At 38.6% G+C, this 72089-nt stretch overlaps 1 long non-coding RNA gene across 1 annotated transcript; it reads left to right on the top strand.

Moving 5' to 3' along the window:
• Positions 1-25064: 25064 nt before the first annotated feature.
• LOC141423238 (uncharacterized) lies at positions 25065-58036 on the top strand. Its single transcript, XR_012447934.1, has 4 exons — positions 25065-25201; positions 48294-48695; positions 56051-56117; positions 57801-58036. It is a non-coding gene; the product is annotated as an uncharacterized lncRNA (long non-coding RNA).
• The last annotated feature ends 14053 nt before the right edge of the window (positions 58037-72089 follow it).

Genomic DNA, 72089 nt, shown 5'->3' with positions numbered 1-72089 from the left:
TTCAATTTAAAGAAGAAATAATATCCCAAATTCTTTTCTGCCACTTTTTTTTAATCCTTTTCAGGATATGACTCAGATCTGAGCTTCTTCAAGATGCCAGAAACTCTTTTGCAGATAGCTAGCAGCATTTCAAGGCTTCTTATTTCTGGGCTACAACATTGTATATCCTTTGGCTCTTCAAAGTGCCTGGAAGTCTAGGTCCTTTTGGCCTAATGGAGGCCATAGTCACATAAGCGATTGGTCAATCTTGAATCCTAGACATTGCCTCACCCTCCTTCCCCCAGACACGTACAAACACAGCTCATCCTGGGAGACTTGTGGTCTAGGGAAAGGACACTGGAGGGATAGGGGTCCGGAAGCCTGGGTCCTGGAGCCAGGAATGAGTGCAGGCAAGTTTCCCCACCCCTACAAAGTAATGGAGCTGGGATAGAGGGAGCTGGCTTTGCCAGCTCTGATGCAGCTTAAATCACAAAGTCTGGAGAATACTAGGGTAGATATGGTAAGGAGGATAGAACTCATTAAGAAACTGCGTCTTCTTGTTGCAAATGAAAGAAAATTCTAAGCAGCAGACTGTAGACTTCTCAATCACTACTTCTCATTTGGTTTGGAAAGAAACCAGAAAATAAAAAGTATCTTAAGAAAAAACTTGCACAAAATTGCTCTTATTAACGAATTTTTTTTTTAAAGTCCTAAATGTTTCTCCAGAAAGAAGCGATTTCTTCTTTACCACATCTTTGGATTCCAGGAAGTGTCTTAGTTTTGTGTGTTGCTGAACATTTGGTAAATGTTTTACTTACTGTATGAGATTACAATAGAGTTATTTTTGGATATTTTGTTTGAAAAGCTTTATGCGCTCTTAAATGCAATTTTTAAATGTGAGTATGTGAGTTGTAGTTGATTTTTTGCAGGCCTCTCTGTCTTGGAACTAATAGTATATATCAACAGGAAAATTGGTCAATTCCCCAAAAAAGTGAAATTTCAGAAATGTATCTGTTACATAAGTTAGATACACTGGCATATTCTTTAGCTTATTCCCTAAACTCCCACACTGAAATTCTATGTTCTGTGTCATGTTGCTCCCCCTCCTTTGCCCCACCAACGTACACACCAGGGTTTAGAGCAGTGCTTATAGCCCACTGCTATGATCTCTGGTCCTGGAAGAATTCCTTTATAACCTTTGGTCTTTGTGCCACAAATAAAAATGAATGAGTGAAAATTAATCCAGCTAATCCTAATACTACTTTATATGCTTGACATTTAGCTAGGCAATGAATGTAATAGTAAGACAGGCTCTGCTCAAGTGCCCCACAGTACTGTGAGGGGAACAGACATGAAGTGCATAAGAGCTATAGAAGTCAGGGTGCCTCAGGAGTATAGCATAGGGAATCTAAGAACGTACAGGAGGAACATCAGAGAAGACGTCCCTGGGGAAAATGGTAGTTTCTTAGACTAAAGGAGGATGAGGAGTTGTCCAGTTGAAGATGAAGTGCAGTGGGAGTAAGAGTGAGAAGGAGAATTTCTTGTACGAACAGTGTGTTACTCAGCTTTCCATTACTGCAACAAAATACCTGAGCCATCAGCTTTTAAAGAGGAAATGTTTATTTTGGCTCACAGTTTTGAGGTTTTGGTCTACAAGCAATTGGCCCCTTCGCTTTTGGGCCTGTGGTCAGGTAGTACATCATGTTGGGGAGCGCCTGGCAGAGCAAAGCTATTCATCTTATGACTGAGAACTGAGGAGGGCTTGGGGTCCCACTATCTACTCAAGAGCATGTCCCTCTCTACCAGAAGGCCTAGCAAAAAACCCTACATCTTAAAGTTTTCACCACCTCCCAATAGCACCTAGCTAGGAATTAAACCTTTAACAAATGAGCCTTTGAAAAACATTTCACATCCAAACTATAGCAAACAGTAAATTTAGTCTAATTTCTATCAGCAACTCTGCTAAAAAATACATCTTCTCAAGATACACAGCAGTTCTGACGCACACATACAAAAAACATTCCCAAGTTAATAGTAATTATCTCCAGGGGCTGGTACTATAGATAGTAATTTTTTTCTTTGTGCATTCACATATTTTCCATATCTTTATAATTATCACATTATTTTTATAATATAAGGCATATTTTATAACATAGTGAATTTTTAAAAGACAGTCAAGGGAACAATGGTCTGTACATTGTGTGATTGCCTAGAATGAAAGGACCTCTCTTGTGCATGTTGATTGGCATATGGTAAATTTTTGGCATAATGCCTAAGACAATCTAGGCTCTCAACATTCCTTCTTATTCATTTCCAGATCCCCGGTAGCAGGTATGATGCCTAGCATATCGCTTAATAAATATTTGTTGAATGAATTCATAAGCAAAGCTTGCATCTAGAATCATGGGTATTGATTATTATTTGACTACTGACCATGGGAGTAGTCTCCCTATAAGACAAAGGCAAAGACCACACCTAGTTTAGAAGTAGGCAGCTCTTACACAGAGAAATGAGAAAGGCCAGTTGACTGAGATCAAACTTTTGACCATGCCTTTATTAATCCAGGACCCTAAACTACTAAGGTAGGAAGACAGACAACTGTGAATTCAAATACTTTTCAAAGCCTTCAGTAGAAAAACTATTGACTTATTAAAAGACACCCAGTCACGATGTTTGTAGGACACTCTGAAATCCAACCGAATAATAGGACTAATTGGCCTATATGGTAAAACTTTCATATTTTTCATATAGAACATAGAAAGTCATTATAAAATCATAATTTTGGGATTTAACATCCATCACTGTTCATGATAAATTTGTTTTTGGCAAAATGCTTCTTCTTGGCTTTAGAGACTGTGATCCATCTTTGTGACATCAAAGGAGGGAGCATAAGGTTGGTTGGAATCTCAAAGCTTCCTTCCCCTCCCTTTGATTCCAAGCTAATCCTAGGCTTTCATCACAAGTACATAAATCCTTTCACATTATGGTAATCAAGATTTATAATATAATTTGCAACATGAGTTATCTCACTCTAGTGGGGGAAACTATGGTCTGCTTTTCCTTTTCTGGATTCTTCCTTTGGCTTGGGAGATAGAAGATAAATCTCACATCATTTCCACCAGTTTCTTCCCTGCCCTACCTGGGTTTACCCAGTGCCCAACAGACACTACTTCCATGCAAGGTGTTTCATGAAGCAATTCACCACTTCCTCCCACTTCAATAATCTGGTCATGCATATGGAAATGAACATTTTATCATGACTGTATTACCTACATCTCTCTTTCTTTCTCTCACCCCATGTCATCTCTCTGAAGGAAGTAATCAAAGTCAAATGATTTAAAGATGCTAATACTACCCACTCTGGGGTTAGCAGCATCTAGAGTCTTTATTAAGGCCATATACAGTTTTTAGGTGTTCTAGTTGAAAAAATAAAAAGGACAGCTAATATTTAAAAAGCTATTTCTCTTAAAACTTAGTATCATGGGTTGTAAAATATTTGTGGACAGCATAGACTTAGTGTGGAAATCTCCAAAATACTGAAAGGTGGTTCAGTTTTCTTAGTTTTAGAATATGTCTAGTTTTACATGTTTTTTATTTTGTCAATCCTGGTGTTTGAACTCAGGGTCTTGTGCTTGCTAGGCAGGTGCTCTGCCACTTGACTACATGTGCTATTACATTTGTAACATTTGTAAACCATGGCTAGAAGGTGATACAGATCTTGCAAATTATAGTAAGATGCAATTTCCAGATGAAAATTATGTGGTCATTGGATACTCTTGGTTTATCTGTCACTATTTTATGAGTCACTTTGTATAGCTCTGCTCTAAGATGTGTAAGCTACATAATTTGAAGAGAATAGATCATTTGGAGTTGCAGAAAAATGAAATCAAACAAAACTGCCAACTCAGACTAAGAGATGTCCTCCTAGATTCTTTAAAAAAATTTCTGTCCTACCTACTTCTTCCATTCTCCCCAGAACCCAGAAGAGATATGCTTATAGTGAGTTAAAAATCCTCCAAATTATGTATTAGAGACTTCGCAGTTAAAAAGAGAGAGAGGGCTAGGGATATACCTAAGTGGGAGACAATTTGCCTAGTATGCATGAGGACCTAGGACCTATGTTCCAGAGACAGAGAGAGAGACAGAGAGAGAGAGAGAGAGAGAGAGAGAGAGAGAGAGAGAGAGAAAGAAGAAGAAGAAGGAGGAGGAGGAGGAGGAGAAGGAGAAGAAGGCAGGAGGGAGAGGAAGAGAAGGGAGAACAAATGGAATGACATGATCTTTGGGTAGCAAGTATTAATTCAAACCATACTGAGGTTATCAGCACAAAGGTGAATCCACTGGGCATGTAGAAGAGGGAATAAAGCACTGTGATCCCTTCAACCTTCTGTTATTTTCATGAATGAAATACATGTCTCACCTTCTCCATGAACTCAATAAGACTAAAACTGAGTCTCTCATCTTGACAGTTCACCGAGGGGCACATGTACCCACTTGGAAGCAGAGGGAACTCTGCCTTTTCAGGATTCTCAATTTCTAAAACTCTTCATGCATTAGCAATTGTAACCAGACAAATTTTCTGGGTCTTCAATGTCTTGTCCAACCTGACTTGTGGTTGCATACAGCATGTTCTTTAGAGTATTTTTGTAAAGAGCTCCCATTGGACTTTCTCTGACTGAGCAGGTCAATGTTTTCAGCTGCCTGGTTCTTACAAGTCAGGGTCAATAGATTATCAGCAGGTTTGTAATGTCTTCATTGGTTTCTTCTCTTTTCCTGTCTTTGAACTTGAGGAAAGCTGACCCTGGATGATCACAGCATCAACTGAACAACTAAAACCACAGTACCCAACAGGAAATTCTGCATATCTCTCCAAACATGCAAAAAGCATAACTAGGTGGAACAATAGAAAGTTATGGATAACTTACTGAAGGTTGGATGTTCAAATTGACTCATAACCCTGAAAGTCTGGAAATTTTTTTTTTTTAGCTTACTAAACCTGTTTCTGCTGCCAATGTTTAGACTGTCCCCTAATAGAAAAAGATGGTGGCTTTCACTCTGGGTTCCATAGAGCCCCAAGGATCTGAGAAAGTGTCTTAGAAGCTATTGTGGAGTAAAAGGAGGCTGAATGAGTCAGAAACCAGACCACACTTTTTCTGTCTCCCAGATTTTTTTTTGTTTTGTTTTAAACAGTGGAACTCTGTATTAAACTTTGTTCCAAGAAAGTTTTAATTAAAGTAAATTTAAAAATCTGAGTATCCAAAAATCTACATATAGTTGAATACAGTCTTTTTAAGCAATATGGTAATAGGGAACAGATTATATTCCTCTTGATTAAGCTCTGTGTGCATTTAAAAGAACTCAGACCTATTCTCATTCATTTAGTCATTCATTCTACTCATACTATTGACAAATTTACATATGTGCTTGTCAGGCCCTGGAAACACCATCCTGCTTTTGGGAGATACCATGGTTTATTTGTAGTTCTAGTGAATAGATCTTTAATGAGAACAAATAACAATTTTGAGCACTTACTATATTTTCCCACTTATTCCTTTTATTTTACCTTTCATTTTACCTGGAAGGTAAGAATTAGTACCTGCTTGCTTTATATGGAAAAGTAAATCTCAGAGAATTTAAGCAATTTTCTTCATTCACCTAGGAAATAGCTTTTCAACTCTCTCAGCCCTCCCCAGCTTGTTAGCGCAGATGTGGGATGCAGACAGGGCACACTGTCTCTGAGCTCAGCTGAATCACATGTAACATGTAGAAAATGTTTTTCCTATCGTTGTCAGAATTAAAATGAGATAATATGTGGTCATGCTTTTGAAGGTGAAAAACAAACATACAAGTGACAGATGATAGATTTTTTTTTTTTTTCTGATTTTCACTCTGGGCATGGCTAATCAGAAAGTCAGAATCAATTATGGATTGGGCAAGATCCTGGCAATTGAAAAGACAAATGTCTTCTTAAACTATCTGGGGTTAAAAACAAGCTAGTTCTTTTAACTTATCAATTCCTCATAGATGAGTATAAAAAACATAAACTCCTTTTTTTATGATTAGCTTCAATATATTTAAAAGTATTGTGACAAATAGCTGCAAAACTTGCTAAATGCAGCTCTCAGTTTCTGTGTGAATTTTGTCTTGGACTGTAAGAGGAAGTAGGCAGTGGTTGGTGAATGTGTTCCATAGGGCTGGGTTAGGAAGGACACGGAAGTTTTCAAAATTCCATACCGAGCTGTCTTTGAACTTATAAATATGAACCCATTTGGGTGCATGAAGGAAAGAGAGAATGGCAAGAGAGAAAGGCTGTGCAGATGCCTCACCAGGTTCTCTAGATTAGAGAAATATAAACATGAAATTGCATCCAATACCATCACCCATGCTTTATGCAACAGAAGTGTCCCTACCAAAGAGGCCATAAAATCAACTTGAATCAAGTAAGTTGTAGGCATATCCATCAGAAAACTCCTCCACATACATCTACTGAAAATGAGATGAAGCTAAAAGATTTCATTTTCTCCTATTTGAATTGGAAGTTGTCTCAGTGCCTGGGTATTTTAATGAACAAGTGAACTCTCTGGTAGGAGCTTTAGATTCACCTTTTTTTTGGACAGAGGCCTCTCTTCCAATGCTATTATTCACAACTCCTTGTAACACCTCCTATCTTAGTTCTCTTCTTTTTTTTTCTGATGTCTAATAAAGCTAATAGTGGAGTATCCCACCTTTTTTTAGGAGGTGGCATTGAATTGGCATTGCAGAAAACACCCTTAGTTAGACTAGATCACGTACAATGAGCAGTTCGGCAGTTAATACTTCAGAAAGCTCAGCTGCTTAAATGAAATGTGTATTTTTGGCTCCTGGAGGTCTCTGTTGCTATACGGAAGGCTATAGTCAGCAGCAACTGTATTTTTGGTGCTTTCTAGAGTGAGAACTTCAAATGGTGCTAGCAGCAATTCTTCGTTAGCTGAGGGCTTGATGCAGTCTTTTGGGTCTGGTCCTTTCAGAAGGAAGAATGAGTTCTGAGCCGCCACATCCCGCCTTTCAGAGTCAGATATGAACTTCTACCAGAGGATAGTTCCTTTCGTGCTACCTATAAGTAGGTAATGAGAAAAATTAGCACTGGCACTAGTTTCTTGTTTGTTTCTCCCCATTTCAGTGTGCCTATGATGTTTTTACTGCAATAGACATTTTCCCTGATTTCCCATCCTTAATGTTACATGAAGATACATTTCACAATTAGGTTAAGTATGAAGCAAGAATAGATGCTAGAAGAGAACCATAAACTAGATTCTTACCAGGCACACACCAACCAGGCTTAGGCTTCATCAATATTGCCTGGCATAGCCCTACTGGTTGTTTGCAGCTGGCATCTGTTTTGATTGGCTGGTGCCTGTGTCAACCCAGGCACTCAGGGTCTTGAATACCCAGCTCAGATGCACAGTTACCCTCTGAGAGCTATACTGGTAAAACATAGCACATAAATGGATGCTATGAACTATCTTCAGAAACAACCCCCCAAAAATTCCCTTAATGTGAGCCTGAGAAATTATAAGAGCACCCAAATCCAAGATGTAAATGGAAGTTAGCAAACGTGAAATGTGACCAAAACTAAGAAAGCACACACCTAGCTGGGGGCAGGGCTAAAGTGGCAGAGAGCCTGTGTAGTAAATGCGAGACCCTGAGTTCTAACCCTAGTACCTCCAGAAAGCCCACACCAAGACAACTGTATTTATAAATCGTGTTTAAATGGGAATGGGACAGTATTTGTCTGGGGACCTAGGAAACAGTCTTATTACAGCTACCGTTCTTTGAAATCCATGTGGGAAACAGGTATGGAGGGCAAGACAAGAAAATGCAAAGTTGTGAACTTTAACCCTAAATTGCACTGGAGTGATCTGGTAAGCTGGGCTGAGGATGCTAAGGACACTCCACTTTCCCTTTAGGTTCAAATCAAAGCCTCTGATTTCTGTCAGTTGTATGCTGCAGGCAAGGAAGGGCAGTACAAATCTTGCCAAGGAAAAGAGCTGGCTTACATCTTTAAAAAGTCTATGGGACACTGTTCTTCTAAACTGTCCACCCCTGCTTACTCAGGGTGGGATTGGCCACAGTCAGGACAACTCATCGTCATCTATTGAACCAGGTGTCTAAAGGGGAGGAAACCTTCCAAGCAAGAAAATGGTGGGGAAGAGACCACAGACTTTGTGTGACACCTCAATATAAGCCTTTCTTGATATGCACAGACATACAGGTCCTCTTTGGAGTGCTTGCTTGCTTGCTTTCTTGTATGGCTTGTGGTCAGGGGCATGGCGGTAAGGGGAATAAACTGGAGGCCTGGAGCTCCCCTTAGAGGCCAAATATATTCTACCCTGACTGAAAAAAAAACCTGGAGTTAGAAGGCTGGTGGCTCACCAAGCCCAAACTAAAGAATAGGCAGTGTTCTGTGAGCACTACCTGTGAAAGAGACAGATATTAAATTTAGGGGACAAGTGGGTACTTGAAAGGAAGAGCAGGTCCAGAATCCTTTATAAACAGCTCCAAACCTCAAAAAGTTCTGAAAATAGAAGTTTTGAGATTCATTTGGCAACAAAATGACCTGGATTGATATGAGGCAGTTTTGAGGGGTTTTTTCTTTTTTTTTTTTTTAATCTTGGTATGTTATATGTTTATCTTTCATGAAAGATATATTGTGTTCAATCATGAGCTACTGTTCCCATGCCTACTAGCAGTGTTATAATTTACAGTAATGGAAGGCTGTTATACCATTCCTGTTAGGGATAGTACAATGAACAGTATTTATCTGTTTACTTCTCAAAAATCTTAAACTTCTGAAATATGAACTGCATGTGGCCCCAGTCAGCTAAAAGCCTGTGGGCCTGTGTGTCATAATGCTTAATATTACCTGGTACTCAATCACAGCTCAGACACTTTTGTGCTATGTGACTTTGAACAAGTAGTCTACTTGCTCTCAGGTTTAGTTTTCTGCTTTAGTAGGATGGTGATATTATGAGCTATTAAATGTGTGGCTATGCACAGTGTTCCACTGAAAATGTTAAATAACGTTCCTAGAAAATGGTAAATCAGTAGTTTATTATCATAATTTGATATTCTTATTTGACCTAAAAAAAAAATAGTACTTACTTTCTTTACTCTGATTGGTAGTCACCCAGGAGTCATCTAACTACCAGCTACCAGGCTTTTATTACCAGGAAGGAGGAATGGTGGGTAATGAAAATCAGCTTTTAGCTTATTGGTTATCCATCATAGGCCAACAGCTGGGCATTCTTAATCTTATGTCAATCTCTTAACTACCTAAAACACTGCAGGCTACAAGCAGGTTTTCACTAATGACAGTCAAGAGCATTTTAAAGTTGGTAAATTAAAGTGAAGGAACTGAGAGAATAAACTTTTCTGATTACAAGCACTACAATTTTATAAGGGTCTTGGCTACTGATTTGTCAGTTTATAAGAGTCCAAGAATCTAGAATAAAATTTCTAAGATGTCTTTACATGGAATACTAGCAATGTGAAAGCCTTGATGAATAGACAATTCCCCCAAGCAATTTTTAAAATGAAACCCATCTTTTGTGGAACATTGACTGACACTCAGAGAACTTGTATGGGCTGGAGTACATTATGGTATGTGCTGTGTAGGGAGCATCAGCTTCTGGTCCACCATCAGGCACACAGTTATATTAGGCAACTTCAAGGATGTTAAAATTTAATGTTTAAAATGCATATATTTATACAAATGTGAAATAATGAGAAAGATTTTATCTTATATGCTTATTAAGGAAGGAATCGGTAAGATATTAAAATGATATACCTAAGAAATAATAAGATATGATTATAAAAGGAGGATGTTTTGGGGGGGAGGGAATTAGTGGGTGAGAGGAGGGGGAAAGGAGAGGTGACAGGTGAATATTATAGAAGTATATATAAATATAATATATATATATATGCATGTATTAAAATAACTCAATGAAATCTACTAAAACTGTTAAAAAAGAAAGGAGAAGAGGGAGGGTGGTTAAGAAAGAGTAATATAAATGCATTGAATGTTATCAAAGTTCATTATATGCATGTTGTAAATATCATGAGACCCCTTTGTACAATGCATTTATGCTCATAAAAATGCAAATGAAAGTTTTAGCCTATAAAAATTAGCTTGTTTTCCATATAAATTATATTTTTAAAAAAATAAAGAGAAGGGAAAATCTTGATTTGTGAGTATGTTTACATATGATTTAAGGGGCATGCTAGGTATAAAAAAAATAAAAACGTACAAAGATCAAGCCATATTTTGTCATTGCTATATGGCCATCTGTCACAGTACTGTCTCATTTAAAACTGTTATGCTCATTGAGTATAGAAATAAAGTTTCTCCCAAAGGGAAAAAAATAGATCCAAAGAGAATCTGAAGAACAGAGACATACACAGGCAGTCAGCAATGAAAAAATGAATTTAATAATCAATACAGACTATTTAATATCTATCAGACAAGATGTAACTTTTGGAATAATCTTTTCTGTGCACAGAAATCAGTTATATATATATATATATATATATAATCCATTTGTATTTCTATAAAGAAGAGCTATTTGTACTGTTCTTCTTCTCCAACTACTATAAAATAGTGATGGTGTTCAGGGCATGCTATTCCAAAATATGACACTGTGGCACATAGAATATATTAAGTAGAAAGAACTTGAGAAAAATAGCATTTATAGGAATGCTTTTTCTAACCATCTCCTGAAGCAGGTCATAAACTCTTCATTGAAGGGTGTTCTCTCCAAACCCAGAGGAGAGGAGTATTCTTTCTCTGAAGACACAGAGACACAGAATTTGAATGAGCAGTTCTTGTTAAGTGTTCCAGTTTATGACTTTTGGCTCATACCCCTTTTGCCTATCATGTCTCTCCATGACTCATCAAACCTGACATCAAAATGCCAGGTGTAACCACATCTTTGAGTCTTCATTTCTTTACGAGGTCTCCTGTTCCACATAAGATCTATAGTAAATAAATTTACATGCTCACTGTCTTTTGCTACAGAGATTCCAGTGAATTTGTTTCTGAACCAGGCTTGATGGAACAATTTTTCAAAAGAGAAAGAGTTTAATTCATGATGCAGCCAAGCGTCAGTAGACAAGAATCAGTGGACTCAACTCCACCTCCCTGAGGATAGGGCTTAGAGGTATTTAGAGGATAGTAAAAACAGCGTTTTTAAGGTTAGAGATGGAATTAAGTTTCATCAGATGATTTTAAGATAAAATTTTCTTGGATTAGCCAGGTGGATACAGAATCCAGTGTAAGGGAAGCTTTATATTTATTCTTTTCCCCCTGAAATTTTGGTAATTTTAGCCCATGACATTAACCAACAATAGGCATATTAATGAGAAAAAGAACATATGAATTTAATATGTGCTTAAACATGGGAGTCACATACTCAGTATGGGGCCAAAGAGGAGCAAGATAGCTCAGTCTCATACAGAGGTAAACAAATGCATAGTAGCTTGGGTGGAATCAGGAATGGAAAGGTATGGGGAGAATGTGTGAATGGGATTGTCTAAGTATGCAGGCAAAGTCTCCCAAGTAACAGACACCTGACATCACATCTCTCTGGACCAAGTGTCAGAACCTCAATCTTTTCTTGTGAAAAGATCTTTCCTAGGCAGAAAGACAGATATCAGATTTTAAAAGACTCTACATTTATAGCTGGCTACTTCATGAATGTAGTTGTCTTTTTCTTGCAACATGGGGTTTTGAACTCAGGGCCTCACACTTGCTAGGTAAGTCCTTTATCACTTGAGCCACACTTCCAGGCCTTTTGCTTTTTTAGTTTGTTTGTTTTTTCCTTCTCTCTTTCAGGTAAAATCTCAGTTTTTGCCTGGGTTGGCCTTCGACAGTGATCTTCCTACCTAAGTCTCTCTCATAACTGGGATTAAAGATACCACAGTCAGCTTGTTCTTTGGGATAGGGTCTCATTAACGTATTTTCCCAGGCTGGTCTTGAACCAAGATGGTCCTATATTCACCTCCCAAAAATCTGGGATCACAGGCATGAGTCACTATGTTGACCCTTGTAGTTTTTTCCTTTCTTTCTTTCTTTTTTTTTTTTTTGGGCAGTATTGGTGTTTAAACCCAGGGCTTCACACTTTCTAGTCAGGCACTCTAGCACTGAAGTCACACTCCCGCTCTTTTTGCTCCAGTTATTTTGAAGATAGGGTCTCATTTTTTTGTTCAGGCTGGGCTGGAATGAAATCCGCCTCTTTCAAGCTTCCTGCATTGTTGCAATGACAGGCATACACTATCACATCCAGCTTTTTTCTTTTAGGATGAGGGTTTCATGAACTTTTTTGCCTGGGCTGGCCTGGAATCATGATTTTCCCTATTTTAGCCTCCCAAATAGCTTGGGATGACAGGAACACACCACTATGCCCTGCTGTTGATCGAGGTGTGGGGGTCTTGAGACCTCCCTGCCTGTACTGGCCTTGAATAATGATCCTCCTGATCTCAGATTCCCAAGTAGCTAGGATAACAGGTGTGAGCCAGTGGTGCTGTCCTCCTCCATCTTCTTCTGTACTGGGGTTTGAACTCAGGGCCTTGCACTTACTAGGCAGGACCTCTATCACTTGAACTCACTCCCAGTCCTTTTTGATTTTATTACTTTTATGCCTAGGACAATTTCGATCATGATCCTGTTGTTTTTTCCTGGGCTGGCCTCTAACCACAGCCCTCCTGATCTATAACTCCTGAGTAGCTAGGACTGTAGGCATAAGCCATGCCTCCAGTCTCCAGTTTTTCTTTATTGATTCAAATTTCTTTTACAAAGGTACAGACTTTCAGAGTTAAAACTATCTGCCTAGGCCTAAAATTTCTCTTGAAATAAAGTAAAGAAATATATCTTGGGGAGACACATTTTGGGTCCCACAATAAGTACAAAGCTCTTTTAATGCACAAAAAGGGACAGAGGAGGTCTTAGTCAGAGAGAGATTTGAACATATCATGATACTAGACTTGGAGATGGAGGAAGACGCCACAAGCCAAAGAGCGTCAGTGGCCTCTAGACGCTGGAAAAAGAAAGAAAATAGATTCTCCCTACCTTGATTCTAGCCTAGTAAGATCCATTTCAGACTTCTGGCTTTCAGAGGTATAAGACAATGTATTGGTGGTGTTTAATTCTGCTATGCAAGGTACTTTCTGACCCACCCCCCAACCTCCCATGTTTCTGTGTGAGAGCTGGCCATAAAGAATTTCTCTGACCACCTTATCTGAAAATAGATCATAAGATTTTCATTCCAAAGGGGTTTTGAACTGTACTGGTCAAATTGGGGATTGGAAAGGAAAGAAAAATGGCTCCTGTCTACCCTTTTAGTGGGCTACAAACTAAATTGACATAAGGAAAATTAACAGAAGGAAAAAAAACCCCACATTTTAATTACCTACATACTCACATGAGTCTCACAAGATATGAGACTTGAAGAAGGGTTAAATGATTGAATCTGAGCTACAGAAATAGGTATGTGTTGACCATAAGTTATAAGAGGGTAAGAGGTGGGAGGGGATGTTAACAAATGTGTTGTCAAGCAGGAAAAAAACTCTTAGTTAATAAAAGTTGTCTTGGAGCAGCCCTTAGATTAGGAGATAAGTCTGTTTGATATGGTATCAATCTCCAGTTTTCTCTCCTGCCATTCAAGCTAATCTTCCTTGGCTAAGATTCTGGAATGGGGATTGATGACAACCAGTTTCCTTCTGGGGGACCCCTCTCTAGGCAGGTAGGGAAGCTTAGGGAAAGCCTTTGTCTGCATCTGCTGCTCCTCAGGTGCCATCAGGTCAGCATAAACAGTGTACCCATGACTCAAATTTGGGGGTGGTGTTTGCTGAACTCCTTTACGACGCACAGACACCAAGAAGAATTTCAATAGACAGCCTTGCTAGGTTTCCCCTCAGTCTATTACCATTACATCATATCCTGTTGTCCAAATACATTTCTATACCATTTTATATTCTCTAACTGAACTGAACTTAAAACCAGACAACCTTTCTGTCTTTGGGTCTTCATTTCTGAAGGCTGCCATGTTGCACAAAACTATGATTAAATGAATTTGTTATGCTTTTCCCTTGTTAATCTAGCTTTTGCTATAGGAATGTCAACTATGGCTCTTATAATGGGAAAGGAAAGTAGTCATACTTTCCCACATTTGTCACTGGACTAAGAGATGCACTAAGTAGTGTCATTACCCATTTCAAATTCTCCTAACCCAAGAAAGCACTAAATTTTGTAAAAAGTTAATTAAAACAATATAATGTTTCTTTCAATACTTATAACTTATTGTATAAGTTTATTATGTTAATAAAGCTATTTAAAATACTTACCAAATAGCAAAATGAAACATATTTAAAGGAATTAATTTAAAATATTTGAAGTGCTGGAGTTCAGTGGTAGAACATTTGTCTAAAAATATTTTAGTGGGACTATGAAAAATCTAGAAGTCTCTTCAAACTTTAGTAGTGAAGATGTTTTATTATTTTCATGCGAAATCAGTAAACATTGTGATCATAGTACAAATGTTGCTTAGACCAAGTAGCTGGTAGATTCTGCTCTGAATTCAATATCCTCTGCCTACAACTAGGTGGGGCTTTTATTGTGCAAAACACCATGTTTCAGAATTTTGTGAGCTTTTAACAGATGGGATTTAACTAAAAGTGAGCTCTTTAAGGACTTACCTTGTAAACAAGTGAAAAATTGTCCCATCCATTGCTCAAGGAAGATTTCTACCAGCTAGCTCATAGAGAGAAAGGCATCCTTACAGGAAAGAATAGGATAGTTCTGATGGAATCTGTCCTTACCTGTTCCCTTCCCCACTGGGAAGTTTAATTGGAAATGGTTATTGTGGAGACAAGTCTCAGAAACAATGACTTAGAATCAAAAAGCTAAGTTCAAAGGATGCCCCTGAGAAACCTGCTCCACCCCCATCCCTTGTCCTGGAAGGGAAAGGTGACAAGCTTTAAGAGAAGATTAAAGAAAGAATGCTTTATAGTAGCAAACAGAGAGGGGGTTGTAGATGATGGTGGTGGTGTGAAGTTGAGGGGAGAGGATACTGCATAGGTCTCCCTGCAAAGTTTGAGGAGTCAAAGAGCAAAGGATTAAGCAGCATCAGGTGTTGGATAAATTTTGCTGAGTACAGTCCTAGGGCTATGTGGAAACAGGTCGGCTAAACTCAAAGGGAACAAACCACAAAGAGAGGACTTGTCATAGTCAGTTTCTTTCTAGGGTTGGAAATTTGTGGGGCTTTATAATTTCTTTGTGGCTCCAAGGAGTTTTTGATGTTAGTTGATAGTACACTTATTTGCTAACTTTAAGGAGCCATCTGGCCAATCACAGGAGTGGGGGGGCGGCTACAACCTAGGTTATGATGCATACATGGCTACATTTTCATGGAACCAATTGAAGTGATGATTTTTAGGGAGAAAAATCATTGTCACGTTCCAGTCAGTTTTCACCTGCAATTTTCAATGTCAAAATGCTGCACCTGGAGCCAGTTTGAGGCCTTGAGAAATTCAGAGAGATAAGGTTGGATAGGCATTGAGGGCTGTTGATCCCAAATTGACTTAGGAAGAAAAGAAAAGAAACATTTGTGTGAATGAGATTACTAGTGTGAAAATCTTGAACTTGACTGGGTGAGAGTGAGTATCTGAAAGTGACTGGATTAATTTTCTGCAATCATCACAAATAGGGACTCGGACTCACAAGATTTAGACAAAACTATGAAATCAACTGTTTTTATGCTCCTGAGTTGAATGGTCCTTTGTAATGGGGCAACTTTATACAAGTTCCAATAGCGCAGAGAAAATAACCCAGGAGAAGAGTCAGGAGGAACCTATCCCAAGGGAGCAAATGGAATTGAAGCCAATGTCAAGAAATAAATGTGTAGAGAATGTGACTCAGAGGAGAGGGTGATGGAATCTTTTGAAAAAGTAGCAGCAATTGACTCTCTTCAAACCCACTAACTACTGACTGTTTTGCTGATCTCTTTGGGAATTAATAATACAGCAGCCAAAGAAATCTGGACTGTACTGCTGGTGACTTTGAAGTCCAGGCTACAGATTGAAGCATTTGGAAAAGAAAAAGCACCAGGGAAGTGAACCATTGGCCACAGAAATAGCTTTAAAGTATTTTAGACCATGACTTTTCATGCCAGAACTTCTGAGCCTTGGCAAGGGATGAAGTACAACCCATGAGAAGAGGAAAACTATGCTTGACAGAATTCCTAACCTGTTCAAAACGGATTTGATCTGAAATATGAAAGAGAATGAGGGGAAAAACAGATAAAGCTCTAAAATAAATCTGATGACTAACTGATAAAACATTTGAAAAAACATGAAAAAAAGTGTTCAGTTATTCTATCAAGAATTTCAATGAGAAGAGAGGGAGAGAGAATGCTTTAATAGAAGGGAGCAGTAGCATTTCTGGAAAACCAGAAAGATTGCATGACACATGTGGAAAAAGTCATGCATATGTCTTTGTCCATGAGTAAATCCCATATTCTATATTATCACTAACCTGAATAAAACCACAAAGGTTATACTTGTAGGCTTTTGTTCTGACACAAATCTGTAATAAGTTGTTGCTGTGTTAGATGATGGAAATCAAAGATAACATTTTGAAAGTAGTCAGAGAATATCCATGTCTAGTGTAACTGCCTTCCTCTGAGGGTAATGCATAAGATACTTTTGTTGGAGAGGAAGAAATTGATGGCAAAAAGTCACGCTCTATCCTTCTAGCTCTATGGACTATTATTGACTCTATGCTTTCCCACTGTAGCAAAACCTGCCCATTGGACCTGACGTGCCTTGACATCCATAATTTTCCCTTATGAGAAACATAAGTAAATAATTTATATCATTATCACCTATTTTCTAAAGCAATGTTCTTAATTGCCAACTTTACTAAACTTATGTTGTAAGCCTAGTACCATTATAAATTCTTTGCATGTACTATTTCTTTAAGTTCTCTTAATATTCCTATGATGCATGTACTATTTAAATTTATGTGTAAGGAAACTGGAGAAAATTAAAAGACACATCAAAGGTCTCATAGAAATAGGTGGTAGGAACAAAACCCACACCCAAACTGACTTCAGAATCTATTCTTTTAGCTGTTACACTCAGGTCTTAGTGCATATTGCACCAAGGAAGAAGAATATGAAATACTGGCAAATTCCCTATTTCTTAACATAGGGTTCTTTTGGCTTAGAAATCTGCTCACTTGTTTTTTGTTTTACTTTGTTTTGCTTTCTAGTCAGTAAATGATGTCTCTTTTTCCTCTGTTATGCATAAGTTTCATGATCAGCTATGTACTTGGTTCTTTCAGGTTTGACAGGGACATGGCTAAAGCAATCAGTGTCCCAGTTCATTTTGGTTTCTTCAATGTTTGTTTGTTTTATGTATCTCTGAAACAAGAAAGAACTACCTGCTCACAGTATTTCAAATTCAATGGAGAATAGTGATTGGATGACAATTTGCTATGCAAGGTGTACTGTCTTGTGGTTAGCTTCAGGCCACTGAGAGCAATGCCATGCCTAAGGCCTAGGACCTGTGAGAAGAAAAACTCCCCAGTCGAGGCAGACAGCAGACAGCCATGTGAGTAATTGCTGGGAATGGTTTGGTGCTACATTGATGGATAATAAAGGACATATAAAACCTCATGTTTCTCTCACTGAGTGCCCTGAAATTTCCATTTCATCATAATCCAAAGAATCAAGTGTAATCATGCCCAGAAAGGGAAGACATTCTTAATTTAGGAAGCCTTATTACATTTTTCCTTCAGATCTCTTACTTTTAAAAGCTATTGCACATTTTGTCACCCAGTTGGGAAATTTCAATCCTCGGTATCTCTTTCTCCATCTATTTTCTCTCACTTCCTTTACCTTCCTTTGCTCCCCTTCTCCTATTTTGTTTTGTCTCTACTATATTTCAAGTTTACTAGGGACAGATATTTCATTTTTCTTACTTTTTCCATTCTTTGCCTGCTAATCTAGCAAACTATTTTGCACATAGAATTTCTCAATAAATATTTGGTAAGCTAATGTGCATACACACACATATCTGTTGGCTACTTCATTTTTTCCTGCTGATAACACCTTGGGAAAAGTTATTGCCTCTAGTTGATATTATTTCATGACTAAAATTTTTCTTCCACTCTGAAAAATGTAAGTAAGTGAGGAGATGGTGTAAGTCTGTAAATGAATTCTGTCACTGAGACATCTCAGACTATCTTACTCTCCTCGTTCCCTCTCTACCTTTTCTCTTTTCTTCATTTAGTATAAGCTTTATTCATTTTTTCCCAAAGACTTAGAATCATTAATTTTAATAAGACTTAGACTATCAGCAACTTTAATAAGCTGTAGGCCAGTCATATGTATTTATTGGATAGACTACTTTTTTCTTCAACTTAGTGACCCAAGCTGGATTTGATTGGTTTTTATTGGCACAGCAATGTGGTGCTGTTGTCTTTTAATTAGGGCAGGGGTTGGGTGGGGTGGACCTAAGTGTGGTTGGGGGAGCCAGCCTTGGCTTCAGGAGATTGGTTTTATGCCAGCTGGTGGAAACTTGAGCACTTCTAATTCTTTTCAATGTGATTACATAGTAAAGAGAAAAATGTCCAAGTGAAGCAGCTGAGAAATAATTTCCCTCAAACCATATAATAAAAAAGCTTAAGAGGCAATTTAACTTTATTTGGCTGTCATAAAGCAAGGAACATTAAGAGACATTTAAAGGATTTTAATACACTAACAGTGCCAGCTGCAATTTAGATGATCTTTACAAAATGTGTACATTATTTTTCTGTATGGAGTGTGTATGACCTAACCTATTTTGAAATAAAAAAAAGCTAATGCTTTTTAGCTTTAGATTTAGTAAATCTAGACAATGTCACTTATTAATCAACTTGCCTTTACACTAAACCACAATATTTCTTTGACACTATTAATAGCAATTGAATATTGACTTTCCCGCTATTCCTTGTTTCTGAACCTCCAATATTTGTGATATGTGTCCAAAGAATCTTCAATTCCATCTTTTCAAAAAATCCATTTCAGTCTTCCTTGCACTCCTGGTCTGGCATACTTCTGATGGTCATCTTTCTGGAATGCAGTTGGGGCTGGACAGCCTCATGGAAACATTCCCGCCATCTCAGCTTCATTTCCATCCTGTGTGTATTCAGCTTTCTCATATGTCATTGCCACATGCCAAATGCTTCTTGTTCTTAGCTGACAAACATATCTCCCCAGGACCATGGCATCTAATGCTTCACTGTATTAACTTTTTTATTCTAGGAGACCTGTATAGGCTGATTAACCTTCTAGGTTAACCATGAAAAAAATTGTGAGAATAATGTACTTTGTCTCCAATATGTTTAGAATGTCCTGCACATCTCTGCTAGTTTCTCTGAAGCATTTAGTGTGATTTTGGGGGGCTATCTCTATACCTCTCAGACACATTGTTCATCTTAATCTTGCCAGACCTCCTTTTCTTCCTGGACACATCACTAGATTACATTTACTAGCCTACTTGCTGTTAAGTATGGCCACTTAATTGAGTTTTGGCCATTAGAATTTGGGTGTAAGGAATCTGACCACTTCCTACAGTAGCCTCTTTGACCACTGGAGTGATCCTTTAAACCAGTTTTCTTTCTCATCTGGAGGGTAATTCTGAGTACACACACACACACACACACACACACACACCCCATCCCAAGGAAACTGTCACAACTGGGAGAAAGTTACTGGTATCTACGGGGTGAAGGCAGGGTAGCAACTACACACCTTACAATGCACAGAACAGGAAATAAAGAATGACCCAGCACAAAATACCACTAAGACTCTATTAGCCAGGATTCTCCATAGAAAGAGCACAAAGGATATGGGTAAATAGATGTATATAAAAGATTTATTATTGGAATTGGCTCACGTGGTTATATATACTGAGAAGTCTTACATACTCCATCTGCAAAATGGAGACCCAGGAAATGCTGGTGATACAATTCAGCTCAGATCTGAAAACTCAAGAACCAGGGAAGCTGCTGAAGGACTTGAGAATGGGAGAGGCAGGTGGCACGGCAGGAGAAGATGGATGTCCTAGCTCAAGTAAAGACAGACTTAAAAAAAAGAAAGAGAGAAAGCATTACTCCTCCATAGTGCTGTTCTTTTGGGGCCCTCGAAGGATTGGATCACAGCCACCTATGCTGGTGAAGGTGGAATTTCTTTACTCAGTCTACCAGTTCAAATTCTAATCTTTTCAGAAACATCCTCACTGACACACCCATAATTTTACCAGCTATTTGGGAAACCCTTAACCCAGACAAATTAACTATAAAATTAGTCATCACAAATACTAACGATGAGCAATGCTACTTTGAGCTCCTTCTTACTATGTCCCCTCCTAGATGTAGAATGTCTAAGAGTTGATTGAGCTACTTGCTGGAAAGAGACTGGAACTCTCAGTCCTGCACAGTGTTTTTCACTGAACATCTGGCTGACTTGAGCAAAGAAGTCTTTTATTGTGTTAAGTCACTGAGATTTGAATGCTGTGTATAAATCCATTAAAAAAAAAACCTTTGACTAATACAAGCTCAAATCTTGGGTAAATTATTTAATCTCTTATCTTAATTTCCCCATCTATTAAATGAAAATGATAATAGCACCTACCTCATAAAGTTTTGTGAGGCTTGAATGTTCTGATACTTATTTTCACTGGGCTACTCCATGTGGGATACTTCCTGAGTGTCTCTATATGTTCTGATTTAATTCCTATGAACTACTTTTGCTATTGTCTTTATAAAGAAATTGATCCCTGGTTGAAGTTTCTCAGCTGGTTTGGTATAAGGCAGAGATTTGAATCGATCTTAACTACAAAATCAATGCCTTTTCTACTGTTCTATTAAGAAGAATGGTTTTTGGCACTGCTCTTTTCCAAGAGCCATTTGTATTATGGACTCAGTCAGAATCGTAACCAAAATAGGAGGCTAAATGTGAAGACTTCTGTAAGTTATAAGTCATTTCTCAACAGTGCTGCCCATCACAAAGAATGGTCCTACCCAAAGTATCATTAATACTCTGTTCATCAGAGTTCTCCTCCATAGAAACAGAGCCTATAGGATATGAATAGATAAATCTACAGAAGGGGAGATTTATTATGGGAATTATGATGACGGAAATGGTCTATATCTGTGCTGGCTAATACAGTAGCCAGTAGCCACTTGTAGCTCCTTGTGACTTAAAATATGGCTAATGCAAATTTGGTTTTAATTCAGTTAAATAGCCACATGTAGCTGGTTCTTGCTGCACTGAACAGTGTGGCTCTAAAATACAAATTCCACGAGATCAGACAGTTCTGATTATTCATTGTTGTATACTCAGTGCTCACAATGGTTTCTGAAACATGGGAGCTGTTCAACTGATATATGGTGAATAAAATTTGATCTACAGGGAAGATTGTTTTTAGGGGAGATATGTATCCATATAATGTAATAAAATCAAAATTAGAATGCATGTTCTATTAAACTGTAATTTTTTGCCCCTCATCCTTATTTAGGGTAGCTAAATAAGACTCTGTTCCCCTTGAATTAACTTCTGCCTTGTGTATGAGCCCCTCCTTCCCATGGACCAGGCCTGATGTAGGTACCACTGAATTGTTTCTTTCCCCTGTGGTACCTTGACACTGCTGAGAGAATGGAAAAGGCTCTCAACATTAATCCAAAGAAACACTGAAAACATGCTGATCATTTCCTAGCCATAAACCTTCCTGATCTATCCTAAGAAATGTCTCTGAAGTTAGAGACCAATGGAAATCAGGACTGTGTTCATTGTCTATGCTTACATATAGGAGTCAGGTATGAAGCAGAGGAGCTTTGTAACCTAGGGGCATGGTGAAGTCATACAGAAATCTCAGAAACTTGTGCTAATGTAAGAAAATAATGGAGATATTGGAGGACCTTAATGTAGCCAATTCATGCAGAGGGCATGTACATGTTCCTTTTTGAGTGTGTGACTTTGCTTCTAACTTGCCATTGGGTATACTGTGGAAGATTGTGGCTTTGTGCCTCAAGGATGATTAGCAATGCATGCTGACTCCCAGATAAAAATGTCGACTATAAGTGGACTTCTTTAAGGAGTGGTCCATCACCTCCCATCTAGCAAGCGAAATCCAGAGCTAAGAAGATGAGCTCAGCAACTTGGTTCTGTAGAAAGCATGAAGGACAAGCAGTGGTCCTTGAGGACAGAAGGGAAATGATGAAGCTGCATCTACTCTTTATCAGGCTCTCAGCCTGCTATTTCTATTGCTCTGTGCTTCCCCTGCTACCTTCAGCCTCAGTATAAACCATGAGCTCCTGGGGGTCTCACTGCTGCACTTACCCATGGTGCCAAGAGTTTCTTTCCTTTTTAAGACTGTATTTTTTTAATGATGGCAGTTTTTGTCCTAGTCTCATTCTTTTCTTCCTTGGCAATTCTTCTCAAGAATTCTGAAGTCAAAGTCTGTATTCATCTAAAGAAATGTGGTAGGGCACTTGTACCCTATTCCAGTTCCTGATAACAGACCCTCCCTATGTCTCCAAATCCACCTGGAAACTTTAGAAAGCCAGAGATCCCCCTACACAGCTCCTCTTACATTGCTGAAGATAATGTTTTCCGGTTCCATCCATTTACTTGCAAATGAGAAAATTTCTCTCTTCTTTGTGGCTAAATAAAATTCCTACACAGCTTGGGATTCACTGGTCTAACCTGCAACCAAGTTGAGATCACTTATGTAGACTCATTAATAAATATAAATGCACAACCTGGAGCCACCCAACATGTAAAAACACCAACATCATGGGGGATGTAAATATGGACTAGCCAAACCCTGAGTAAACAATTAACTTTAGAATCTGTAGAATAAGAGCTTTAAAACATATATACAGGCAAACTCTGCATAATGATGCTTCTGTCAACAATTAACTGCATATCTGTTGGTAGTCTGTAAGATTATGTCTCCTAGTGAAGTGATGTCACAGCTGTCTTAGCTTGTGTAAGTCCACTCCATGATGTTTACAGAACAAAATTACCTCAAGATACATTTCTCAGAATGCATCCCCACCAACAATCAGAGCACAACACTATCTTTCTATGTATCTACCATCTATCTATATTTAGAATCTTTTGAGAATTTTGGGAGTCTATCATGTCTATGAAGTAAGAGAGACTGCTATAAATAAGAGAACACACATATATCATTTAGGATCCACGAAAGCTTTCCTTTCCCATTTCCTTTGTTCTAGAAATTTTCAATTTTAGCACATTTTAGCTTAAATAATTCTGTGCATTGCATGTGTATGTATCTGTCAAACCTGTAACCCCAGCTTCTGGAGGTAGAGATAGGGAGGATCACAGTTTGAGGCAAGCCCAGACAAAGTTAATGAGACCCCCAACTCAACAAACAAGCTGGGCATGGTTAAGCATGCTGTAATTGCAGCTATGTGGAAAGTGTTAGTAGAAGGATCACTGTTAGGAGGCAAGACACAGACAAAAATTGCAAGACCCTATCCAAAAAATAAACTAGAAAAGGACTGGGGGCCTTTTTTGGTAGACACCTGCAAGTGCAAGACTCTGGGTTCAAACCCCAGTACCATAAAAAAACAAAAAGGAAGTGTCTCTGGCTTCTACCTACTGTATGCTAGTGGTATAGCCCTTTCCCATTTGTGACAGCTTAAAGTGTGGAGAGAGTCCCAGGGAGAAGATCTAATACAATTTCTCACCAGAAAATCCTACTATGGGTGATCTTGCTAACCGACATCTTGGAAAGCCTGGTTTTGTTTTAAGTTATACTTCTAGGCTACATAGTTTCTAAAGAGAGACGTAAAGATGCTTTCTAATAATGACAGCAATCACCAACATGTGGTGACTGCTTAGCCAGCATATGTCAGAAACTGAGCTAGTATTATGACTAGTTTGTCTCATTTAATACTTAGAACAGCAATGAACCAACCAACTGGATATTTCTTTTTTTTTTTTAATATGAGTTAAAGATTTTATTTCATGCATTAACTAGAGAATCAGCAAGATTTTGTGAGTTTAGGGGAGAATTTAAAGTATAACACTTACATAGATGAAGAATGCTAAAATTTGCCAGGAACTGGAGGCTTACTCCTGTAATCCTAGCTACTCAGGAGGCAGAGATCAGGAGGATCACAGTTTAAAGCCAGTCTGAGCAAATAGTTTGCAAGATCCTGTCTCGAAAAAAAACCCATCACAAAAAAGGACTGGTGGAGTGGATCAAGGTATAGGCCCTGAGTTCAAGCCCCAGTACTGCAAAAAAAAAAGCTAAAATTTGATGGAGGGGGGTGACTCTAGCTAAGATATATTGTAAGCACCTTTGTAAATGTCACCATGTACCCCCAGTACAATAATATGTTAATAAAAATTTGAAAAGAGATTGCTTCCCACTGGGTATTTCTATTGGCATTTTACACAGGAGGAAATAGGCACAGAGCTGGTAAGAAATTTGTCTAAGGTCAGGCAACTAGTAATAGAACTTCAGTAATGAGGCCAAGAAATTTCCAGTTCTGGCCCTAGTTTCTTCTACCCATTAAGGAACATAATGGAGCTGTGATATGTATCATGCATTGATACAATTAGTTGTAGTTGTGCTAGTGGCTGAAAGGCCCTTCTGTGCTCCTGCTTTGAACCCTAGCTTCAGATTTAACTTCTTTTTGAGGTTTTTTTGTGGCCTCAGCATCTGGTCTATATTTTATGTGCCTAAATTAGTCACTTGCCTTTCCTGCTCAGCCCACTTTTGAGACCTTTGTGTCCTGGGGTTTTCCTGTGTCATGTATGACCTCTAGATCCAGCTTGGTCCACATTCCTAGTTTTGGTGCCTGTCTCCCTGGACTGTGTACTGCAAGTCTGCAGCTGATTTTCAAAGAAGAAAGGGAAGGCTTAAGTAGTGCTTACCAAGAGCTGAAGAAAGAACAGATGCAGAATTAGCCACAAAACGGAAGCCCAAAAAAAACCACTGATGTAGTCACAACAAAGATTGTACAGTGGGGTGTGAAGAGAAGCCGAGGGTCTTTTTCCTCTGGCATCTATGTGGTTGTCAGCTCTCAGTGCTGGTGTAGTAGTGAAACCACCATCGGTCAGAGCATGTGAAAGACTGAGGAGTCAATGCTGAAGGAATTCTTTGAAACATGGTGAGTTGCTGTGCCCAAAGAGTAAACTGCTCATCTATTGTGGGCAGGAGTTTGAAAAGCTGCAGAAATACATGTTGGTAAAACAAGTGTGGGCTTCTTGTGGGTTTGAAAGCTACCAGGAATAACTACTTCTCTCTTTTTGTATTAGATCTCTTGCCTGTATCAACATGCAATTTAACTCGTAAAAAAATACAACTATTTGAGGTGGGCCTGCAGGATTGAATATGTACCTCTGTATGACACTTCTTCCTCCTGCATACAATGGTATGCTGGTGAGCTGAGGGCTTTGAAACAGAAGGCTAAGAATATTCTCTTTGATGGAACATGTCTGGTAAGAAGATAACAGAACACAGCATATCAAAATGCTTGTTGCAGTTGGGAGATATTAGGACTAACAACTGAGAAGTTAGTAATCAACACTCTGCTTGCACCCACAGGCCTATGTACAGACTTACTATTTTATTTAATTGGAGCACAAACCTAATTTGTTTAGTTAGTGATACATTTTTAATGAAATGAGGGGAAAGAACTTTGGTTTCATTGATGTTTATGGCAGAACTGGGGCTTGAACTCTGGACCTCATGCTTGCTAAGCAGGTGCTCTACCACTTGAGCTATGCCTCCAGCCCTCACTGATGTTTTAAAATAGATTGTTGCCTCAAGTCCCCAGAAGCAATACAGAGCTTCAGAGCCCTCTGTTCCCATCAGACCTGTTATGGAAGGAAATCCTGGAGGTAGAGGGAGAAGGGACTCAGAGGGTACAATAAATACCCAAGTGTCTGGTTATTGAGCATGAACTGTTACAGTTTACCTGGAATTAGTCACAGGACAGTTCTTGGCAAAACTGGAAAGAAGCTTTTATGTTTCAGCTTTGGTGGGGTCAGCTTACTGTAATTCCCTGCATGTAGCTAGCCCTTAGAGAACGAAGCATGCAAAATTCCCTTGTCCTGGTCTTGCTCCCTTACCTTAATCTCCCCCCATCTTGGTTCCTAGCTGTGGCCTTCCCAAATGTCTGGCACTCTGGGCTTCATTTTCCAGATGAGTTCTTGCTTTTGGCACTAGTCTTGACCTGTTGCCATATCCAACTTCACCTGTTCACACTACTCTTTCCTCTGGCTCCAGAAAGTTCTCTTGTGATGGAACAAGCTGGCATCAAAGGTCAGGAACTTATGGGTAGGTGAAGCAGGGAAAAACTCAACTTTATTCACTCAACAAATATTTCTTGAGTTTTTAACCTTGTGCCTGGTGCTAGAACATAGTGGTGAATAAGGTGGTCACTAGGTAAGCTTAAGGAACCTCAAACATAGTCACACATGCACATTGGCTCCACCTAATAGCACAGATAGGGAACTCTACTGCCAAGGGAAAGATACATCTCACTACAGAAAAGACCTGGGTCATTGCTTTCAAAGACACTTTATTTATTTCAAAGACATTTTATTGGCCAGGTCTGCAAAAATAAGCATGGTCTGTCTCAGACAGTACCCTTGTAATTCAGCTATTGTAAACTCCAAAGCCCTACAAGTTTTGTTTGGATTGTGGCTCAGCAGTAGTAAAGCAGCTACAGACCCCTAGGCAGACAACTCTGTCTGGTTGGCAGGGTGAAGCTGCCCTTCGCTGGGACAATTCTAACATTGTTTGAACCAACAAAGCCCAGGAAGAGGATAAACAAGTCAATTTCAGACCTGTAAAATAGATGTCTTTTCTGAGCAGAGCCAAAGGTAGAAAAAGAGGGGCACTGTAGTAACAGAAACTGTTTCTAGTCTGAGAACCTTTGTTTTTTGGTTTTGTTTTTTCACACCTAATAAGGCAGGTGGAAGAATCAATCAGGTGGTAAAATGTCAAGAATTCTACAAGGAAATAAATTCTAAATCTTATCATCCTTCCATTTCTCCAAGATATTTTTAATCTTACCAACTGATTTTCCCCTTGAAGGTTAGTTTACATAATGCTTACTCTGAATTAGGTTATTAGCTTTTTGTTGTTCCTGTTTTGCTTTTAACATATATGAAGTCCTGTATTTCTCACTGCAATTCTATGAGGCAGGAAACATTTTGATTCCCACTGTACAGAAGAAGAAATGGAGGCACAGTGGATCAATAATTCACTTGAGCTTCATAGCTAAGTGGAAGTTCGTGGTAGAATTCAGGTAGTCTAGCCCTAAGAGCTTAAGATACTCCAAATGCTTTCACCAGTATAAAAGGGAGAATTTGAAGATAGCCCAAATAACAGCTATCAGTTCTTTTTTTTTTTTTTGATGTATGACTGTGTTTCATATTTGAGTGACAAAACTAACCTGCAATGCTTCAACCAGCACTAATGCTCAACAGCTCTGAAATCCAGTTTTCTATCCCTTTGCTCTTAGCACTCCCTCCCTGACCTGGCAGGTGACTCCATGTGCCAGCAAGTATCTGGGAGCTGAGTATGTTTTAAATTGTGCTGGGAGATATGGTGTTTGTTTGCTAATAGGAAGTGTCACCTTAGAATGCAACCCACAGTTAGGGTTTCAGGGTGGGGGAATCAAATAACTTTCCTTTCAGATCTATTACAGAGGCCCACACAGGGCCTCTGGTTAGACAGTATGTCATTTTCCAGCACTCAGCATGAGATTGCCAAACTTCCATTCGGATGTGACATTTTATGAAACACCAGATGTTCTCTGGTGTCTGACTAAAGTTAAGTGTAAAAACACCCGTGAATACATAGGAATAGAAAAATAATCTCCCCCAGGAATGTCTTCTCCCTGTCAGATCACTGACTAATAATTGAATTGACCAATCCAACTAGCTGGAAATGTCAAAAACTGAAGGTAATTGGCTGTGATGGAAAGAGATGTTAGCTGAACTAGCCATTCATGTATTTTATGCTTCCCAAATCCATTTTAAATGAACAGAAAAACCAATTTTATACTTCAAGACTTGTTTTCAACCTGTTTTCCTCCTAACTTAAGAGTTTTATTTCATATTCATTATTTAATACTTCACATCATAGGCTCAGGCAATCGCTACTCATGCTAAAAATCTTGGGCAAACATTAGGACCACCTGAGCCCATCATCATGCGAGGTACATGAAGAGGCTGAGAGAGAGGTAAAGGGACTTCTGCAGGTCATAGGTTGAGTGATATTGTTGTGGGCCAGTGTCTAGAGTTCTTGCCTTCACAGACCAAAGAATTGGCTCCTGAGCCAGCAGACTGACTTTTGGGATAACAAGGTCAGAACACAAAATAGGATTTAATTACACAGAAAGGAAAACCTGTCTCTAGAGACAGACAGGGGCCTGGAAAATCAGTAGCTCTCTGTCATTTATGAAAAAATTTTTTTTAATTTGGTCCTTTTTTTGGGGGAGGGGAGTTAGGAGTCAGGGGTGGAGTGGTCTTTTGACAGATCTCTACAGGAGCACAGTTCTGCAAAAGGTTACTGTTTATCTATCAGCCTTCTGGCATTTTGAGGCATCCCCAGGGGGGCATGACTTGTGAAGCTACCTGTTCCTTTACAGAATATGGGGCTCACAATGCTGTCATTAGGGTTGGGGACACTGGCTCATTTTGTCTTCTGATCCCCCAGACTCAACAGGTCCACCCTCTGAGACAAGTACCCAACTGCTGTTGGGGAAAAGGGGCAGCATCTCATCTGGCTACTTCCTGCTGTCTCAGTGGGGGCTGGGGATGTCTCCCAGGCTGTCCTCTTTTTGGGAATTCCTTGTGGAATTCCTTGTGGCATTCCTTGTGGGGTGGAAGAGGGAGGGGAGGTGCAGGGTCCTCATCTCAGGGGTTGACCTGTGTGGTCTCCAGGGGACTCTGATAGAACTGGACAGAAGGATCATCAGTCAGCAGAGGTGAGTATTCCTTGACTAAGAGCTGGAATTTGATCTGTTGTACCTGTTGAGATATGAATCTGGAGAGAACATTTATTATATAAGGCCAAAATAGGAATATTAGAAAAAGCATTAAAACAAGGCCAGCCAGAGGTAGTGCCCAAGGAGCCCAGCTCTATATGTTGTTCCAGAAGGACCACCAATTGGCTGGCTAGCTGTTGTGAGGGATTAGTGGGATCTTTAAAGGCAAACAGAGACTGTCAGGATGTAGAGAAATGTAGAAGAAAGTGTCCTTTAAGTTTAGTACAGAGTAATATTGGGCTTTTGAGGGTATTTGAGCCAATATAGTATAGGGATTGGGAACAATTGGGTGGAGGGGAATGACTGCCTTATTAATGAGTAGGAGGTCCTGAACCAACCTCCATTTATTTGGTATGGACAGCAAGAATAGGAGTGTTATAGGGGCTTGAGCATTTCACTAAAAGTTCCTGTTGTTTTAGGGAGTTAATAATGGGCAATATACTCTGTTGCCCTTTAGGCTTTCAGGTATATTGTTTTTGATGGAGGAACTGGAGGGGATCTTTTAGCTTTATTTGTACAGAAAGAGCAGTTTTTGTTTGACCGACAGTAGTACCATCAGTTCAAACTGTGAGATCTACCTGTTCTTTAATGAGGGGAAAACAGAAGTATTCCCCAGGGGGTAGGGGAGTAGAATTTGGACTATAAGTTGAGACAGTAAGTCTTGCCCCAGCAGGAGTATTGGAGTTTCAGGGACCACAAGGAAAGAGTGACAGAAGTGGAGGTTTCCCCAGGAGCAGGCCAGTGGCCGGGTGAAATAATGATTAAGAGGCTGGCCAGATATGCCCCAAATGACTATTTTATTTGTTCAAGAGAAAGGGAGGATAGAGAAGCAGGCTCCCCTGTCCAGGAGGAAAATGACCTTTTCTTTTTCTACTATTATGGTTACCCAAGGCTCCTCAACATTGATTTCAAGAAGTGGAGCCTGGACAGGAAGCTCCAGGACCCATCAATTCACAGGAGGTGGCACCCCACCTTCTGCCTGGAGAAGGGGCACTTAGACCTCCAGTGGTTACTGTTGCAGAGGGCGCAAGGTCTCAGTGGGGGCTGGGGATGTCTCCCAGGCTGTCCTCTTTTTGGGCATTCCTTGTGGAAGTGCCCCTCCTGCCCACAATGGTAGCAAACTTGGGATGGAGGGCCCCATCGGGTGGGGCACCCCCTGAGAGCTGTGATTCGGTCATGGTTATCCCTTTCTGTCTTTTTAGAGAGGTCCTGGTTATAGTACACAGACATGGCTAATTGCATTAGTGGCCCAATGACTTTTCCCCTTTGGCCACAGACTTTTGGAGTTTTCTACAGATATCTGGGGCTGACTGAGAGAACTTCTCTTACTTGTGACTCTGCGTCCACTGTGGTATGTTTTTCGATAGCATCCTTAAGACACTGTAGAAAGGCAAGGGTTTTTTTTTTAAATCAGGGCCTTGTTGTACGACAGTCACCTGGGAATAGTTTAGAGGTTTAACTTTGGGCCTTTTAGCCCTTCTATTATAAGATCAATGAAGTGGCATTGATGCCATTCATCCCCCTCATCATTTTGACCCCAAAGTGGATCTGCCAAGTGGACTGCCTGTGCCCTTGTGGGCATGGGCATATTTATTTCCTCATTTTTAGGTGTCATGGGCATTGGGTCTCATTGTATATGGAAATCATCTTCAACCTGAGTGGCCTAGGCCAGGACCTGTTGCCTCTCTAATGAGGAAAGAGTCTGGTCCAGGAGAAGCATGATATCCTTCCATGCCAATTTAAAGGTTTGGATCACAGAAATAAAGGCCTGGCTACATCAGTCTGGGGTGTCAGTATAGTTACCAAGATCCTTTTTAATCTCCCTTAGAGCTGATAACTGGAACAGGACATAGACTTGCTGTATTTCTACCACTGCCTGTTGAGGGGGAAAACATCCGTTAGGAGGTCCTGAATATTGGGGAGGCTCAGAAGATGGGGCAGAGGGTGGAGCAGTAGGGGGAGCAGTAGGGACAGAGGCCCTGTCACTGGTAAGGGGCTTTTTTGGTCCTTCTTTCCCATGTTTATCTTGTGGCTTACAAAGAACAGCCAGTGTTTGAGTATCTAGTTAGCAATTATGGAACCATTCTGGGTGGTCCTGGAGATAAAAAGAAAAGTTGTATATAGGGGAACTCAGTCCACTTTTTCTCCCTTTTACAGAAAAGGTCTAATTGGAGTATGGTATTATAATTTAAAGAGTCCTCTGAAGGCCACTTCTCTTGGTCACCCAAGGAATATTGGGACCAGGCCTCAGTACAAAGAAAAATGAGTTTTTTTTTTTTTTCTTGAAATTATTAGGGTAGACAGGCCAGTGGAGACCTCCTGGATACTGAGGCTGGAAAACTGGAGGGGGCAAGTCTCTTCTAGAAAAACTTGTCAGACTCCCCTTTCGTTAGCATCCTAACTGGTGATTGACCTGATGAGAGCAGGCATCCCTGTCTCGTGATTTCCTTCTGCCATCCGTGACCAGGACTGACGGAAATGTAGTAACTGGTCAGACTGAGCCATCTTACCTACGTAGTGAAAACCTCTAGGATTCTGTCTTTTAGCCTTAAAAGTGCCTGTAGAGTTAGAGAAGGGTACTCAGAGGGTATCCCAGGGCAATCATAGTGCCACAAAGGGACAACTAGTGTCAATATTTGAAGGAAACTTTTTTTATGATGCTGAAGGTGTAGGAAGTTTTAAATGAGAGGTCCAGAGACCATGGCAATGCCTATTTCTTTGCCTGTTCCCAGAAGATTACATTAGCACTTTTCGGTGATGGTAACTTTAGGATAAGAATTGGCTCTAAGGGCTGGGTTGGTCTGTCGGGGCCAGCTTGGCTACATTTTTGGGATTTACTGTGCCTGGCATTTACCTTGGTTTCCCCACTCTGAGTCTATAAGCAGCTTTCTGTTAGCTCTGTAAAGTTGTAAGCCTCCAGCTAGCTCTGCCATGTTTCCTGTAACTGTGACTACAGTTACAGGAGGGGAAAACTCTGTAAGTATTTAACTCAGCTCTGGATACAGATTGGGGCTCAGGACTTTGAGAAATTATTTCCCCTCAGTCCTCTAGTGTAATAAACTCCCTGCTCCCTGTAAAAATGGTTTCGGTGACTTTCTTTCCCTCACTGTTTTTTGCAACAGGTCAGTCTCAGGCATGAAGTGGGGCTGGGTGCACATCATGGCCGCCCTCCCCCATACCCGGGATGACCGACCCCCTCTGCCAAGGCCTGCCCCTGCAGCCTGCCACTCCTCCATCCATGCACATGTGTGCACATTTGTTTGTTTCCCCTCTCATCCCTTTTTGGGGGAGTGGGGAAAACAGTTTGTCACTGTTGCAGGCCAGCAGTAGTGGCAACTCTATACATGAGCTAGGCCCTTCCCATGGATTGTCCTAGCTACGGCAGGCAGCGCTACTGTGCCAGGGAACCCGGTGCCCCTGTGCGTGCTAGTGCTTCCCCTCCTCCCCTCTTGAGGGGTGGGGTCAGGGTGCATGTGTGGCATGGAGGCCAGTGTTAGTTCTCATCCTCACTGAGTCTGCTCCCCAGGCCATGGTTCCAGGCAGTGCTTTTGCCTCATCTGCTGCCCAGCAGCTGACTCAGCACTGGTGTGGATCAACCTGCATGACAAACTAGGTGTGGGAGTAACAAGATGGTGCAGGAGTAATTTAAGAAAGTTATAAGAAACTATGGTAGGAGTTGCCCATGAGAGGCTAGGGTCCCAGTAAACCTAGGGAAGGAGTGGAGGACAGAGACAACTTAGGAAGCGGTGAGAGGACTGAGAGAGCATCTGCTCCCAAAGGTCTGGGAAGAATGTTGGCTACCTCTGGCAAGGACAGAAGGGGTAACCTGACATCCTAGGTGAGGAAGGAGGAGCAGAGCCTAAGATATTACAAACACTCGAGGGATTAACGATTAGGTGTACTTTCAGGTGACTCTCATGAAGTGATACTAGAACACTGTCAGTCACACAAAATCTCCATTTCAAACTCTTAGAAGTTTTGGAAAATGGAATACATGAGGCAGAGAAGTCAGGATTAATGATTTTCAAAGGAGTTTTTACATTTTCTTTTTATTATTTTGATTCTGAACTCTTACTTCAGTCACTGCCTCTGACAGAAGGGGGTATTAACAGGTGGAAGAAGAAGAAGAATGCCAGGTGCCAAAACCAAACACGCCTTCTCCAACCTAGCATAAGGCATACCCAAATCAACTCTGGGCTTGGTCTTGACTTGCAGGAAGGGAGCAGAGAGCACTCCCACAGCCAGAATCACTGTTAGGCTAAAGTTGTCTAGGAGCTGTTGGTCCAATACCCTGTCAGGAACGTCCCTCAGGAAGACAGAAACAGAAAAAAAGACAAGGGGAGCAGAGCAGCACAGTCTGCTTTTGGCTACACCTCAGCAGGAAGTTCCCCCAGAAGGAGTATTGAGCAGGGTGCTGGAAGTTCAAGGTCGCACCGTAGGCAAACTCCTGCCGGTTTGGTGCTCAGTTGTACCAACTTTGGTCCAGAAGAGGTGTCCCTTCATGGGCGCCAGAAATGTGTGGGCCGGTGTCAAGAGTTCTTGCCTTCATAGGCCAAAGGATTGACTCATGAAGCAGCGAATTAACTCATGAGGCAGCAGATTGACCCATGGGATGACAAGGTCGGAACACAAAGTAGGATTTATTAGAGAGAAAGAAAAAGTTGACCCTAGAGACAGAAAGGGAGCCTGGAAAATCAGTAGCTCTCTGTTGTTTATAAAGAGGGGGAGTTATTTGGTCCTTTTTGTTGGGGAGGGGAGTTATGAGTAGGGTGGAGTGGTCTTTTGACAGATCTCTGCAGGAACATATACACAGTTCTGCAAAAGCCTCCTATTTATAGGTCTTGTGGTATTTTGAGGCATCCCCAGGGAGTATGTGAAGCCACATGTCCCTTTACAAGATATGGGGCTCTCATGGGGGATGGGGGAACTGGCTCATTTTGTCTTCTAATCCCCAGACCCATCAAGATGGTGAGAGGTGGTGCCTTACAGCTCTCTTAGTCACTAGAGAGCCTCTTTCAACCAAAACTGGTGCTGGGACAGAGACAGAGGAAAGCAGTAGCTGTTTGACACTGGCTTTTCCCCTTCTTCAGCTCTTCACCTGTTTCAAACATCAGGTGCCATGTTGATGACTCTGGAAGCAAAGGATGAGATGGGGTGGTGCGTGGGTGGCGCAGGTGACACATGGGCAGCCTGTGGGTCTGTTCAATGTGAGTGGCTGTCTCCAGGTGCCATCTGGCTTCTGTGGCTTTCAATATTTTACTGCAGGTCATTTAGCCATTGAGAGTTCTGCACACATCCTCTTTCAAGGACAAAACATAGTTCTGGACTATGATAAAGTCTTCATAGACTTGGTAACAAACAAACTGGATGCTTTTTTCCTTGACCATTTCTTTTTTTCCTAATAGGTTGATTTTACTCACAAGCAGTTTAGGTGTCTTGGTGGCATCTATAATGGCCTATATTGGGAAATTATGTTATCCTATGTACAATATAGGCACAATAGGTATGCATTTAGGTATATATGAGAAGCCCATGTGAGAAGCTCTGGGTTCCAAGGTTTGGCACATTTAATATGAACTTAATTCTCCTCTATAACCTCCAAACATGGTTTCCCAAGTGAAAGTTTCTTTTCTTATCTCTGGTAAAGTAATTCTAGTATGCCTGGGGATGGGTGTTCAAAAAATTTGAAACAAAAAAAAAATACCCATAACACACTCCAGGATTTCCAGATGGGAATCCATGAAGAATATCATAGACTGGTGATACATTTAAGGACATTTGACTCCTAGTTTATCCTGCTGCCTCTATTATTCTGCTAGTATGTGCCTGAGCATGTTGAATTATTTAGGGATACAGGTGGCCTCATCTGGCAAAACAGTCCGCCTTTTGATTTGAAAGGTTATGAAATACACATTTCACCAAGCTCTCATTCTGTCCATCATCGTGAAATAGACAATATGTGCCTTTGGTTCCTGATTCCAGCTCTGTGCTTCTCTCAGAGTCCACATTTCTCTCTTGCTGGGCATCCAGATTACCAAAAATCTGTTTCTAACTGAGATCATCAATCTGTCTTCTTCCTAGGACTTTTGTTTTGGACCACTGTTTGCTAATTCTTATTTTTCTGCCAGCTCTCCCAACTATCAAATTCTGTCTAAAAATCCTGAGAAATAAGTAACTCCCCTTGACAGTGTTATTTAATGGGTTGGCCTTAAACAGAAAACAAGAAGGTAAAAAAGTTCCTGTCTGGGAGTTTGTACCAGTGAGAGGGAGGATGATATAAGGGAAGGATGTAGGAGGGTGAATGTAGCAGAAATAATATGTACTTGTTTATGAAAATGAAAAAATGAGACATGTTGAAACTCTTCCAGGAATGAGGGGAGGGGGGATAAAGGAGAATGGTGGAAGGGGTAAATATGACTATTACATATTGGAAGAACTTTTGTAAATGTTATCAGGTACTCTCAGTACAACAATAATATGGTAATAAAAAAGAATAATGGGCTGGCCTTTCCAGGAATACTTATGTTTAGAGGATAATACCTGGAGATGGATGACTTTAACCATTGAATTTTCAATCGTGGAACTTTAAACACTGAGACAGGGAATAAACATCTAGAGAGGCAGAAATATCTTTCTAGACTTTTTCTAACACTTAAAGCAGTAAATGTTTAACACATATGGTAAACAGGGTGGAACAGTGTTTCTTGCAGAAAGGAAAGGTGCAGAGAGAATCATGGAAAAGTGTCATTTCTCTCTTGAAGACAAATAGATTGGAAACCAGAACTGGTTCTCAGGTGAAACAGTTTCACTCTACAATTCATGCGATTGAAACTTAAAGACAGTTTCCCTCTACAGTCCTATGATCATTCTTAAAGTAGTATTTGAGAGAGAATCGCTAAGAACAGAATAAGATTTGCACCCACTAATGGTGTAAAAGAAAAGAAAAAGAATGACTGGTTAATAATTTCAAAACTTTCTGAGTAATAGACTCATTGAAACATTGATAATATGAATCCCAAGTTGTTAATAAAATAAATTGCATTTAGTATTACATTGTCTTCACTAATATGTTTAACTTCCTCATGACAGGTTAAGAAAAGGGGTATCTAACGGGAGAGTAAACATTTGTTTTAAAATAAAATAGAAAGTAGATGATCCACAGAGATGTATGTGAGAAAACTACTTCAGAACTTTGCTTACAGTCTTCTTTTAAATTCCAAAGTGCTTTTAAAGAATCTGAAAGAAAAAAATGCCTAGCTCTGGCAGAAGCAAAGGGCTAAAGCAGTTTTAATAAAAGAAACTAAATGTGACAGCAAAAAAAAGGAAAGAAGAAACACTTTTGCAATCATAAGTGTAATTTAGATCCATATCATTTTTTTATCTTTTTAGCCAATCATAGAAAAAAAAAAACTGTCATCAGAGATTATTCTCCAAGGCTAACTAGAGTCACTTAGAGATCAAGATGTCTATCTTCTAGCCCACAGAGGAAAAAAAAATGCTGAATCTAGGAAAGAAGTTAGGATGACTTTTATTTTATGTCTCAGAGTTAACACCACATGTAGAATGTATTAAGTGGTCATTACCACAGTGGAATTTGGTGATAAACAGTAGTCCACACGTAGGTACAGAAATTTGTAATTTTTAAAATCTGGTTCCAGTTTATACAGTTCTTTCTTGTACATGTTTTGTAACCAGATGTTAATTCCTTTTAATTGACTTTTAATATAAAGTTAAACTTTTCAAAGGAAGTGTTTAATTTGTGTTCTGGTTTGTTGAGCCAGGGAATTACTGTGAGCCAAACACAATCATAACTAAGGCAACCCTTTTGCCTAGTGGCAGGTGCCAAAGAAAAGCAAAGAAAGGAAAATAGGATCTTTTTATTTGTGACAAATGCCACAGAATACTCAGAAGCTGAGCTTAAATTTTTGTTTCCAGGTGGTGAAAACAGAATCTCTATGAGTTTCTTTGACCTGACCATGATTGCGCACCATGCCAAAGGAGGAATTTGCAGACTGTTCTATGCGCCAATGTTGTTCTGTTTACCTAATCTATTTCCACTCTCTTTGCACAATCAAAACTTGTGTTTCAAATTCATTGGCTTTGCTTAGGTATTTACTCAGATAAATACTCCAAAGTGGGCTTTGAATCATACTTACGTGATGATATCTGAATGTTCCATTTTATTGAATCCCTAATCTGAAGTCTGCAGAAAGTAAGAAAACAAACAAATAAAAACACACTAAAACATCCTTAGAAGTTGACAGAGGCCAGGAAATATGACTGTTGAGAATGGGGATTTTATTAAGACTTCTGAGGGCAGGGAATGCCTTATTGTTCTAATTTTAACACTTAGTGAAAAGGATGTTGGCTGAATGTCAGATAGGGAATTGAAACCTGTAATGAAAAAACAGCATCAGAAATCCAACCACATCTTCCAAGTATTGGTTTGAATTTTGCATTACAAAGTAACATAAGTATAAACATTACATCCTCATCAACCTACTGCATTCATCTGCTTGGAGTTGGAATGCCCTTCAGTTCTACCAGCCCGAGATATAAAGGTATCCTTAACATCACAGCTAAGTGATTTGTGGACATCAGCACAGCCCCCACTGGCTCCATGGACCCTCCACAAGCCCACTGAGCTTCAAAAGAAACTCCAGCTGACCCAGATAAAATGTATCAGATGCCAGAGTCAACCTGCACTAAGGGCTGACTTGCATGCTACATCAATATCAATAAATTTTAAATATTTGAAATCATGGGAAAGATATTCTCTAATTATGATGGAACAGAATTAGAAATTAATAGCAAAAAGAAATGTGAGAAAATGACAGATACGGGAAATAACACATTTCTAAGTAAGCCAATGATTCAAAAGCTAACAAAACTGACTCAAAAAGAAATAGAAAATCAAGGTATACCTATAACAATGGAAGAGATTGAATCAATAATCAAAAACTTCCTATCAAAGAAAAGCCCAAGATTATATGGCTTCACTGGTGAATTCTTTTTTTTTTTTTGTCTTATTTTTTTTTTTATTGTACTGAGTGGGGTACATTGTGGCATTTACAAAGTTCTTACAATGTATCAAATATATCATACTTGAATTCACCTCCTTCTCCACTCTTCACTGGTGAATTCTACCAGCTATACTTCCAAAACTTGTAAGAGGAAGGAATATCTCTCATTGTAAGAGGCCAGCAAAACCTTGATATTCTTAAAGAACACTATCCCTCATGTAAATAGATACAAAAATTCTGAACAAAATTTTAACAATATGAATCCAACAATATATAAAAGGGATAATATATTATGAACAAACTGTTTTTATCCCAAGAGAATAAATTTAGCTTAATACTCAAACATCAATAATGAAATTACCATATTAACAAACTAGAAAAGAAAAACAGACCATGCTGAAGTAATTGGATATCTTTATATAAGACAAAAACAAACAAAAAGAACTTTATATCTTATATCATATTAAAAGTTAACATAGACCTAAATATAAAATCAAAATTTTAAAACTTCTATGGACTGGCAGAGTGGCTCAAGTGGTAGAGCACCTGCCAAGCAAGTTTGAGATCCTGAGTTCAAACCCCAATGCCAACAAAAAAAACTTCTAGACACAAGATGACCAGCCTAGCAAATGCTGATGAGGATGTAGTAGGAATATAAAGTGACAATTAATTTGGGAAACATTTGTCAGTTTCTTTAAAAATTAAAAATATATCTATGCTATGACCTAGCCAGTTCTCTCTTAGATATTTACATAAGATAAGTGGAAATCTATGTCCACCTGAAGACTTGAACACAAATACTCTTAGCAGTTTTATTCATAGTAGTTCAAACCTGGAAACAATTTAAAAATCTATCATCAGGTGAATGGATAAATTGTGGTATATCCATACAATAGAAAAGTACTTATGCAACAATAGAGAAGAATGAGCTATTGATACATGTAGTGAATGGATGTATTAAAATATTATCCTGAGAGAGATTCCAAGATGGTGGCTAGAGGGAGGAAGCAGAAAGTGTGCCTCCTATAGTGAAATCTTGGAGAGACACTGGAGACACACTTTGCAGGCATAATCACTGAGAAGAGGCATAATTTTGACCCCTCCACACCTCCAGCCGGCGCAGAGAATCTCCACCTCACGTTAAATGGAGAAACAAGGAGGGCCCCGGGGCCGCCAGTCACCCACGCCCAGACAGCGTATGTTCTCCCTCATATGCGGACATTAGATCAAGGGCAAACACAGCAATGGGATTGGACTTTGAGCACATGATAAAAGCTTTAGCACACAAGGGAGGGGTGAGGATAGGTAAGACACCTAAAATTGGCTAGCATTTGTTGCCCTTAAGGCAGAGAAACTAAAGCAGATACCTTAAAAGCAACTGAGGCCAATAGGAAAAGGGGACCAGGAACTAGAGAAAAGGTTAGATCAAAAAGAATTAACCTAGAAGGTAACACCCACGCACAGGAAATCAATGTGAGTCAATGCCCTGTATAGCTATCCTTATCTCAACCAGCAAAAACCCTTGTTCCTTCCTATTATAGCTTATACTCTCTCTACAACAAAATTAGAAATAAGGGCAAAATAGTTTCTGCTGGGTATTGAGGGGGGGGGAGAGGGAGGGGACAGAGTGGGTGGTAAGGGAGGGGGTGGGGGCAGGGGGGAGAAATGATCCAAGCCTTGTATGCACATATGAATAATAAAATAAAACAAACAAACAAACAAACAAATAAATAAATAAATAAAATATCCTGAGTGAAAGAAGACAAACCAAAAAACTACTGCTGTATGATCCAATTTATATACAATTCTAGAAAATGCAAATTAATCCATAGTGACAGAAAGCAAATCAACATTTTACTGCTATCAGGGAGTCAGGGAGTCAAGGGAAAAGTAGAGGGCTGAGAGGATTAGTAAGGGATCTGCCATGATTGGAATGTTTGTGCCCTTCCCAAATTCATATGCTGAAATCTTAACTCCCAAAATAATGGTATTAGGAGGTGGGGCTGTGGGGAAGTTATGTGTCAATAAGTACAAGGAAGCTCATTTGTTCCTTCCAGTTTTAAGGACATGGCAAGAAGGTGAGAAGTTGCCCTGTCCCTCCCCTCCCTTCTCTTCCCATCTTTTACTGTCTTCTTGTCATACTGCTACTACTAGTAGACAATCTGGAGGCAGATTATTCTCTAGCTGTATTTTCTGTGTGTCTTTGAGTCTAGTCTGTGCCTCACTTTCTCATTTATAAAAATGAGGTTAATAATCGTACCTTGCTCATAGGATGGTCTTTAAAACACAAAAGTTAACATTTTAAAAACTCTTTAAGACAGAACCTACCCGTAGTACAAAAATCCTGTTGGTTTCCTGCTCCAGCCATGCTTGCTTCCTCAAAGCACCTGATTTTATATATATGTATATAATAATAAAGGCCTCAGGGCCTTTGCAAATGCACTTTCTCTGCCTGGTCTGGGATAACACAGACACCCCAACAATTTGTTCTTGTTTATCAGTATTTGGGTTAAATAAAAAATTCAAGAAAAAAATAAGAAGCAGACTAAAACAACAATAAAAACCAAACCAGTCAGGATGAAATGAAGAGTGTTGATTAAGCTGTTTATATATTCTGGATATTAATCCCTCCTCCAGTGAATAGCTGGCAAATATTTTTTCCCATTCTGTAGGCTGCCCCTTCATTCTGGTAATTCTTTCTTTTAATGTGCAGAGGCTTTTTAATTCAATGCAATCCCATCTGTCAGTTTTTGCTCTTATTTCTGAGCAATTAAAGTCCTATTCAGAAAGTCATTGCCTGTGACTGTATCTTCAAGTGTTTTCCCTGTTTTCATCCAGTAGTTTCACAGTTTTAGGTCTTACCTTAAGATCTTTGATCCATTTTGAATTGATTTTTGTACAGGGTGAGAAATAGGGATCTAGTTTCAGTCTTCTATATGTAGATATCAGTTTTTCCAGAATCATTTGTTGAAGAGGCTGTCTTCTCTCCAAAGTATGTTTTTGGCTCTTTTGTGGAAAATCAGATGGCAATGGCTATGTGGATTTATTTCCAGGTCTTCTATTCTATTCTATTTCTACATATCTGGTTTTTCTGCCAGTGATGAGTTGCTTTTGTTACTAGTTCCTATACTATAATTTAAAGTCAGATATTGTGATACCTCCAGCATTGTTATTTTTGTTCAGGATCATTTTGATAGTTCAGGGTCTTTTATGTTCCATATATAAAAGGATTGTTTTTTCTATTTCTGTGAAGAATGACATTGGGATTTTGATGAGTATTGTATTGAATCTATAGATTGCTTTTGGTAATATAGACGTTTTCACGATACTAATTCTGGGAAGTTTTTCCAACTTACAGAATTTTCAATTTCTTCAGTGTTTTGTAATTTTCATTGTAGAAATCTTCACCTCTTTGGTTAAGTTTATTATTAGTTATTTTAATTTTTTCAGGTTATTGTGAATGGGATTGTTTTCTTGGTTTCTTTCTCAGCCTGTCCATTATTATTAGTATAGAAAAGCATCTAATTTTTTGTATGTTGATTTTTTTATCCTGCTACTTTGCTGAAAGTGTTTATTAGGCCTAAGAGTTTTTGATGAAGTCTTAGGGTCTTCTAAGTACAGGATCATATCATCATCAGTAAATAGGGATAATTTGATGTTGTCCTTTCCTATTTGTATCCTGTTTTTTTTGGGGGGGTATACTGTGGTTTGAAGTCAGAGCCTCATGCTTGCTAGGCAGGCCCTCAACCACTCAAGCCACTTCTTTTTATTTCTTTCTCTTTCCTTATTGCTCTAGCTAAGAATTTAAGCACTCTATTGAATAAAGGTAGAGAGAGTAGACACCTTGACTAATTCCTGGCTTTGGAGGAAGTGCTTTCAGTTTTTCCCCATTTAGCATGACTTTGGCTATAAGTTTGTCATTTATATCTTTTATTATGTCAAGGTACATTCTATCTATTCCTGGTTTCTTCAGGGCTTTTATCATGAAAGAGTGTTGAATTTTGTCAATGACTTTTTCTGTATCTATTAAGATAATCATGTGATTTTTTTTGTCCCTTATTTTGTTTTTACACTGTATTACAGTTATTGATTTGCATATGTTGAACCATCCTTGCATCCTGAAATGAACAAGATTATGGTATACAGTCTTTTTAATGTATTGTTGAACTTGGTTTACACATAGTCTGTTAAGAATTTTTGCATCTATGTTCATCAAAAAAATTGGCTTATAATTTTCTTTTTTGTTGTGTCTTTATCCAGTTTTGATATCAGAGTAATACTGGCATCATAGAATGAGTTTAGTAACATTTTTTCCTTTCTGTTTTATAGAAAAGTTTGAGAAGTATTGGTGTTAGATCTTTTTCAAAAGTCTGGTGGAATTCAACATTGAATCCATGTGGTCCTGGACTTTTCTTTGTTGAGAGACTCTTTGTTAGTGCTTCAGTCTCATTGCTCATTATAGAATAATTTGAACTTCTTGGTTCAGTTTCCGATGGGTTTAGAAATTTATCCATTTCTTCTAGATTTTCCATTTTATTAAAATATAAGTTTTCAAAGTATTCTCAAATGATCCCCTGAATATCATTTGCATTTATTATGATGGTCCTTTTTTCATCCGATTTTATTAATTTGGGTCTTGTCCCTATTTTGGTTAGTTTTACTATAGTTTGTAAATCTTAGTTATCTTTTCAAAGAACCATTGATTCCTTATATTGTTCCTTAAGTCTCCATTTCATTAATTTCTGAAGTGGTCATTATTATTTCTTTCCATCTACTGCTATTGGATTTGACTTATTCTTATTTTTCTAAGACCTTTAGGTGCATCATTTAGTTATTTATTTTTTTATCTCTCTAATTTTTTTTAATGTAGGTACTCATCAGAATAATCTTTCCTCTTTGCACTGCCTATTCTGTGTCCTAAATGGCCTGGTAAGTGTGTTTTCATTGTATTCTAGGAATTTTTTGATTCCCCTCCCTTTCTTTCTTCCATGATTCACTGATCATCCAAAAGTGTATTGTTTGGTCTCCATGTGTTTGAATATTTTCTATAGTTATTCTCCTGTTGATTTCTAGTTTTATTCCATTGTGATCTGATAAGATTCAGGAAATTATTCAGTTTTCTTATATTTATTAGAACTTGCTTTATGTCCTAAAATTTGGTCTGCTTAGGGGAAAATTCTGTGGTTTACTGTGTAGAATGTGTAGCTGAGGAGTAGAATATTCCGTAGACTTCTATTTAGTTTATTTGGCCTACAGCATCTTTTAATTCTGAAGTATTCTTGTTAATTTCCTTTTGTCTGGATGACCCAGCTACTGGTGAGAGTAGAGAATGCTATTATTGTGTTGAGTCTATCTGTGCCTTTATGTCCAGTAGTATTTGCTTTATGAAATTGAGTGCATCAATATTTGGTGAATATTTGCTTATAATTGTCAAATCATCTTGATGTATTTTTCCCTTTATTGGTATTAAGTAATCTTCTTCTCTCCTGACTAAGACTAATTTTGGTTTGAAGTTGACTTTATTGGATATCAGTGTAGAAAATTAAACACAAAAAGAACAAATATCCAAATTGATAAATGGGAAAATGAATTGAACAGATAGTTCTCAAAATAAGAAGTACATGTAGCAGGTAAATATATGAAGAAACGTCCAACATCCTTAGCTTTAAAGGAAATGCAAATTAAAATGACCCTGTAAGAATTGGTATCATCAAGAAAACAAACAACAACAAATGTTCATGGAGTTGTGAGGAGAAAGGAACTCTCATACACTTTTGTTGGGAATGTAAATTTATATAATCACTATGGAAATCAGTATGGAGATTCCTCAAAAAACTAGAGATAAAACTGCCATTTGATCAGCAACACTGCTCCTGGACATCTAACCAAAGGAACGTAAGGTGGGATACTGTAGAGATACCTGTATGCCGATGTTCATAGCAGCACTATTCACAATAGCCAAACTCTGGAAACAACCCAGATGCTCTACAACTAATGAATGGATCATGAAATTATAATACATATACACAATGCAGTATTACTCAGCCATGGGGAATACTGAAATGGGGTTTGAAGGTAAATGGATGCAATTGGAGGACATCATGTTAAGTGAAGTTAGCCAGGATCAGAAACACAAAAGATACATGTTTTCCCTCGTACAAGGAAGATCAATCCAAAGATAAACATATATACAAAAACAAGCATGATCATGTACAAACCCAGATGTAAAACACATTTGTAACAATGAAACTATGGAACTCAGGGAAAGAGGGAAAGGAAAAGAGAATGATAGAGCATCAGTAATATCACATACCATAAGATGTAAAGGTAGAGGCTATAACGATGTGTATTGAAAAACCATTGAAAAATGGGGGGAGGAAGGTAAAGGGATAAGAAAGAGTATTCAAAGGGATTGAACAGACCAAAGTAAAGGACACCCACAAAGGGCATACGTTGAGACACCCCTTTGCATATCAATTTAAATATTAATAACGAAAATCAGGACTGAAAAATAGGCACAGTGTTGCGGAATGGAGCAGGGGGACTAGTAGGAAGGAGGAGAGTGAAGGAAGGAGATTAAGGTGACTGTATATGGTTGGTGGACTTCAAATACCTATGTGAAACAGAACTAAAGAACCTCTTACAAATGTTTTAAGTGGAGTGGGAAAGAAGCTGAGGAGAGATGATGGGGGCAATGTAAATAATGCACAATTTAAGTCTAACTGGAATTGTCTCTATGAATCCCCCCCATGTATAGTGAATATTTTCTAATAAAAATTTTATTTAAAAAAATTTTTTAGATGAGACTTAGTTTTTTAAATTTTTATTTATTTATTTTATTATTGTTGTGCTGGGTGGGGATACACTGGAGTATTTACAAAAGTTCTTACAATGTATGAAATATGTCATACTTGAACTCACCCCCTCCACTGCTCTCTTTCATCCCCCTTTCCACAATTCCTGGAACTGCTTCAACAGTTATCATTTTTGCATTTACTTACATGTGTATACATTATTTGCACCACTTCACAGCACCCCCATGGGGCAGAACCTGTTCTGCTCTCCTGTTCTCTGATTCTCTAGAAGAGAAAACATAAGAGATAATAAGAAAAACATAGTGTTTTTGCTAGTTTGAGATAAAGATAGGTATATAGGGAGATTCCTTGTGTTGTTTCCATGCATATATGTATTATAACCCAAATTGGTTTATCTCTACCAGTCTTCTCCACTACTTCCTAGTCCCCTTCCCATAGAGCCTCTGCCAGTTTAAGATTACTATATTCATTCCTATACAGTAAGCTCATCAACCACCTTCAAGTTTTTGGTTTCCTTCCCTTGCCCTATCCCTCCCATGTGCGGTCTCCCCCTTTAGTGTGACCCCTTTCCAATAATATTGCTGCATTTGTTTTATTTCTATAATCCATATATAAAGGAGAACATGCAATTTTGGCCTTCTGAGTCAAAGGTGACAGAAATGGTCTGTATCTGTGTTGGCTAATACAGTAGCCAGTAGCACTTGTAGCTATTTGGGACTTAAAATATGGCTAATGCAGTGGAGACACTGAAGTTTAGATTTGGTTTTAATTCAGTTAAATAGCCACATGTAGCTGGTTCTTGCTGCATTGAACAGTGTGTCTCTAAAATACAAATTCCACAAGGTCAGACAGTTCTGATTTATTCATTGTTGTATCCTCAGTGCTCACAATGGTTTCTGAAACATGGGAGCTGTTGAACTGGTGGTGAATAAAATTTGATCTACAGGGAAGATTGTTTTTAGGGGAGATATGTATCCATATAATGTAATAAAATCAAAATTAGAATGCATGTTCTAGGTTAAACTGTAATTTGTTGCTTCTAGCTTGCCATTGGGTATACTGTGGAAGATTGTGGCTTTGTGCCACAAGGATGATTAGCAATGCATGCTGATTTCCAGATAAAAAATGTCAACTATAAGTGGACTTCTTTAAGGAGTGGTCCATCACCTCCCATCCAGCAAGTGAAATCCAGAGCTAAGAAGATGAGCTCAGCAACTTGGTTCTGTAGAAAGCATGAAGGACAAGCAATGGTCCTTGAGGACAGAAGGGAAATGATGAAGCTGCATCTACTCTTTATCAGGCTCTCAGCCTGTTATTTCTATTGCTCTGTGCTTCCCCTGCTACCTTCAGCCCTAGTATAAACCATGAGCTCCTGGGAGGGTCTCACTGCTGCACTAACCCATGGTGCCAAGAGTTTCTTTCCTTTTTAAGACTGTATTTTTTTTTTAATGATGACAGCTTTTATCCTAGTCTCATTCTTTTCTTCCTTGGCCATTCTTCTCAAGAATTCTGAAGTCAAAGTCTGTATTTATCTAAAGAAATGTGGTAGGGCACTTATACCAAGGAAACCATTCCAGTTCCTGATAACAGACCCTCCCTATGTCTCCAACTCCACCTGGAAACTTTAGAAAGCTAGAGATCCTCCTACACAGCTCCTCTTACATTGCTAAAGATAATGTTTTCCAGTTCCATCCATTTACTTGCAAATGAGAAAATTTCTCTCTTCTTTGTGGCTAAATAAAATTCCATTGTGTGTAAGTACCACATTTTCTTAATCCATTCTTTGGTAGTGGGGCATCTTGGCTGTTTTCATAGCTTGACTATTGTGAATAGTGCAGCAATAAAGTTGGGTATGCAGGTGCCTTTGTAATAACCTGAGTCACATTCTTTGGATATATCCCTAGGAGTGGTATTGCTGGATCTTATGGCAGATCTATTTCTAGTTTTTTAAGGAGACTCCATACTTTTTTCCATAGTAGTTGTACTAGCTTACATTCCTACCAGCAGTATATGAAGGTTCTTTTTTCTCCACATCCTCACCAACATTTGTTGTTGGTGGTGTTCTTGATGATAGCTATTCTAACAGGAGTGAGGTGGAATCTTAGTATGCTTTTGATTTGCATTTCCTTCATAGCCAGGAATGAAAAAGGAGAACTGAAGAAAATCTGGAAAATAATCAAGAGAACTAAGATCCGTGATTTTTTTTTCTAGGAAATCATGAGGAAACTGAAAGTATAAACTAGATATGGACTAGTACTGTAGTTTAAGGTTTCCCTCCTTTAGCCATCATATTGTTCTTTGCCTGAGCATCCAATACCAGTCACCATCCCTGACTATCAGAAACCTTGTCTTCCATTTACCTTCATTCTGCTTTCCTTCCCAGACTAGGCTGAGCTGTTTTGTCTGGTCCTGTGGCCACCTCAGAAACAGCACATTCTGACTACCAGTATTTGCTTGTAGCCAGGCTGAGATGCACTCACCACTAGACACTTCCAACTTTCCCAGAGCAAATCATGCTGTACGGTCTGTCCTCTCTCAGCCTCTTCCTTCCCCTTGGATATCCAGGTCTCTTTGACTCTTCGCTTCTCCTAAGAATCACACTGCTTCTATTTCTGATTGACATCCCAGAAGTTATTGCTTTCACTCATTCATCACTGAAGATTTATTTGAAACAATTAAATACCAGGTATTTTTTTTCAAGAGAACTCTGAACAAATGTTTTTCCTTATTTCCAAGGAGTTCTAAAAGTTATAAATGGAGACTTTGTTATGTATAAACAAATAACACCTATTCAGAGACAAGGGGAGAATGGGTGAGGAACACTCTCCATGTTTCCCCTCTGGCTCTGAGCACAGCACATGAAGTCCAATAGAGGAGTCTTGTCTAGGTAGCCTGGAAGTTGTTCATAACTCCTGGTGCCCTTTGGTCTTGACCATGCCTGTTCTGGGCTTCCTAGCACTGTGGGGCTGTGGAGGGAGGCCCTGTCCAAACCATAAGAGAAAAGGAGACATTTTATCGCACTTCTGGCAAGAATCTGCCCATGTACTTTGGCTGAAGAAATGAGACTGAGGCTCAAGTTCACTAAAGTGGAATCAGAAATGTTTAAGTTGCCAAAAGGGTGAAAATGAGTGTCACATGATTGAAAAGTTTTCAAAATATAAAAAACCTCAGGGTGGGCAGAGGAACAAAAATAAAGGGAAAAAAAAACCCCTCTCTAAACATATGTGTGGATTTTGTTTGATGTTTGAACTAGTGCTGGAAGAAGAGTGGAGAAGACAGAGTAGTTGGCTTGTCTCTTGGAAAATTTTTTGAGGGATTTATGGAACTCAGATGCTGATTATTCTTTTTCTTTCTTTTCAGGAAGCTTGTCTGATGGAGCCCTCATTTAACCAGTGTCCGCTCCTTCCAATGAGATCATTGTTTTCCTAACATGTTTGGGGTGAAAAAGAGTTCTGTGAATTTGTTCCAGAATAGATAGTGTCAATTTGACTGAGCCTCACTTTGACTACAAACAGTTTTCCTTTCCTGAAATGCAAACAACTTCATCATCCTGCTGGGTCCCACTTTTCTCCTCTCCCACTTAAACTTGAAGCAGTTTCTGTGACCAGGGTAGGTAGGAGGTGAAGGGCTCTGGGTTCCCACCCAAATGGGACTGCAATAAGCATTGGAATGACCTTGTTCAGCATGGTCATCAATCCTGCCTTCTGTCTCCGGCTTGTGGCAAAGAAGAGGAATGAACAAGAAACAGTGCCTGGAAATAAGGTCGGTTAAGAGGCCACATAAAACATTCACAACTATTTTAATTAAAATATTTAATTAATTGATGTTTACAAATGTTAATTTTACAAACACAAATTCCAGAGAAATTCTAATTTGTACACTTACACAATTGAAAATCATGTTAGAATTAACTTGTGTAGTTACATATCATACGTCTTCCTAGTTTTCCATTAATCACAATAGTACTGCAAACTGTGATTATATAAAGTTGCCTGCTTGAGTTTTGATCTTTGAAATTACATATTTTTGCAAATATGGAATATGTTGTCTTTAAAAATCCAGAAATGAGTGGACTTCAGGATAACACCTACATTGAGAACATTGTGGGGAGAGATACTTCTGTGCAGGTCCCCCTTCTTTCAGACCTGACCTTCTTCTCCATGTATACCCTTGCTGGTCTCTTGGCTGCCCATGCTGTCCATGGAGGAAGTCTGGTTGCTGTCCACACATTCTGTGATGTGTGATATTAAATAGTGGTTAACACCATACTGTGGTGGCAAACTGCCTGAAATCACATCATGGCTTTACTTTTTCTTCAACGTGCTACCTTAGACAGGTCACTAAGTCTCTAACAATATACAGGTGAAGTAATACTTACCTTATAAGAATATTGGAAGGAATAAAATAAATTAAGATGAACAATTTACCTAGAACAATGACTATTATATGAAATTAGGTACTGTTATTTTCCAATCCTGGTGTTTATATTATTCCCCTGTTGGCCCTTCCAAAATTGCTCCTTGCTATGGTTTGGATGTGGTTGAAATATGTCTGACCTCCAGGGGTTTAAGTATTGGTCCTTAGTGTGGCAGTGTTGGAAGGTAGTATTAAAACCTTAAAGGTGAGACTTTCTGGGAAATAATCCTGCCATCAAGAACACTACTCTTGAAAGGACTAATTCAAGGGTTTTTATCCTATGTGGAACTATCTCTGCAACCCTTCTGGGCAGAGTTAGGTGCTGTTTTCTCTGTGTTCTTCCAGAAACTTTTTCCAGTCTTTATTGTAAGACATTTTGCCCCTCTAAAGAGGGAAGGAAAGACAAATATTAAAAACAAATATTCCATTATACCATGGAGTACAATTCTGGTAGACAGCTTGTAGTGGTCATAAATATAATAATGAACTGTAATTCAATATAATGGTTATATTATATATTTGATCCTAGTTGAGCCTGAGTTGCATCATAGAACATCCATTTTCTGACCTATGCCAGTTTTACATAACCTGTCTGAGCCTTAAATTCTTCATCTATGGAATGGAGATAATAATCATATCTACCTCATAGTCCCCATGAGTGTTAAATGAAATAATACCTGTGAATATCTTAGCACAGTGCCTTGTACACAATATGAGTGCAATAATACAGAATTGGGCCTATCTTGAGATAGATTTTTTTTTGTCTTCTCTGCATCAGTAAGAAAGGACCAAGAAATCCACTTTAAACTCACCCAGGCCATTGTTTCTTAGGTTGAGATGTAGTCTTTGGAATCATTGTAGTGACTACATTTAGGATATGACTTCTTTATTGCCTGGGATACAAAGGATGAGGTAAGACTCGATGCTTTGAAACCTAAACCCTGACCTAGAAGAAGAAGAGGATGGGGTCTATGTCTCTTCATTGGCCAACTGCTGAACTGAGCCTGACTCAGTGCTCTAGGTTTGATTTTTAGCTAAGTCAAGTGTGCCTGTGAAAGGAAAAACACTGATGTAAAAAAGCTTAAGTTGGGAACTGGCCTACAACTGAGCCCTGGGCCCAGGTCTCATGGACAACCTCCCCTTAGCAATCAGTGCTAAGACACACCCCCTTGTTAGTGCAATAGGCTGGAATGGCAGTGGACTGCTCTCCACCTCCTGGCCTAAGTCACTCTTACACTAGAGCAAAATGGAGAGTCCATGGTTTTACACTTTTTCTTTTTACTGGCCAGTAGAAGAATGGACCTTGCTCGTCAGTTCTCTGGGTTGAACTGGATCATATTATTTGCACAAGAAAGTGTTGGAAGGGATTAGAAAATGTATGCAGTATGAGAATGTTGTTAGTGGCTGAGTGAATGGATGCTATACGATGAGGTTGATTTTGAATTGCTAATTTCCAAATGATGAATGCATCGCAGAAGTGCACAAAATAGTTCACTAAAGTGTGGGAGGAAAATACTTTGATTTGTATTTACTCTTTAAAAATACATATAAAACAAAGAGAGAATTATCTTTCCTACTATTTATTGTATGGATTGGTATAAGCTCCCACGGTAAGCCTGATTGTCACGTGGTCATATGTCAGAGACACATGGGATACTAGGAGAAGGGTAGAAGATTACACCATGGGAACTTGACAGAGAGACTTTCACTGGTTGGCTTCCTTTCAGAAAATTGTAATATATTGTAATTCATGTGTGCCCTTCTAGGTGTATTTATGGCATAAAGTGTATGCTTTACCCTAGATTAATCTCACAAAATGGACAAATGGCACAAAAAAGGTTTCTACAAAAACCAAAAACTCCACATCTTGAAGACAATAGTAACCATGCAGATACAAGGAAATACACTAGATCCTTGGTATCTATGTGTACATGGTTCCAAGAACACCACCCATTTTTTTATGATTATAAGCTTTGTGTTTTGGGGGGGTTATTTATTCATATGTACATACATTGTTACATTGTTTGGGCCATCTTAACCCCTTGCCCCCCCCCGCTCCCTCCCTCTCCCCTGCACCCCCTTTACTTCCAGGCAGAACATGTTCTGTCCTCTTCTCCAATTTTGTTGAAGAGAAGATATAAGCAATAATAAGAAAGACATAGCATTTTGGCTAGTTTGGGTTAAGGATAGCTATACAGAGAGATTCCTAGCATTGCTTCCATGCACATGTGTATTACAACCCGAATTGGTTCATAGAGATGAACCAGACCTCCTTACTACTTCCCGGTCACCTTCCCATAGTGACCTCTGTCAGTTGAAGATAACTATATTAGCTCCTCTGCAGTGGGTGTATCAAACACTTTCAAGTTTTGGGTTTCCTACCTTTCCCTATTCCTCCTGTATGTGTTATTACCTATGTGTGACCTATGTCCAATAATATTACTGCATTTGTTTTAGGCAAGAAGACCACCATTGAGGAAAAACTCCTGAATTAATTTTTCTGGTCTATTGCCCAGCAATTTGAAGTGCAGTATTGCTCCCTGATGTTGTCTTTGTGGTTTTCTTTCACATATTCTTCAGTCATTTTGATTCATATGTCCCATGTCCCAACAAGAAGAATAGAACAAATAAGGAGAGGTGGAGGCACATACAGAATGAGAAATATTGGCAATTACTTATAGGGGTATTGGATGCCACATGACATTAGTTGGGTAAGTAGTTCCTTCAAAATCATTGTCTCCATTCATTGTCTTGTCAAAATCTGAAGGGTGAACTTCTGCTGGGTTAACCTGCTGGTGTTATAACTGCCCAGATTAGGAAGAGGTAGTAAAGTGCTATAATGTCAAGAAAATCCAATGAGAGAAATCCAATGGGCAGAAAGTACTAAAAATAGAACAGAGCCCTGCTAACCAGAGCTACTTAACTGAAGTAGAATGATGTCAAGCCTGGTGACCAACAAATGACAGTCAATGCCAAGGGGCATGACAGCAGTAATTCCTGAAAAGCCAGTAAGAACTATGGAAAAGAAAGGGAACTGTGCTTTTAGGCAGAAGGTGGTAGGGCAGATGAACAGGGCATTAAAGGCATTTGCAAAGATCCCTGGCCTTGAAGCATGTTGCTTTCACTGTATTTGGGAACTCTGAAGAACTGAACCGGAACCTCCAGAAAGAATATGTCTGTGGACATAGGGACCAACCAAAGAGCAGACTGCATTCCTACTCCAGAGAAGGAACTTCTGTTTCCATTTAAATTGATTCAATTATTTTGAAAATTCTATTTTAGAGTTGTCAACTCAGCATCCTAAACTTCCTATACAGATGTTTCTTTCAAGGTGGTCCTCAGATGTGAAAGTGCTGGCAATATATTTGAAGTAGTACCATGAAGACAATAAAACTAGAAGTGAGCTAATATACTTTCAATGGTACTTTTTTAAAAAAAGTTGTGTTCACATAAATATTTTGCACAAGAAGAACACAAATGTCTACAAAAGACTCTGTGATGTTAGTTTTGTATTATATTTTGGAAGTAATGGTTTCATCCAAGAATGATTAGATGTTTTTAGTCTGGCATGTTTTTAAAAGTTTTCTTTAAATCCATATCACAATGATAGGAACATGCTTGGATACCAAGCAGAGATCATGGGAATGGTACACAAAGCTTTGGCCTTAGGATTTTCTGTCTTGATCCAATACACTGTGAATGACAATTATCTGTTGCTTACCAGTAGTTCAGTAATTACTGTCTGCACAAAAACAAAGAAAAATCCATTGTGACTATAGCCATAATCAATGTTAAAGATGCAAAGTTGATGGTAGGTACTAAATGTGGATTAAGATAAACTTTTAAAAATAAATAAAATAGACTACTATTTCAAAATCATGTTGAAACATGCTACCCTAATGCAAATTGAGATGAAGAGGTCAAAGAAATATATTGTAGCATAACAAAAAGTAAGCAAACATATTTCACAACAATAATAATAATCAGCTGTTAACTATTCAATTCTCACTTTTGCATGCCTGTCTAAATTGAATCCAAAATTTCAAGCCCAGGGATTAACCATCATCCACATGTGAAAACATGGTGAAAAAAAATTTTCAAAAAATACAAAGTTAAACTCTGCACTTTTGACTTGAGGTATGAAGAATGCTATTAAATAAGAAGAAAAATATCTTTCCCAAAATTTCACATAAAGACAAGCAGAAAGTTTTAACAATTCAATAATAAATTAAAAATTTCATTTGAATTTTAATAGAAATTTTTTTAAAACATGCTTAACAATAAAAGCAGTAATGCCTTCACTTTTAAAACAGAGGTCATAATACTCCTATCTTAAGAGATTATTCACCAAAATAAAGTCTTGATTTGATGAGTCATTCAGAACATTTGTTTCCTTTTTTAAGGAGAATCATGAAAATGTAACATGCAGATACTTCCGGACTCCTGAGCACAAAATAAATTGAGATGGAAATTTAATTTTTATTTACTCTTAGATCAAAACAGTTCCTTCTTTTAAGAGAGACCATCAGTAACAATAGAGATAGAGAAATCTCTAGAAAATGATCCTTTCCTTTCTAAGAATGTACCCTCTTCTACCTGTGAACAATAATAACTATTGGGTGTGGTAACAGTGACTAATACCTTACCCATGATTCTATAACTGTAATGTCTGTAGTAAACAGATAAAATTTATGTTGAGTTAAAGGAACTCATGAATTTTTTTTTTTTTTTTACTTTTTATAGCACTTAGAAGTAAAAACGACAAAAGCAAAAGAAAGATAAAGGCAACTCACGGGAAGCTGATGGTGTGATGAAAAACACATGGCTTCCATTCTGACTATGTACACATATAAGTACTGTGTACCTTGGGACTATATTTCCTTAACTTTGAAGTAGTTATGATAACTGCTGTGAGATTAAAATAATGTATATACTTTGCTCAGCCACTGCCTGAATCACAGTATTCACTCATTCATTCATTTGGAAAATGTTTAATGAGTTTTTACATGATGTCTGACAATGTACTAGACACTGGAAATAAAACTGTGAAAAAAAATGATTATATTTCCAGAGTTTAACAATATGGTAGAAGAGGAAGACATTAAAAAATGAAGCACGTAATAGTTCAGTAAACAAAAGTTGATTCTCTTTCTCCTCTCCTTATTTGTAATAAAGAGAATACCTATTCTTTCTATTTAGATTTATGAGAATTAAGTAATGCATGTGGATCTATTCTATAAATCCAAAGCTCTCCACAAATATTTACTACTGTATTTGTAATAAAGACTTACCAAACATATACTATTTTTAAGGTCCTAAGAGAAGTAGAAAGATTAATCAGGCTCTGTCTGCCCCTATTGGAGGAATGTAGGACAACTGGACACTGTGAATAATTCTCCCAGGCAGAAAATCCTTTGAGAAAGGGGTAGGGAAAGTGACGAGGTGTTTGAGGAATCAGAAATTGGCTTAGTTGGGAGGGCTCAGGGAAGACTATGTCTACACTTTTGAACTAGATCTAGACGATCTGGCCTTTGGACTTGAAGCAAAAATAAGAACACAAAAGTGGGAAAACAGGAGAAAAAGAACAACATATACTGAATCTTAGTTAGATTGAAAGAGATGTTAATAGAGCAGTCATCAATAAGAGTTTGGATTAAACCATACAGGACCTTGAATGTTGAGCTAAAGAGTCTGATTGCTTTCCATAGCAGTGGGCCTTTAAAGGAAATTGAATAAGACAATAACACAATTGGAGCTATGAGTTAGGAAGAGCAACCTATAACTGTGTGTAGGAGGGATCATTATAACTATTGACATAATTTTTTTGAAGAGTTTGGAAAGAGGTTTTAGTTTTATATTATGGCCCTCTTGAAACTCAGGGTTCAGAAGCTATCATAGCTGGAGTGTTCTAGGGAACTTGAATATTGTATTTGGTAGTAGAAAATAAATTTCCCCACCTGAGTACTATGGGACTCATAAAATGGATCCAAAGAACACTCTTCCTTGGTGAAAATAAAGCACTCTTCATAACTACAATTGCCTCGGCTCAGGTCACGTTATCTATAATATCACATCATAGATATAGGAAAGAAAGACAACATAAATATAATTGCTCTACAAGCCAAGCTGCTGTGACTTACGATCCTAAAAGATGCAGGCCAGACCCTCTGCCAACTTTGTACTCACTCAGGGCTGGGTCTGTAGCAATAATGGCTGATCCAAGCAGCTTCATTAAATATCCCTACTGCTGGAACTTCCAGGGGATGGGTGCATAGAACAAGTTGACCCTGACCTTCTCCCCACCCATGAAACTCTCAGAGCCAAAACAGCTGTGGTTGATGAGTGGCTGCTGGTCAGCCAATAGACAAGTACCTGATACAACAGTCTTCATTGGTGACTAAACAGATATGCTGGAGAAAGCCAAGTTGCCCTGCCCAGCTGTGCTAAGAAATTCTGAACTAAAAGAGAATAACAGATGTTCATTTTTTAAAAAATCAGCTATAAACCAAAAACATAATTTTACCACATAAATACATGCCAGCAAATATTTGGAGAATAAGAAACACTTTTTGCCAGCCCTCTCAGGGTGTCTGGATGACAAACACAGAAAAAAGGGACTGGGACTGCATATTTCTAATCTGCATCATACTTCCATGGTGTACTGCAGAGAGTATGAGACAGTGTCTTGGTATGTCCCACAGGACTCGGAAAAAATGGGAATGGTCTACCTATCCCCAAGACAAGGGGAACTAATCAAATAGGAGCAAGGTAGGTAGCTAAAGACTTTGTCCTTTTATCTCACATAAAAGTCATTGCATTAAATTAAAAAAATCATGTAAATTTACCAACATAGAGGAAAGCAATATTGAGCCATCCAGATAAGCTATTAAAAAAATTCAATGACAGGGTTTTAAATTCTCTTCATCCAAATAAGCAACCAGCTTCTTGGGTTGGGCCTTCAGTGGTGAGTGGATTATGTAATAAAGGAAGGCATCCAGAGGTTAAGCCCTTTCTCCCAATGAGCAAATAAATGAAGAACTCTTGTGGAAGATAATGGTGCCTCAAGGCCTGTTCTTCAAAACCTTCACCTTGCTGCCTTGGCCCAAAGGTTGGTATGTTTCTGGTCCAAATCTGAGGTCCTGGATTCTATGAAGGGCAAGGAAAGTGCCAGAAAGGTTTGGAAGACTGTTTGGCAAGTGCACACTACATTCTTAGGACTCTGCTGTTTATTTGGGGGATAGTAAAGTTTTCCCAATAAAATTGCTTGATAACATGAACTTGTTACTCATTGCTTCACAGGACTTTTCCAGTGCAATCCCCATGTACTAGAAGATAGTCAATGCCTTTTCAATGGCTTCATTAATTTTCTAAAAGATTTATTTTAACCTGTTAATATCCAAATACTTGGCGCTTGAAATACTAGTCAATTTTTCTTTATTGTTATTTTTTATTGTTTCCATTTATTAATATCATTGCATGTGATTTTAGCAGTTTTTGACCATTTTGTGTTTGATAAAGATGTCCCAATTGATGAGCAAAAGTTGTTACATGGAAAAGAATGTTTGGAAACTAATTTTATAAGTTGACAGTCCATTCATAATTATTTCTATGGTATAGCAACACTTGCTTCCCCTACTTTGTGACTTTAGATGACAATTTTTTCCTCAGTACTGGAGATCCAACTTGGGGCCTTGTGCTTTCTGGGCATGCACTCAACCACCTGAGCCATGCCCAGTCCTGACTGACAATTCTGAAGCCAGGGACTTTACTGCATCAACTCATGCATAGAAATTAGACTAACCATCAGCTCCCAGAATCTTTAAGGTTAACCATGTATCTCATTTAGCCACTCAACTACCTAATTCTTAAGTTCTCTGCTAAGAAATCCCTATTTTAATACATTGTCTAACAGGGAACTTCCTGCCTCTCAGGGCATCCCTGTCCATTTTGGACAATTGTATACTTTCTAACATAATCTTTATAGTAAGTTAAAATTTTCTCTAGAAAATACAGCTAAAGTATGCTGGAAAACAGTGGAGGAAAGGGGAAATCAAAAAATCAAATGAGTTATTATTTTCATTGAAGTTAGCAGAATTTGAATCATTGGGTGACTATTTAAATGGCTCTATTGTAGTTGAAAACAGTAGAGAAATTAGGTCTTTAAAGCACCACTAAGCTCTGAATCTCTATAGAACAAACAGTCTCAAATATCTCCCCAAGGTGGGGGGGGAGAGGGAGGGGGTGGAGTGGGTGGTAAGGGAGGGGGTGAGGGCAGGGGGGAGAAATGAACCAAGCCTTGTATGCACATATGAATAATAAAAGAAAAAAAAAAAGAAAAACTTACCTAGAAAAAAAAATATATATCTCCCCAAATATTTGCTTTTTGTCAATAAACTGGGTGGACACTACTCATTTGCAAATAATAAAATATTTCAAAAAATTCTTTAAAAGCCCTTTGAAGAATTCCAAGATGGCGGCTAGAGGTAGGAAGCAGAAAGCGAGCCTCCTATAGTGAAATCTTGGAGAGACGCTGGAGACACACTTTGCAGGCATAATCACCGAGAAAAGGCATAACTTTGACCCCTTCACATCTCCAGCCGGCGCAGAGAATCTCCACTTCACGTTAAACGGAGAACCGAGGAGGCCCCCCGGGGCCGCCAGTGGCCGGCGCCCATACGGCTTGGGAAGACGCGGACCAGGTGAGCTTCGCGGTAGCCCCACAGACAAGCCTGGGCCAGAGCAGCATAGCCCCCTGGACAAACTGACCTCCACCCGGGAAAAAAAGAGAAACTGAGTACTAAGCAATAAGAACAGTTAAGACACGCTGGAAAGAGGGTGGGGCGCCCTGAGCGCTGAAGATTGGGGGAAGGGAACCCTTCCCGGGACTGTAAATAAATGAGCCGGGCGGGCCGGAGAGGCTCTGGCGGGAGTGGGGCGCGCCCAGCAACCAGGAGCGGGGACGCTTGTGAGAGGAGGGAAGACCCACTTCCCATGTGAACTGTAAATAAACACGCAGGCCTGACAACGCGGGGCAGTGGCACCTTTCCCAGTGCTTGGAAAGGGGAAAGGCTGTAGCAGAGGCCGCCGCACAGGAGAACTCTGAGCAAACAAAGACTGTGGGACCAGGTGAGTGCTAAGCTCACCCCAGAGATCTGCATAAATAACGCCTCCAGCTACAGGCTGAGAGCAGCAGGCAGGCAAACCACAGTTGCAGATACCACTCTCAGAACTGTCTCCAGACGCTTTTTTTTCTTTTTCTCCCTACCTTTGATGAGAGAACAACCGAATTACACCTGCAAGCCGAAAAACTTACTGAAACTGTATTGCATTTGAACTGGGGACACTTGGTGGGGCTTTTTTTTTTTTTTTCTTCTGTGTGTGTGTGAGTGTAGTTTTGTTCTACTTTATGCATCCCCTTTGATGAGACAACTACAGAACAACATCTGAGGCACCAACTCCAGGACTGGAGATTAAGACGGACATCCAAATTATTAAGACTGAAATTGCATTGCATATAAACTTGGAAGTTTTTTGGTTTTTTTTTTTTTTAATTTCCTATTTTCCATTTTATTTTAATTCATTTTTATAAATAGATATTACTTTCATATACTTATTTTTTATTTTTTTTATCTTTGATTTTCAATCCTCTCTCTGTCTCTCTATTGTCTGTTCAGCTTACTGTCGATTAGTACACTAACACTCCCTGTTTATACCTTTGAAACTCTCTTGTCTGATACCTTGTTCTGCTTTCTCCCTCTTGTCTGTATATTTGTTTTCCCCTTTTCTTTAACTTCTTGCTTTCCATCTCAGCTCACTCTTCCATTCTCAATATTACCATTGTTATTATTACAAGCTAGAAAATACTTAATTACACACAGTACAGGGACAGTAACAACACCAAGGACAATGACAGGAAGACAGAAAAAACAAGGAAACCAGTTTCCCCACAGCAAAAAATTAGTACAGGAACCAGAGGGGAATGAAGAGAACAGAAACTCAGAGCCAGACTCCAACAAAATGAAGATAAACTATGCCAAACGACCCAATGAAGCCTACAAGAATAATTTAAAAGAAGACATACTACAAGTACTCAATGAGAATTTTATAGAGATGATACTGGATAGGGTCAACCAAAATGTACAGGAGACACTCAAGAAATTCCAAGACAATAAAAATAGAGAATTTGAAAAAGCAAAAGAAGAAATAAAGGAAACCATAGAAGCACTGTATAAACACCAAAGTGAAAGAGAGAACACAATGAATAAATGGATAAATAAACTCAGGACAAAAATAGACAACAATAAAGAAGAAAACAGCCAGGATATGGAAAACCTCAGAAAAAAGAACGAAACAGAACTGCAAAACAAAACGGAAGGCCAATCCAGCAGAATAGAACAAACAGAAGACAGAATCTCAGAACTTGAAGATGAAATGGTAATTAAAGGAAAAACCGAAGAACTATTAATTAAACAACTCAAGACCTGTGAAAAGAAAATGCAAGAACTCACCGACTCCATCAAAAGACCAAACTTGAGAATCATGGGCATCGAAGAAGGAGAAGAGGTGCAAGCGAAGGGAATGAGTAATATATTCAACAAAATAATAATGGAAAATTTCCCAAATCTAGAGAAAGATATTCCCATACAAATGCAAGAGGCCTCCAGGACACCAAACAGACCAGATCAAAATAGAACTACTCCACGACATATCATCATTAAAACAACAAGTTCAGAAAATAAGGAAAGAATATTGAAGGCTGCAAGAGAGAAAAAACAAGTAACATACAAAGGTAAACCCATCAAAATCACAGCAGACTTCTCAACAGAAACATTAAAAGCAAGAAGAGCGTGGGGTGAGATCTTCCGGGCACTGAATGAAAATAACTTCAACCCCAGGATACTCTACCCAGCAAAGCTATCATTCAAAATAGATGGAGCAATAAAAGTCTTCCATGATAAGCAGAAACTAAAACAATATGTGACCACAAAGCCACCATTACAAAAGATTCTGCAAGGGATCCTGCACACAGAAAGTGACACCCAACTTAACCATGAAAAGGCAGGCAGCACCAAACCACAGGATAAGAAAAAGCAAGACAGTAGAGAGTAACATCAAGTTAGGTACACACAATCAAACCTTCAAACAACTAAGATAACTAAATGGCAGGAATCACCACATACCTATCAGTACTAACACTTAATGTTAATGGACTTAATTCACCCATCAAAAGACACCGTTTGACAAAATGGATTAAAAAAGAAGATCCAACAATTTGTTGCTTACAGGAGACTCATCTCACCGACAGAAATAAGCATATGCTTAGGATGAAAGGCTGGAAGAAGATTTACCAAGCCAATGGCCCCCGAAAACAAGCAGGAGTAGCAATACTTATCTCTGACAAAGTAGACTTCAAACCTACATTGATCAAACGAGACAAAGAAGGACATTCCATACTAATAAAAGGGGAAATAGACCAAAAGGAAATAATAATCATCAATCTGTACGCACCCAATGTCAACGCACCCAATTTCATCAAACATACCCTAAAAGACCTAAAAGCATATATAAACGCGAACACAGTGGTTGTGGGAGACTTTAACACTCCATTATCATCAATAGATAGGTCATCCAAACAAAAACTCAATAAAGAAATCCAAGATCTAAAATATGCAATAGATCAAGTGGACCTAGTAGATGTCTACAGAACATTTCATCCAACCTCTACACAATATACATTCTTCTCAGCAGCCCATGGAACCTTCTCCAAAATAGATCATATCCTAGGGCACAAAGCAAGCCTCAGCAAATATAAGAAAATAGAAATAATACCATGCATACTATCTGACCACAATGCAGTAAAAGTAGAACTCAACAACAAAAGTAAAGACAAAAAACATGCAAACAGCTGGAAACTAAATAACTCATTACTTAATGAAGAATGGATCATCGATGCAATAAAAGAGGAAATTAAAAAGTTCCTAGAAGTCAATGAAAATGAAAACACAACCTACCGGAACCTATGGGACACAGCTAAGGCAGTCTTGAGAGGAAAGTTTGTAGCCATGAGTGCATATATTAAAAAGATTGAAAGATCCCAAATCAATGACCTAATGATACATCTCAAACTCCTAGAAAAACAAGAACAAGCAAATCTCAAAACAAATAGAAGGAGAGAAATAATAAAAATAAGAGCTGAAATCAACGAAATAGAAACCAAAAAAACCATACAAAGAATTAATGAAACAAAAAGTTGGTTCTTTGAAAAAATAAACAAGATCGATAGACCCCTGGCAAACCTGACTAAAATGAGGAGAGAAAAAACCCAAATTAGTAGAATCAGGAATGCAAAAGGGGAGATAACAACAAACACCATGGAAGTCCAGGAAATCATCAGAGACTACTTTGAGAACCTATATTCAAATAAATTTGAAAATCTAAAAGAAATGGACAGATTTCTAGATACATATGATCATCCAAAACTGAACCAAGAGGAAATTAATCACCTGAATAGACCTATAACACAAAATGAAATTGAAGCAGCAATCAAGAGTCTCCCCAAAAAGAAAAGTCCAGGACCTGATGGATTCTCTGCTGAATTCTATCAGACCTTTAAAGAAGAACTGATACCAACCCTCCTTAAACTGTTCCATGAAATAGAAAGGGAAGGAAAACTGCCAAACACATTTTATGAAGCCACTATTACACTTATCCCAAAACCAGGCAAAGACACCTCCAAAAAGGAGAACTATAGGCCAATCTCTTTAATGAACATTGATGCAAAAATCCTCAACAAAATAATGGCAAATCGAATTCAGCAACACATCAAAAAGATTATCCACCACGACCAGGTAGGCTTCATCCCAGGGATGCAGGGGTGGTTCAACATACAAAAATCAATAAACGTAATAAACCACATTAACAGAAGCAAAGACAAAAACCACTTGATCATCTCAATAGATGCAGGAAAAGCCTTTGATAAGATCCAACATCATTTCATGATAAAAGCTCTAAGAAAACTAGGAATAGAAGGAAAGTTCCTCAACATTATAAAAGCTATATATGACAAACCTACAGCCAGCATTATACTTAACGGAGAAAAATTAAAACCGTTCCCTCTAAAATCAGGAACCAGACAAGGATGCCCACTATCTCCACTCCTATTCAACATAGTACTGGAATTCCTAGCCAGAGCAATTAGGCAAGAAGAAGGAATAAAAGGAATACAAATAGGTAAAGAAACTGTCAAAATATCCCTATTTGCAGACGACATGATCCTATACCTTAAAGACCCAAAAAACTCTACTCAGAAGCTTCTAGACATCATCAATAGCTATAGCAAAGTAGCAGGATATAAAATCAACATAGAAAAATCATTAGCATTTCTATACACTAACAATGAGCAAACTGAAAAAGAATGTATGAAAACAATTCCATTTACAATAGCCTCAAAAAAAATCAAATACCTAGGTGTAAACCTAACAAAAGATGTGAAAGACCTCTACAAGGAAAACTATACACTTCTGAAGAAAGAGATTGAGGAAGACTATAGAAAGTGGAGAGATCTCCCATGCTCATGGATTGGTAGAATCAACATAGTAAAAATGTCGATACTCCCCAAAGTAATCTACATGTTTAATGCAATTCCCATCAAAATTCCAATGACATTCATTAAAGAGATTGAAAAATCTACTGTGAAATTTATATGGAAACACAAGAGGCCACGAATAGCCAAGGCAATACTCAGTCAAAAGAACAATGCAGGAGGTATCACAATACCTGACTTCAAACTATATTACAAAGCAATAACAATAAAAACAGCATGGTACTGGCACAAAAACAGACATGAAGACCAGTGGAACAGAATAGAGGATCCAGATATGAAGCCACACAACTATGAGCAACTTATCTTTGACAAAGGAGCTAAAAATATACGATGGAGAAATAGCAGCCTCTTCAACAAAAACTGCTGGGAAAACTGGTTAGCAGTCTGCAAAAAACTGAAACTAGATCCATGTATATCACCCTATACCAAGATTAACTCAAAATGGATCAAGGATCTTAATATTAGACCCCAAACTCTTAAGTTGATACAAGAAAGAGTAGGAAATACTCTGGAGTTAGTAGGTATAGGTAAGAACTTTCTCAATGAAACCCCAGCAGCACAGCAACTAAGAGATAGCATAGATAAATGGGACCTCATAAAACTAAAAAGCTTCTGTTCATCAAAAGAAATGGTCTCTAAACTGAAGAGAACACCCACAGAGTGGGAGAAAATATTTGCCAATTATACATCAGACAAAGGACTGATAACCAGAATATACAGGGAACTTAAAAAACTAAATTCTCCCAAAACTAATGAACCAATAAAGAAATGGGCATGTGAACTAAACAGAACTTTCTCAAAAGAAGAAATTCAAATGGCCAGAAAACACATGAAAAAATGCTCACCATCTCTAGCAATAAAGGAAATGCAAATTAAAACCACACTAAGATTCCACCTCACCCCTGTTAGAATAGCCATCATCAGCAACACCACCAACAACAGGTGTTGGCGAGGATGTGGGGAAAAAGGAACCCTCTTACACTGTTGGTGGGAATGTAGACTAGTACAACCACTCTGGAAAAAAATTTGGAGGCTACTTAAAAAGCTGGACATCGATCTACCATTTGATCCAGCAATACCACTCTTGGGGATATACCCAAAAGACTGTTACTCCAGAGGCACCTGCACATCCATGTTTATTGAGGCACTATTCACAATAGCCAAGTTATGGAAACAGCCAAGATGCCCCACCACTGACGAATGGATTAAGAAAATGTGGTATCTATACACAATGGAATTTTATGCAGCCATGAAGAAGAACGAAATGTTATCATTCGCTGGTAAATGGATGGAATTGGAGAACATCATTCTGAGTGAGGTTAGCCTGGCTCAAAAGACCAAAAATCGTATGTTCTCCCTCATATGTGGACATTAGATCAAGGGCAAACACAACAAGGGGATTGGACTTTGAGCACATGATAAAAGCGAGAGCACACAAGGGAGGGGTGAGGATAGGTAAGACACCTAAAAAACTAGCTAGCATTTGTTGCCCTTAATGCAGAGAAACTAAAGCAGATACCTTAAAGCAACTGAGGCCAATAGGAAAAGGGGACCAGGAACTAGAGAAAAGGTTAGATTACAAAGAATTAACCTAGAAGGTAACACCCACGCACAGGAAATCAATGTGAGTCAATGCCCTGTATAGCTATCCTTATCTCAACCAGCAAAACCCCTTGTTCCTTCCTATTACTGCTTATACTCTCTCTACAACAAAATTAGAGATAAGGGCAAAATAGTTTCTGCTGGGTATTGAGGTGGGGAGCGGGAGGGGGTGGAGTGGGTGGTAAGGGAGGGGGTGGGGGCAGGGGAGAGAAATAAACCAAGCCTTGTACGCACATATGAATAATAAAAGAAAAATGAAAAAAAAAAAAAAGGAGAAAGATAAAAAAAAAAAAAAAGAAAAAGAAAATAAATTATTTTGTTCTTAAAAATAAAAATTCAAACCACAGTCTTCTTCCTGCCTTAAAGAACTTTATGCATAGCCAGGTTAATTTAGGTCTAACATGGTAGAAAACCAAATTCTTTCCATCTTATTCCAAGTTTGGATTCAGGCAAACATTTTTATTACCATGTTGGTAAAAACCCTCAATTAATGAAATCATTGCTCCTCAATTTCCAAGTCATGCTGTTGAGCGCGAGCCTCTGCAGCTCTGCTTTCCTTTCATCTATGGGGATGGTGCAAGGTGCCCTGTGAAGTGTATCTACCTATTTCATAATTCCATTAATTATTTTTTGTTACAGGGTCTTGCTATGTTGCCCAGCCTGGCTTCAAACTCAAGATCTTCCTGACTCAGCCTCTGGAGTGCTGGTGTGTGCCACCACACCCATGATAATTCAAGCAAATTTCTTATAACCCACACTCAAACCATTAAGTGGTTTTTTTCCTGAAGACCAGACCTTCCATTCCTCTTAGGATTCTCTATGGTATCTTCTATATCACACTTATCTGGCAGGCAGAATTTAAAAACTTTCTTACAGGAGGAAATCTCAAGGTACTAGTTTCCACTCAGGTAATGGAGGCATCTGATTATGCCTACCAGTTTGATCCAATTTCCCGCCATCATCAGATTTCCATGGTTACTGCTAACATCACTATTTCCCAGCTATTTCTAGACCAGGAAAGCCTTGAGTTCTTTCTAAAGTCTGTGCTCACTTGAGGAAGCAAGATCATTTTTACCTGATTCTCTAAATTTTATTTTTAAATTCATCTGGATTTTAATCAAAAAACTCCTCAAGCAGTTTCTGTGGTATCCTGGGCTGCTTCTTGCAGCCTGAGCAAAGGATCCTATATTAACTATTGCTATATAACAAATTATCCCAAAACTTAAAACAACAATAAGCATTTTTTATTTCACGCATACAGTTAGGAATTTAAGGGCAGCTTATCAGAATGGTTCTGGTTTGGGGCCTTTTAAGACATTACAGTCAAGATGTTGATTAGGACTACAGTCACTTGAAGTCTGGAATGGAACAGGAGGATGTGCTTCTAAGGTGGCCCATTCACGAAGATGGGCAGTTCTGGCTGTTGACAGGAAGCCTCATTTCCTTGGCATGTGGAGTTGCCCTTAAGACTGGTTAAGTGTGTTCACAGGATGGCAGTTGGCTGCTCTCAGAGAAAATTATTCAAGAAAAGGAAAAGCAGAAGTTTCAATGTCTTTTATGACCTAGCCTAGGAAATCACGCTGTATTATTTCACAATAACAGTTGGTTACATGGTAGATGTTTGAAAGGCTTGTGGAAAGGGGCCACAGAGTAGAAAATATCTCATTGATCCATTGGGAAGGAAAACTATTCCTTGCAAGTCTGAGAAAACTGAATGAACACTAAGAATGAATTTTATAGGTATCACAATTTGTGTGTATTCTCTGTGTGTGTGTGTGTGTGTGTGTGTACTTGAACATGTGGGTTATAGATATAAATATATTTAAATAATATTAAATTTGGATGGATATAAGGAAATATAAATACCTAGGTTTAATCAGAGATTCTTGCATCTATATTTAACAGTTATCAATGATTTTTTAACCACTGATTTTCATTTTCTGACTAAAGTAGAAGACAATTCTTGGTTCATTCTGAAATGCTAATTTGAATAAAAAGCCGATGGATTTTCAAGCACTTGAATTGAGAGCTTACTATTATCAATTACTGTGTTAAATCCTAAGGACATAATCCTTGCTTTTGAATTGCTTAGGTAAGGGGAACAGACTGAAAATGGCACACACTAAGAAAAGTGGAACCCACAGTTTTTTGGTTTTAAGTGCAGAGAAAGGTACCAACTTCAGCCTGCTTTGGGGGGGCTCAGAGAATTCTTCTAAGTGTTATAATATGAGATTTGAGTAGAGTCTTAAAAATTAAGCAAGAATTAGGCAGGGATGTGCACCTAGAAGGGGAGGGTTTTCCAGATGGAAGGAATATTGTAACCATGGACACCAAGAATGAGAGAGGACGATGTTATGTCCTACGAATAATGAGAGAGCTAATTTGCAGAGTAGGAATGCACGGGTGGGAATGTCAACAAGGTACGTAGAACAGACCAGACAAGGCCTCATCAGCCTCGTTAAGATGCGGGAATATAACCCTGGGCAATGAAGAAACTTGAGGAATTTGCAAGAAAAATGGAAAGCTCTAAATGCAGGACTTTTAAATATAGAGCTATTAAGTCATGACTAGAAATTGAGAATCCTTACAAGTCATAAATCATTATAAGCTTCTCCTCAAAAGGGGTGGGACTGAACTTGTTCCCTAATTGCTCTTATTGGCCATTTGAAGGGTGGATCAGAGAGGAGGAAGCCTGAAGGGAAATTGGAAGACTACTAAAGCCATGAGGTAAGAGCCAATGGTAGACACAAAGGTGTGCTCTGCTCTGGCTTCTGATTTCATGACAAATTGGCATTGAAATGCTTAATAGGAGAATCTTCTGTTTTGCAATCATTTCTCTTGGTGTTTGCTACTTAGCACCTCTGTCTGACAGGAATCCCTTCCTATGTTGTTTGTTGGCCTTTTGCCTTAGGCTTAAAGTTTATAACCGTTCTTATGCATTAGCACATTAGCATTGTGGTGGGCCCATTTCATAAATTAAATGTAACTATTCACAGTCAAATTCAAAGAGAAAGAAAGTAGAATCGTAGTTACCAGGGACTCAGGAAAGAGAAGAAACTGAGAATTATATTTAATGGGTACAGAGTCTTCAGTTTGGATAATGGAAGGTTCTGGAGATGGAGGTAATGGTCACACAACAAAGCAAATACATCCAATATCACTGAACTGTACACTTAAAGTGGTTAAATGGTAAATTTTATGTCATAAATATTTTACCACAATAGCAAAAACCAAAAATAGCCAGAATTTCTAGAGCAGATCAACCCAGAAGCTTTCCCTACTTTGGGACATTTTAGTTTGATGAGCAGACTAATTCCCAATTATTTACTCCAGTTAGATGTGAACTTTCTGTTATTTGAGCCAGGCAGCACTCCAATAAAATCATCTTTAGAAAAAGATTTAGCTCATTTGTTTATATGAAAAAACTCACATTTTTATTTATGAAGAAACTGAAATTCAGGAACATTGCTCAAATCACACAAGTGAGCAGGGAACCTGGGATTCCAATCTAAAATGTGTTTGGAAGAAAGTTTTGTGCTGCCTTCTCATAGACAAGATAAAGCTCAGCCAATAAATGAATGGAAGCTCCAGAATAGGGGACCTCTTTTCTAATCAGGAATTACATTTTTTCAATCTAAACTGCTTTCCTCATCTTTGATATAGTTACTTTCTAACATTTATTGGTACTGCCTCTGAATTTTCCCAATTGCCTTCCGCCAAAGTCTACCATCACAAATTATTTATAAACAGACCACATCCAATACTTAACTTTAAAATAAAAGTAACATTTAAAACTTTGGAATTTTTCCTGTTATCTTCAAAATGAATTCCACTTTAAATTTTTTAACTGATTTTGAAGCCCATATTTTATTTGATCTTTATTGTGGAATTTTCACAATAGATGTTGGCTAAAACAGTGGAGTGTGACTTCAAAGCAGTCATTTTGAGAAACTGTAGATGGTTACGCTCAGACTATTCACTTATTGAAATATTTATTCTATGGCCGAAACTTAAAGCATTTTTCAAATTCCTCTTACATATTTTTTCCAAAGCCAGCTAATGAGCTGTGCAGGAAGTTTGTTACTTAATTGTCATATTTTGGCCTTACTCAGAATTAAACAGTTTGATCATCTGCCTCATTTAATTGAATTGGCTTCTAGAAAGTTCAGACTATGACTAAAACTCAACTCCAATTTTAAAGGTTGAAGAACTAAAAAAACTGAATATATGCCAAAGATTCCTTTATATTCAGGAAGTATCAGCTTTCCATCACTGGGACAAAGTGCCTGAGATAATCAACTTACAAGGAGGAAAGAGTTATTTGGGTTCACAGTTTCAGCCCATGGTCACTTGGCCCTATCACTTTGGGCCTATGCCAAGGCAGAACATCATAATGGGGAGCTTGTAGTGAGCAAAGATACTTGCCTCATTGTGGTCAGGAGCCAAAGAGAGATGAGGGGGATGGAGTCCCACTATACTCTGCAAAGATAAACCACAATTTTCTACTTCTCTAACTAGGCCTCACCCCCTAAAGTTCCTACTACATCCCAATCGTGCTGTTGGTTGGAGACCAAGGCCTCAGCACACGAGCTTAGGGGCACATTTATACCTATAACAAAGAATATAACTACTTTGATAAATCTAGCTCTTGATAATACCCAATCACCTCACCTTCCTTCCCTCACTTTTTATTACCTTTACCTGAATTGTGGTTGCTTTTCTTCAGCATGTTCATCATACCTGCCATCTATTTGTCTCTCTCACTAATCAAATGTGAGTTGCACCACAGCAGCACCTCCATCCATTTGTCTGTTGCTGTATTCCTAACACCAGAATAATGTCCAACACCTAACAGTCTTTGAATGAATGAATGAATAAGGTGAAGATTTATATTGTTTTACAAAAAATATTTTGCTCACCTTCATAATTCTATCATTCATTGCAAGTATATGGTTTAATTTTGATGATTGGCAGTGTCGTCCTCTGTTTTCACTATTATTTAGTAAACAGAATGAAATAGACCCTTTAGCTTAATAGCAGTGCAGATTTTTTTCTTCTCTTCGCTCCATTAAAGTGATCACTCATAGTTGGGTTGCCTTCTGGGGCTTGCTACTTCTCTTTTTAACCGAGTTTGATTGACATAGACTTATAATGTTAGTACCTTAGCTATATTTCAGAGTGATAAGAAGGATACAAATTAATATAAGGATACTCTGTACCCTCAAAGCTAAAGATTTGCTTGGAGGTACAGGAACCTGTATGTGAAGTACAGAAAGATCAGGCAAGCGATGCTCTACAGAATCCCTTCTCAGAGAAGGGAGAATGGTCCAGGCTGGAGCTTCTGGGAAACCTAGTAGAGAGTTGACCCAGAATCTGAACATTGAAGAATGAATTGAACATGGACACATTTAATAAAGACATGGCAGAAAGTGCCCAAGAAGTAACATGGTCCAAGCTATGAGCTACTGAAAACCACTGCACATTCCTGCCTTTCTTCTGGCTGTCGTCCTTTGTGTCTTTTACTCCTTTTCATCTCCTCCTATATTTACCCCATAAGTGATTTTGTCTAGATTTATATTCTAAATAACTTCTCAAGTTTGTAGCTCCAGCCCCAGTCCTCCTTGAAGTCCAGATTCCTTCATCCAATAGAGTGTCTAACAAAAATTTTGCTCCTGTCAGCTCTTTTTTCAAAATATATACTAAATAGGATGATATTCTGCACCTTTCCACTATAAGCACCCTAGTTCAATCTACCACACTTTTTATCTGTGCTGGTACAATAGCTTCCTAAAAGATTTCCCTGCCACCATTCTTGCTCCATACCTTCAGGACTTGACTGTCTCTAGGCAGTCAAGACAGCGTACGTAGCTACCCTTTACATCATATACCAGTGTTGCCGCAACTTTGCTTAGAAGCTACAACATCACTCTCTGGGATGCCCTTGTGAAATGGTACCTGCTGCAGTTTTATGCACTTGCTGTCCAGAGGGAATGTTCTCTCTCCTAATGAATGAATGACATTCTCCTCCTTTCTATGTCCGTTATCTTTATCCCTATCTAAAAATGACCTCCTTCCCTTCATCACCTTTTACTCCTTTTCCTTTTAAAAACTCTCTTTCAAGCACATATCTAGGTCTAGGTATATAGCAGCCACTCCTTATCCATGGAGCATACACCATACCCCTCCCCAAAGATTCCTCAAACCACAGCTAGTATTGAACCCTAATTATACTATGTTTTCTGCTATGCATACATACACAGATTTAATGTCTTTTCTATATTAACCAAGTGCTTATCATCCACTGCAGCCATAACTTTGGCAGTTTGAAGTGTGACAGCAAAAGTAGTTTGACTTTCTTTTTCCTTCACAATTTCAAGAAGAAAAGAGTCATTCTTATCATAGCTATTAGTAATGTCAGCATGAATTTTTTTTCTTTCCTCATTAAAGAACTTTCATCTTTCCACTTAAAGGAAGCACTTCATGGTTTCTCTTTACTATTTTTCAATAGCCAGCATTACTATCTTTGCACTTTTGAGCCATTATTAAGTAAAATAAGAGTTACTTGAACATAAGCACTGCAGTTAAGTACCATGATCATCAAACAGACATCTAAGATGACTACTAAGCAACTGATGCATATGCTGGGCACCTATGATTCCTGTCCCAGAAAGGGAGGAGCAGGACAGTGTGAGATTTGCATACCTACTCAGAAGATATGCAATTTAACATTATGAACTATTTATTTCTGGAATTTTCCACTTCATATTTTTAGACTTTGATTGGCCCCAGGTAGTTGAATATTTACATGAAGAGAAAGTTGGCAGCACTGCTACAGAGAGTATATTTGCTTATCTTCTCCAGCAGGCTTCGAGATTTTAGGGAAAGAGACTGTTTGGTTAACTATCATTCCTGGTGCAATGTCTGCACTTTGGGCAAACATTTGAGAGAGGGCTAAAAAAAAAGAGAGAGAAACTGGATCATCTCTATCTTTTGGGTTACACCGAAGGAATGGAGAAACAACCAGAATGTTCCCCTTCAAATGTGATTGATATAAATCTTCTGTATGCATTACATAACAAATGATTAAGACTTTGAAAGTACCTGTCCCTAACCCCAGCACTAATTCCCCCAAGCAGCAAAATTCATACACCTGTGAGTTCACACCTCTTACACAGAGTAGCAACCAGTAAAGAGCTGAACTTAAAATCATTGACTGACATTAGAGATTTAAAATGAACATCAGGTCATTCACAAAGCTCCTTAATTTCTGCTAGGGTAAGCTCCTTCAATTTTCTCTACTTACAAGATAAAGATCTTTTTAATTTAACTAACTTTTCTCCTGAAAGAAATACCTTGATGTTTCCCCCAACAAACTCTAAAGTGATTACATGAATTTTTAAAAAGAATACTAGTAGCTATTCTTCTCAAGAGTTTTGGCCATTATTCCGTCAGGTAAGTCTTATTTTTTGAAAGAGTATACTTTTTTCAGCTTTGAGTTAAATGTATGACCTTGGTGACATATCAGGGTCAATATC

The sequence above is a fragment of the Castor canadensis genome, chromosome 5 (genome assembly GCF_047511655.1).
Source record: "Castor canadensis chromosome 5, mCasCan1.hap1v2, whole genome shotgun sequence".
NCBI lineage: Eukaryota > Metazoa > Chordata > Mammalia > Rodentia > Castoridae > Castor > Castor canadensis.
This window is presented reverse-complemented; position numbering and strand designations above follow the sequence as displayed.